We start from the raw sequence: 60,755 nt of genomic DNA on the forward strand, positions 1-60,755 counted from the left end.
TCAAAAACTATTTTGCAAACGGCCACTGTTCAACGAGCACGGAACCTACTCTTGAGATGCATAACCTCAAATCCAAAACAAATGGAAAATTACCCCTTGTCTGAAGGACACTGCACGGCAACGGAAAGTTGCCCCTTGTTGAATAGTACCGCAGCACTCTGAACGGCAACGGAAAGTTGCCTCTTGTTTGAATAGTACCACAGCACACTGGACGACAACAGAAAGTTGCCCCTAGTCTGAATAGCGCCGCAGCACGTGGCAACTAGTCCTCACAATGATAATTACAACCAAATTCTCGGATACAGAGAAGACAACGATGACCTGAACCATCACATGGACACAGTCGAATTTGAAGTGTTTTGCGGCTGGACTTCAGAATGAAGTTGCCTACGTATCCCAAAGATGGGAATCAAGCCTTATGTAGTTCGGGTTAAGGTACACTCGGGTATTAACCTCTCCTTTTACGCTCTAACTTTTGCCAAGGCCGCCCTTTCTGGGTTTTCAACCTTGCGAGCTTTGTTCTTCTTTTCTTTTCATTTATTTTCTTCTTTTTTTCTTCTTTTCTTTTTTTTTCATTCTTTGCATTTTTTCTTTTTTTTTTCTTCTCTTTTTTTTTTTTTTTGCATTCTTTTCTTTGCTCTAACTTTTGCCTGGGTCGCCCTTCCGGGTTTTCGGCCCAGCGAGCCTCTCAAGGGTAAAAGTGAAGCTTTGTCCATGTCAAATGGTTTTGAGATCCTGAAGTCATCTGAATCCAAGAGAATGGCTACTTTTCGCTGATGATGTAAGAGTCCATCGAATGGGGCGGAAATTGCCCCTAGTGTTGTGGATAGGAACTCAGTTGTCCTTCAGCACAAACTTTGTTCTTTCCTCCCTTCTGGGATTTGGCATTCTTTCCAGTCTTCATTGATTTGCAAGATGATCCATCTTCAGCTCTGCGAGCACATTTGACATTTTTCTGCCCCTAGGTCGAGGGCTGCTTTGAATCTGGCCACATAGGCCTCACATTGCGGTTGACTGTTGAACATTCTAAGTTAAGGTTCAAGGTTTGAAAGCAAAGGGGGGTCGAGTCTCGAGGCTGAGAGCGATCCTAAGTTGCACAATCTCAAGAGCGATTCCACACAGGTCTTCGCAGGATTGCGCAAAACATTTTTTTGAAATCTTTTAAGAAAGCGACTAATCGCTCGCGCAGAAGACAATGTAGAACCAATCTAGATCAAGCCAGGATCCTTCTCGGTACTATCATTAACAAACATGATTTCATTCATTAAGGGCTTAGCATGCCTCTCTTTCTCTCAAATGATCAAATTTTGCAAAACCCGAGGAATTCCTTCCTCTTCGTTTTCACCACATTATTCAAAAAGTTTGAAAAACTTAGGTCAATGCAATGATTTCAAGGCACAAAAAAAGTAGGCAAAAAGCACTGTCATTTCATTCAGAACTTCTAGCACAACTGGCACAAGGCAGAAGCAAACACAAGAATGTGAAAATCACAGCTGTTTCATTCGAATATGTTGGCACAACTGGCTCTAAGGCAGAAGCAGACTCAAAAGAAAGCAAAAAGACAAACACAAAACAAGATAGTGGTATCCGAGGTAACATCCCGAGAATCACCCAACTCCAACACAGCTGGACTGACTCGATACAATAAGACAGACCCGACTGACTCAGTATAAAAAGACTGACTCTATACAAAACAATATGACTGACCCAATACCCAAGTCAAAAAGTATAAATTAACAACATTCGCGAATGTGCTCAAAACAGTGCATGCCATCCACCATATCTGGAGTAAACTGAGCGCCATCCGTAGGTGGTTCATCCCCTGATCACATGGTCACATTATCCCCCAAGTTCACCGATCCAGTGCCGATAGACTTTGCAGATCTTGCCGCGGCAATGACCCCGTCGTCAATCAGATCTTGTATTTTGTGGCTAAGACGAAAACACATGTCAGTGCCATGGCCGGCTTGTTGATGGAAGGCACAGTATTTGGCTGGATCATGGGAGGGAGGAAGTTTATTTGGGAGAGGCCGAGGCTCCTAGGGTTTCAGATGGCCTTGTCTTATAAGGATTTGGAAAGCTTTGGACAAAGGCATGTGGAGGGCATGGAAGACCATCTGACCTCGGGGTTGGTACTTCAAAGTTTGTGGATTTTTAGTGGATACACCAGCAATGAGATTGATGGGCGCCGACTGGGTTTGCTGATCTCTTCTGAGTGCAGGATTATAGCTGAAAGGAACATTTCTAATACAACGACCCTTCTCCCGGCTTGGCCCTTGATTCAAACTGCTCTCATTTTGAGTGGCAAAAGTGCCATCCACAATCTTTGCAACAACTGCAATTACTGCTGTTTATTCAGCCCTTCGGCTTTCAAAGCCTCCACAGCCCACTGAGGGTGTTCATGGGGACCAATGCCTGCCGCCACCTTGTTCTTACCACCTGCCTCTACTTTGCCAAGGGTTTGGCTTTCTTCAAATGTAGCCAGTCCCAAGATAGGGGAGTCTTTTGTCATGGAATTCCTGGTATTTGATGTGGTCAATGAGGGAGCCAATGTCTCGGAGGCCAGATTTGTCACAGTTCTCTGAAGATCTTCGATCATTCTTTTCAGCTCAGAAGTAGTGGGCTCACGGGTTTGAGATGATTGAGGTCCAGGTACATCCATTATGCATAAGTCTATGCTTTCTGGAATGAACACCTCAGGCTTGGGTAGATGGGCTGGGGTGATGTATATGTTGGGGTTGAAGATGGATGGCAGTGTATGGATGAGGTTGAGGTGGGGAGGTGACGAGTCAGTACTAACCTGAGGTCCTTTGGGTGGAGCTAGGGTCTCTTCATCCATAAGATCCTGAATCTTATGACAGAGGCGGATGCAACGGTTCGTATCATGACCGCGTTGTTGATGATAGGCACAGTATTTAGCTGGGTCATATCTTGAGATGCGATAAAATGCATGAAATGTGTAAATGTAAACACTTTTTCAGATGAAAAGTCTGTTTCATTTCATTATCTTTTCAAATGTACAAGTTTTGGAAACAAAAATCTGCCTGCGGCAGTACAAGGTAATTTATCTACCAACAAAAAGAAAAGTACAAGAAAGAAAAAGATAGCAAAAATCTGCATCTATGTCCAGCGACTCCGGGGGGGGCGTCAGTCCGTCCTAGTCCTCTTCCTGGACGAGGGTCCAGGAGCATCATCAGCGTCGTCATCAGAGCCCGAGCTGGAACCGCCTCCGGTCTCCTCCTCCGATGACTTGGACTCCGCCTCTGCCTCCGCCTCTGACTCCTCGTCATCATCATCGTCCGGGACTGGAGCTCGCGAGCTACTCCCAACATGAGTACGCCCTCCCCTGGTACAGGGAAATATCCTGCCCCCCTCATCTCTCCCTCGAGCAGAGACAGAAGGCCCAGCTGGAGCACCTCCTGCCATGGGAATCTGGAAAGGAGGCTGAAAAAGTACACAAAAGGGAAATGCATCAGTATACTGTAGACAGTTTATCAGTGCAGAATGCAATGCAGAGTACAGTGTATGAATGTCGTGAGCAATTTAACAGTGCAGAATGCAATGCAGAGTACAATGTATGCATGCCGTGAGCAGTCTATCAGTGCGGAATGCAATGCAGAGTACAGTGTATGAATGTCGTGAGCAGTTTAACAGTGCAGAATGCAATGCAGAGTACAGTGTATGCATGCCGTGAGCAGTCTATCAGTGCGGAATGCAATGCAGAGTACAGTGTATGCATGCCGTGAGCAGTCTATCAGTGCGGAATGCAATGCAGAGTACAGTGTATGAATGCCGTGAGCAGTTTAACAATGCAGAATGCAATGCCGAGTATGGTGTATGAATGCCGTGAGCAGTTTAAATGGTGCAGAATGCAGTGTATGAGTACAGTGTGTAGATGCCGTGAGCAGTTTATCAGTACAGAGTGCAGTGCAGAATGCAGTGTATGCACTGTATCAGATACTGTGGGATCAGTGTATCAGGTGTTGTGCCGTGCATCAGACTATGTAAAGCAGTGTATGAATGGTTTGAGGCCAGTGTCAGAAGGACATACCGGTATGCGGTAGAGGTCTAGGAGATCAAATGTCCGCTGAAGCATCCCCATCATCGAGGCATTCATCGCCAACGACTGACGGGTGTACCCAGAAGAAGCCTGCAAAAGTATCAGATACATCAATATTCTGTGGAATATCAAATAAACTGAAATGAGATGACTGTACGAAGTGCAGTGATACATACCGGAGGTAGATCGGGGACATCGATGAACTCGTGACCAGCCGGTGGAGGGGCGAAGGGGATCTGATAGGTCGACCCACCCTGCCCCTGGAAAGTCAGTACAGCGGGCAGGGCAGGCCAGCCAGCTCCTCGTCTTCCCTACACTCTGCCCCTACCACGGACCCGGGCCCTCCTCGAAGATCCAGCCCCTACTCCCGCTCCGACCCCAACCGCCGATGCCACAAGCCCGGCCCCCTCTGCTCGACGGCCGCTCAGGGGGCGCATCAGGTACGTCCGCACGTACTCCTGATAGTCGCCGGTGCCTCGGAAGCCGGCCTCCTCCCAGCCGATGGAGTAATCATCCAGCTGCTCAGTGGTCAGCCCCTCGGTCTCCCTCATGTCTGCAGGAGGGGGAACCGGGACTATCTGCTCAAGTAATCCTAGGGTCTGGCGTAGAAAACGCTCCCCCAGGTACCAAGCCCGACAGACCGGGCCCTCAAGCAGAATCCGGAAACGCGAGGTCTCCTCCGCACCAGGGAACCGACCCCGCATCGCCGCCGGCATAGGAGCCCACGGCCGCCATGTGATCTGAAAATGACAGACAGTTTGTTATCTACTGTTATTGAAATATACAGTTGGAAAGCGAAGCTTAAATGAACTGAAAGTAAAGCATACCTCCGTGGGGGTGATGGTGTCGAAATATCGGCGGAAGAAACCGAACGTCTCCCGTGGTCGCCGGGTGCATCTCCCGTCGAAGCGACTCGAAAAGGGGACGGCCAGGGGAGTCTCTGCAACTGGCACATGGGCAAGCCTAGGAAAGTAGGCGTAAACCCACAACTGCAAAACAGATGTCAGTATGACCATCAGATATAGCAGGACATACAGAATAAAGCAGAAATAGCAGAGCCGTGTGTTGTGCAGTGTATTGTTTACAGTGTACAGTGTGAGCAGTGTACAGTCAGTGTAAAGCAGAATGTATGTGTGTGCCGTGTGTACAGTATACAACAAGTATAGAGCAGACTACAGTGTGAGCAGTGTACAGAGTACAGAAAGTACGAGACAGAAATGAAAAAGCGGAGAAGAAATGTACCTCCCAAGCCCGCCAGTAGCCTCCAAGCAGCTGGCCGCTGCCGCGAGAAGCCGAGCTCATGTACCCGTAAAGGGTGGCCAAAGCAGCGCCACCCCAATCGTAGTGCAGAATATCCCGGACGTCCACCAGTGCGCTGAGAAGACAGAGAGGCACGGTGTTCGCCCGGTTGGCGAAGATGGTAGTCCCGAACAGGAACATGAGGAAGCCGCGAGCATACCTCTCCTCGTCCTCCGGGGTCATCTGCGCCTTCTCCTCCAACACGGGCTGGACCCGAAACTGGACCTCGAACCAGGAGTATCGGACGAAACCTGGGCGAGCTAGGGGTGGCGCCTCCCCCAGTAGATGGACCTGAGCGGCGGTCCACTCATCCATGTCTGTGTCAAAAGGGATCGGATCCCCCCCTACCCCGATGCCTGTGAGCATCGAGAAGTCATGAGGGGTCATCGTCATATCCCCCGCAGCAGAGAAATGAAAAGAATCGGTGGTGTCCCACCACCTCTCCGCCAGAGCAGCGAGGAGAGGTCTGCATGTGGACAACCTGGAGAGCCCTCGGCAGAAGGTGCCGAAGCCCGCTCGGTCCACGATGCGTCGGACCGCATCAGGGAGCTCATCATACCACTCCCGCGCACCAGTATTCCCATACCCGCGAATGGTATGGGAACCCTCCTGCAAACAGAAAATAACGGTGGCAAGACAACATTCAAAATGCACTTTTGAAACGACAGATATAGCATGTATGCAAGTTTGTCAGTTTCAGGCAAATACCGGGTGCCGGTGTGCTTACAGTGGAATACGTGTGATGTGTCAGCGTGTTTGGGTGTTTCAGAACAGATATAGCATTGTGTGCAAATTTAACAGAGTTAGACAAATACTGGTTGCCAGTGCGTATGCAGTGAAATACAGTGAGTGCAGTGTGTTTGAGTGATTCAGGGCTAGTGCAGTGTGTGTGCATGTGTCAGTCTCAAACAGATATCAGTTGTATGTATGTTTACAGTCAACTAAGGTCTACGGTATATCAAATTCAAGCAGTTAAAGAGTACAACTAACTATGACAGTTTTTGTATCCTACATTGCGGAAAGTAAAACAGAAGACAGAGAATTACCTCAGAAGTGCCGAATGAAAGGTGGGAGGTAGGCTCACGCAGCAGTAGCTCAGGCGCCACATGCCTCTCGAAGCTCCGGAACTGACGCAGGCCGTCGGGGGGCAGAATATGGATCGCCGGCCGGTAGGTCGCCGGGTCGAACGGGCGCTCGCTCAGTGGTAAGAGCTCGACCCCGGGATCCATCTCGTGGTCCGGGGGAGTCCCGCCACGTGGAATGTCGTCCGCCATGTAGAGAATGGTGTGAAAATGGCCGGGAAAAGGAAAACTGGGTCGGAATACGAAGAGTCAACCGAAAAGTCAACTCCCGAGAGGGTCGGAAATGGCCGGGAAGGCCGGAATGTGAAAAGGCACGAAAATGAAGAGGAAAGTGAGGGGAACAAACCCCGAAAAGGCTAGAACGCCAAAAGAGGCACCGAAACGAAAATGTGATCGGTGGAAAATGTCCGAAACGCGAAGAGAATCGCGAATCCGACGACGAAACGAGCGTAGAACGCGAAGAAACGGGCGAAAAAATGAGAGAGAAATACTCTAGAGAGAGAGAACAAGGGATTTCGGCGGTGGAGAAGTGAGGAAATAGGGCTTGAAGCCCTATTTTAAAACACCCAAGGTGAAAAGTCAAAACTGCCCCGCATCAGCAACTGTTTGCCGGTCGGCGATGTTTTGTGCCGGGCGACACTTTTTTGTGCCGATAGAATTGTTTTTATGCCGGTGGCCTCCCCTTTCGGCCGGTGGGGTTCCCACAGCCTTGTTTAGGCCATTTGAGTTGTTTTGGGTCTTCATAGCTCAAGAAAGTGCAAGAAAGTGCATCTCCGACGCTCAACCGACCTCCGTTCTGACCGCGGGCCGTGTCTCCAGTCCGTGGCACTCGAATTCATGCAAGGTGTATCCTTTTTGTATCCTTTTAAATTCAAAAGTTGCCCCATGTGTGTTGCACGAGTTCATCACACTACTTCGGTGCATTACATCGCGTTGTCATGCGCCACACATTTGCATTGTTATGCACGTGTTACATGCATTGCAACACGCACCCCTTTGCATTGTCGTGCACATTTCTTATGCATCATCATTGCATTTCCATTCCATGCATTGTCATGCATTCCGGAACACGTGCGTTGTTGTGCATTTAAGTCTGTTTTGTGCATTTCAAATTATCGCGTTGTTTTGCGCATCGCACTGTTTCGTGCACCTCACTTGCATCTTGCATGCATCCATTCACGCTATCTTGTGCACCTCGGTTGTACTTGTTAGTACATTGCATTGTTTTGAATTCAAAACCGGCTTCGCGTAGCGTGTAAGTCCAATTTTCAAACCGGCTTCGCGTAGCGTGTAAGTCCAACTTTCAAACCGGCTTCGCGTAGCGTGTAAGTCCAACTCTCAAACCGGCTTCGCGTAGCGTGTAAGTCCAATTTTCAAACCGGCTTCACGTAGCGTGTAAGTCCAACTTTCAAACCGGCTTCGCGTAGAGTGTAAGTCCAACTTTCAAACCGGCTTCGCGTAGCGTGTAAGTCCAATTTTCAAACCGGCTTCGCGTAGCGTGTAAGTCCAATTTTCAAACCGGCTTCGCGTAGCGTGTAAGTCCAACTTTCAAACCGGCTTCGCGTACCGTGTAAGTCCAATTTTCAAACCGGCTTCGCGTAGCGTGTAAGTCCAACTTCCAAAACCGGCTTCGCGTAGCGTGTAAGTCCAACTTTCAAACCGGCTTCGCGTAGCGTGTAAGTCCAACTTTCAAAACCGGCTTCGCGTAGCGTGTAAGTCCAACTTTCAAACCGGCTTCGTGTAGCGTATAAGTCCAACTTTCAAAACCGGCTTCGCGTAGCGTATAAGTCCTTTAAAAAATTCTTACATTCCGTGTGGCATGCGTGTCACACTTGTATCATTTTGCATTTTATGGGACACGCAAGTCTCATTTGTATCATCTTGCATTATGCTTCATTTGCATTATCATGCATTCCCCCGCGGTCTGGCGAGACCTTAAACACGCACGGTCTGGCGAGACCTTAAACACGCACGGTCTAGGAGACCTTAAATCCTTTGGAGGTGCGAAACCTTCAGCGCATTGTCACGCGTTTTGTAAATAGCCCCGTGGTCTGGCGAGACCTTAAACATGCATGGTCTGGCGAGACCTTAAACACGTACGGTCTAGGAGACCTTAAATCCTTGGGAGGTACGAAACCTCCGGTGCATTGATGTGCACGTTTATTTTTTTTGGCATATAAGTCCATTTGTTACACTTACATTCCATACGGCATGCGTTCCTCATTCTTGCATTGTCATGCATGTTGCTAACAATATTGTACCTGTTAAGTTTGTTTTCCTTTCAGGAATGATATTGTATGTACGGTTCATTTGAGGCTGGAGCGACCAGACGAACCGGACAGGTATTTTGCGGTCTGGCGAGACCTTAAACACGCACGGTCCAGGAGACCCTAAATCCTCTGCAGGTGCAATTCCTTTGGTGTTTGTCGTGCCCGAACGACTTTCGGTGGTCTGGTAAAGCCACCTGTCTGTGTTTGCGATGAGTTCCTAGAAGACCAACTGGGACGGTGTAAACTAGAGTTCGAACGGCTTATGCCAAGAACGCAAAGGTTCGGGAGTTCCGAGACTAAAGTCTGGTTTAAATACCCAGGGGTTTAACCTCGGCTTGAAATCTGTATGGAAGCCCCATAGGTTGAGGCGGCATGTCTACGCCTCGATTCTGGATACTGAACCAACCTAGTATATCGACCTGTTGGTAAGATAGGGAAAGTTGCAATCATAGTCATTGCATCATAGTGCATTGTCATGCATTTCCATTGTAGTTTGCATGCATCCATTGCATTTTCCCCAGTAGGTCGCATTGCACTGCATTGTCATGCATGTTGTAAATATCCATTCCATTGCATATTTGTAGATATTGCATTGTAAATTGCATGCATTCATTGCATCACCTTCCATCCATGGCTTGCGCCTTTCCAGGTTGAGCTTGGTCCGGTATGTGCCCTTACTTTTCATGTTAAAACACAGTTCTGCATGTGTATCGCGCCGATTCCACGCTGATATGTTGGTTGAGGGTTGCGGCACCTTTTCTGTGTTCCACATGGCCCGTATGTGTACATGCCTTTCCTAGGCAAAATTTGGTTTGGCTTGTATGCCATATCCATTGTATCCATACCCACACCATTGCATATTTGTAGATATTGCATTGTAGATTGCATGCATTCATTGCATCACCTTCCGCCTATGGCTTGCGCCTTTCCAGGTTGAGCTTGGTCCGGTATGTGCCCTTACTTTTCATGTTAAAACACAGTTCTGCATGTGTATCGCGCCGATTCCACGCTGATATGTTGGTTGAGGGTTGCGGCACCTTTTCTGTGTTACACATGGCCTGTATGCGTACATACCTTTCCTAGGCAAGATTTGGTTTGGCCTGCGTGCCATATCTATTGCCATCTTCCTAGCATATTCATCCATGTATTACATTGTAGTGTAATTTTTCCATCCGGCATTAGGATCGTAGTCCTTTCTCCAGCGGGTCATTTCCCCACTTATGTCAATTCCACCCAATACTTGTTCTTGCGTCTATCTACAATACTCATAGTTCAGTTGACCGTTCTATGGTAGACAGACTTGTTATCACCATCAATCTATTTGACATAGGTGTGGTTTTGAACTGTTCGTGATTGGATCACGATTCAAATGCTTTGCATATAGTTTGCATTGTTTCAATTACATTGCATCTTCATTTGCATTATTTATACATTATTTTGTATATATTGCATTTCGTTTTGCATCCATTTTGCATTGTCATGCATGTTGCTAACGATTTTGTACATGTTAAGTTGTTTTCTTTGCAGGCACGATATTGTATGTACGGTTCATTTGAAGCTGGTGCAACCAGACGAGCCGCACAGGTATTGTATCCTCCGAGTGAGACGTATTGAGAATTCCATAATTCTCTTACATCCTTTCTGCATTGTAGTGTAGTTTGGTATGCTAGCTTAAAACTGTCGCATGTTTGCTTCATTACAGCTTTCTTTGCATGATCATAAGTTATGTCCGGCTCTCTGCATTGTCTTGCATTTTGCCCCTGCCTTCGGGCGCATATCTTGATTGTCTTGCATGTTTGTCTAAGTCTTCGGCCTTGTCAAAAATGGGTCGTCTCTGGGCTTTGACATTCACTCCCGTCATTGTTATGACTTTCGAGTTCTGTCAAAGAGGGGCAACTGTAGACACCCCATTTTTGACCATCCTCAAGACTTGGACGTCACCATTTGAACACACGGTGATCTTCCATGTTTGTGTTCGTTTGGAGTTTCCGGAGGCCTCGGCTCGCGTGCCTTGCCTCAGGATCTCCGAACTCGACCGTTTAGTGTCTGGTTTTGCACCAAACACTTGCATCTTGCCCTTGAGAGGCAGGGTGGGGCTTGTAGACCATCCCCACCCACCACCGGCATTGGCTAGAGGCCACCGGCTGGTTTTTGCTGCCACCGGCAATATAGTTTGCCGGCCGGCACTCTTTGTTGCCGGTCAGCACTATTTGTTGCCAACCGGCACTCTTTTTGGCCAAGATGGCATTTTTGGCCGGCCGATTGCTGTTCATCTGCTTTTGCAGATATTTTTAGACAGCTGTCTTGCTTTTGCTCCCCTCCATACACGTGTATGGAGGGATCTCCCTCTTGAAAAGCTTGTCTTGTAAGCTTTACAAGACAAGATAGAGAGGAGCTCTCTCTAAAGAAAAAAGAGAGGACTTAGGTTAGAGAGAGAGATATTTTGGGAGCAAAAGACAGCCATTGTTGAGCTCTTGTTCTAGGGTTTGGGTGAGATACATTTTCTATCTCTCTTTCCCTCCCATTTGTTCACTAGGTGCTTTGTGTCTTACTATTGCACACAAACACCTAGTGTTTCACCTTCCTCTTGAAACTAGGGTTCTAAAGGCTTGTTCTTGAGTTTCTTGACTGGTTTGGAGCCAAAGGAGGCCATTGGAGCACCATTTATGAAGAAGGCTTCAAGGGTGAGAATCTAGTCCCATTTTCCCCCATTTTTGCATTGATTTTATACCCATCTTAGAGCTGTTTTTGTGCTTATTGTATAACATAAAAAAGTTCTGTTTTTAGGCCCTCTTTATTGTTTATTAAGAGTGTTTTGTTGTTTGAGGGTTGTTGACCACCCTTAGGCCTCAAAAGGTCTCATTTTGAGCCATTTTGTGCTAGCTCCGGGATTTTGGTGTTGAGGTCTCTTCACCACTGAAATCTTGAGGGATTTCAGTGGTGAAGATGATGCTTTGAAGTCCCAAGAAGGAGAGGGCCACCCCCTCTCCTTGTTGTCCTTGAAAAGGGCATATTTTGGACTCTTAAGGAAGCCTATGCTTGAGTGTGTGTTGAGCATATTTGGTTTGTTTTTCATGCTTATATATCCATAATATAACATGATTTTAAGTTGGTTTTGGAACTCCATGCATGCTTAGCATAGTTGCCATGTAATGCCTTGTTTATGCCTTAACATGTCTTAGGTTGTTAGCCTTCGTTGGAGCATGTTTTAGGCTTAGTCTTGTGAAGATTATGTGCTTATTTTGCCATGTTCTAGGTCTGTCCTAGGTTTTTTGGGTTGATTTTGGCATGCTTGATATAGCTCCTTTGTATTTGGGCTTGTTAGCCTTGAGTATGTGCATGTGTAGCATGGCATCTTTGCATCGATTTGGTGATTTGGGGTCCCCCCACATGTTATTTCAGTCCCATTTCCATGCTTGTTTGATTGCCTTGCATGCCTCTTTAATGTTTTGGAAGCATGTGTTGCATGCTCCTTGTTTTGACCATTTGTGCATGCCTTTGTTTTGAGCCATTTAGATGCCATCTAAGTGGTCCTTCGGGCCTTATGTTATGTGCTAAAACTCTGTTTTGGGTCAATAAGTTCATACCATGTTTAGTCTTGCAAGTGTATTTCAATGCTCCTTGGATTTGCTTTGAACACTTAGACTATTTGTTGCATGTTTAGCTTGATTTGTTGCTTGGTTTGGCACCATCCTAACATGCATTTTCAATGCTTATGTTGCATGCTAATTGCCCATGATTCCCTCTTTCAAGTGTGCTTGAATGTTGTTTAATTTATGCTTAAGTGTTGATCCTTATGTGCATGTGTGTGTGCTTGCAATTTAGCCCTCACTTTTTAGCACATTGGCTACTGTTTTAGGCCTTATTAGAGCTGCCTAATTCATGTATAAGCCCATCTTTCCATACATTTGCATTGCCATATGTATGCTTGTATGCTTGCATAAGTGCCTTGCCATGCCATGTTACATTCTTAGCTTGTATGCCTAGGTTGCATTGCATCTTGCATGCATGCCTTGTTCCTTGAATTGGTGATGGGAATTGGGCCTAATTTGTTTGATTGGTTTGCATGCATTTGAAATCAAAGTTGCATACTTGGTTCTTTGGGCCATCATGCATGGAAATGCGTGATTGGTGGTCCGAGAACCGAGGCACATGTCCCGTTGAGTCATTACAATGATAAGAGACATGGTCGGTGCATACATGCCTTGAATTGTGCTGCCATGCCTTGTTTTGCCCTCTGTTGCTGTGAGTTGCAGGTCCTGCAGGCTTTCTTTGCCGACCGGCAGTGTAAGGTGCCGGCCGGCAACCTTTTCTCTGCCGACAGCTTCAATTTTGTGCCGATGGACACATACCAGTGCCGGTGATGATCCCACTCAGCCGGTGGTACTCCCCAGTGCCCAGGGATGTAACCCTAAGGTTTTGACAGCCTCCAGAGAAGTGAAGGAAGGAAAACAGAGGCAGCTTGTGCATGGCGGCGCGCTTCTCGAGGCGTTTTACTGTTTTTCTTAGTCTATTTAATTTGTTAATTAAATTAGGCAATTTGTAATATTAATTAGCTTGCGTAGTTAATTAATTTGTAATATTTATTCGGTCCCTCCGAGCGAGGGCAAATCTGTAATAAGTGTGCGTGGGTGGTGTGTATGTCTTCCAACCTCACTTCTTTCTTCCCTTTTACTTACCCGCTTTAATGGTTAGTATTAGGACATGTTTAAATTAGCATACCTTATGCTATGCATGCGTGCATCCATGCATTTGTATTACATGCATTGAGCTCGGTACATCATGCTAACTGCATATGTATTTCAAATTTCAAACTGAATATGTGATAGTTGTGCATTTCTCACATACCATATTTAGGATAGCCGAGCCTATTCTAGCAACACTTTGTATGCGATGCATTAGGCACTTAACATGGACTTGGATCATGCATGTTTGCTAACAAGTTCTTTGTTTTGGCACGGAGTACGATGTAAGTATTTCTGCTTTAGCATATCGCATGAGTGTGAATGTTGCCATGTCAGCATGCTTAACATGTGGCTAGATGCTTTATGTGTTAAAATGTTTTGAATGACTGTGGGTGAAGGTTGGATTGTTTGAGTTGGAAAAACTCATTGAAATCCGTGTCTTTAGCCTACTTGCGAGTAGCAAATTTCAAAGCATTTTCAAAACAAACGGATATGCAATGATTCTTTCCAAATTAGGCAATCTAGTCTATACTTGTTTGCTGCGCGCATAACATAGTAATACTAGGCTAATAATTGGAATAAGAACACATAAAGTTTTCAAATACGGATATCACGGTTAGTAGAGGCCGGTCTTCGGACCGGGCGAAAGGGGGTGCTCATAGCTGACCTTCCCCGATCGTACCCAAGCTCCCGAGCCGAGACAACTCCGGTGATGACGGACATGTGGCCTTCGGCACCGAGTTAGGGTTTCCTAAATTCTCCCATAAAAAAATATTTAGGTGGCGACTCTGTATCTGGCAAAGCAGTCCATGTTTGGCACTTCTTTTCAAAAAATCTGTTTCTCAAAACGATTTGCCAGATTTGGACTCTTTGGTTCAAGATTAAGAACCGTGACACAAATCGAGTCCGAACTGTAGCATGAGGCTCCACGCGGGCGCTGTTACAGTAGACAACCCTTCCGCTCGAGCACCCTAACTCACGGTCGAGCTTAGTTTTGAAGTAACCAGTACTTTTGCGGGCCTCTTGGGTTCGCTTAAGCGGGGGAGTCCACGCTCGAGCGGGGACCCTGTTTTCTGAAATTTTGTTCATGCGTTCTGTGTTTCGTTTTCTGTTCTCTTTCACTTGTAATCGCTCTTAGGCGTGTGTTAAACGTTGTAAACGAGTTAATGAGATAAGAATAAAGCCTAAAGAGGAATCTGTGAATTAAAGAACGGATTTAATTGTCAGTGACCCTTTTGTGTTCATGAGATGTGTAGGGTCAAGCTCCAGGGCAAATCCGCAAGCCGATCACAGTGAGTAATATCGATATTTGAAAGCTTGTCAATGTCCAATTGTTATTTCCCTTATAAACTTTATGAATTGCTAATTGGGATTGTGGACAAAAGTTTGACATGATAGAAATGAATGGACCAAAGGTCATTTTGATAGAAATGAAAGGACCGAAGGTCGTTTTGACATGAATGAGTGGGTCGAAGGCCGTTTTGACATAAATGAATGGACCTAAGGTCGTTTTGACACGAACGTATGGGCCGAAGGCCGTTTTGACGTAAATAAATGGGCCGAAGGCCGTTTTGACGTAAATAAATGGGTCGAAGGCCGTTTTGACAAAAATGAATGGGCCGCAGGCCATTTTGACATAAACGAATGGGCCAAAGGACGTTTTGACATGAATGGAAATCTGATTGGGCCAAAGGCCAGTATGTTTGGAACCACAGTCATTTGATCTAAATTTTGTATAAGTGTATATATGTTAAACAGAAAAATGCATTAGGCCCAAGGCCGTTCGGAGCATGTTGTTCTTCATGTTGCTTATGTAACCTATGTATTCGATATTATTCACTGGGCTATCATTCACGCTCATTCATGTGTTTGTAGGTGAGCCGAGGGAAGTCCAAACCTAGCCCCAGTGAAGTTTGCTAGGAACAACATGAGTTTTGGAGAGTCAGCCTTGTGTCTCACGTACGAGACCCATCCTTGCCATTTTGTTATGTATTTTTAGTTTGTCTTGTTGGCAAGGACTTTGTGTACATTTGTATATATTCTATTATGGGTTGACTCAGTTTGAATGATCCTGTCTGTAAAGAATTTTATGGTATTGTATTTTTTATGTGGGTTGTTAACGTATACGTAAGTGGTTTATTTTGATGTGCATATAAGCACGGCTCTGTGGACAAAGTTTTAAATTTGTGCTTCCGTTTGGCCCCCTTTACTCTATTGAGTTGCGTTTTGTTAGTTGAGGCCGTAGATAATCTCAGGATTACTGGCTGGTTGTGTCCTTAACCCATAGGGGCGGGTTCGGGTCATGACAAAAAAGGCCCTAGAATGGATCAATGAAGCATGCAATGAAAGGTCCCTTTGAAAGGCCTTGAGGAGGATTGTTCCACACATGCATGAGGGACACAAAATATGGCCAAAAGGGCTCCGGACAGAGCTAAGGCAGACCCTAAAACTCACAAATAGGGCCGAAAATGTGACTTCACAACATGTAAGTAGGGGCTCCTTTGTAAGGCCAAGAAAGCTAGTAAACAAAACACGGGGTGAGACGGTCACCCCTCTCTGATTTTAAGGCTCAAAAACACATGTTAGCCACTGAAAATCCGCTCGATTTCAGTGGCTAAAAGGCCAAACCAAGGCCAACACAAATGCTCTAATGCATAGCTCAAAACAAGAGGAAATGAAGCATGCAAGGGGGTAGATGACCCCCAACAGAAAAATGACCTGAAACAAACATGTTTATAAGCTCAAAACAAAATTTTTTTAAGTTTATGATGAAACCCAAAAATGCTTGCAAGTAAGGCTAAACAATGAAGCAAAATAAGGGCCAAAAGAGGGAACTAGTGTCTTGCCCTTGTAGAGCAGAGGGCCAGCAGCTTCTGGACCAAAATAGGAACTCTCCAACCTCTAAAAATGAGCTCCTAGGTGCTTAGGTTGATAATGGAGGTGTTGTGCTTCGAGGTGTAGTGCAATGGGACCAAGAACAAGGGTTTTTGGAGCTTGGAATATAGAGATATGGAGGGAAAGTGTATGTATGCTCAAAACAGGTTCTGAACCCTAGCAATGGAAGAGGGCCCTTTCCTTTATAGAGGAGAAGGTCTAAAGCTTCTCCAAGAAGCTTAAAAGCTAGCTTCAACATCCGCCATACACGTGTATGGAGGATGCATTCTGAGGCTTCCAGCTGGCATAGTTGGCTTCAACTCATTGAGACAAAAAAGGAGAAAGCGGGCCGACCAGTTCAGGTGGTCGGCCGACCACTTTCCCTGGTCCGCCGACCAGGTCAAAAGGTTCAGGTGGTCAGCCGACCACCTTTTCTGGTCGGCCTGCTACTTTTTCTGGTTTTTCAGGACAAAAAATTGGTCTACCGGAAAGAAAGGTGGTCAGCTAGTGATTTGGAAGCCCAAAAGTGGTCGACCAGGTATCCAAATTGAAGCCCCAGAAGTTAGCTTTCCAATGGCACCAGGCTTGCATCAAAATTCCTCATGTGCAAAAAGTTATGCCTGTTTTGGTGAAGCCGCGCCGATTCGGTCCAACCAGAGTGATGCCCTACTTCAATCAACCATATCTCCCCCGTCCGGACTTGGCTTTAGGAGATTCTTGAGTGAAAAATGAAGCCCCAAAAGTAAGATTTCCAATGGTGGTGGTCTCATAGCTGAAATCTAAGTATGAAAATGAATAGGCTTGATTCAGCGAGGACTGCTCGTCCCTCTCTTAACGGTTCATGCCCATTTTCTCTCCCAACGGGGTTTCTTCCCCCTTCTCTTCTTTTCTTCAAGTCCAAAGCCCTAAGTAAGGTGTTTTGAAAGATTTTTCAAAGATCTCATCTCTCTTTCATTCATTTCCACTTTGTCCTTGCTCGGTTTACCGAAAAGCACAACATTTAACGAAATGTGAGCGTCGGAACATCGTAGGAACTTTATTTTCAAAACATTTTGAAAGAGAGGATTTCAAGGTCCAAAATCTTTTGATCAAGATTGTTTCGGTCCAAAAGGGGTGTGAAGTTGAGATTTGACTCTCTCCTTGCCGAAGAAACTAAACCTTTGCCTTGCACACCTTTTTTCACCAAGTAAACCATCAGTAGTGCCCAAGTCTTAAGGGCGGTCAAAAATGGGGTGTCTACAAAAAGATGATCCAGATACCTTACACACGAGTCAAGATAAATATTCAATCCATTCTCTACCTTTCCACTGGATATTTTCCCTCAGATAGATTCCACTTCGCGATCATTCTGTTGTGCTTCTATAACTCAGCTAACTAGACTAGGTTGTGCAACTACCGTCAACAAAGCAGCCGACCCAATGGACTCACCAAGATGCAAGTCAAACTCACTTACTACACCCACTATCTCCCATTCTTGGATGGCGATACTTGCTACACTACTTATGGATTTCCTACTCAATGCGTCGGCCATTACATTGGCCTTCCCCGAATGATGGTGTAACTCCAAATCATAATCCACTAGAAACTCTATCCATCTCCTCTGCCTCAAATTCAAGTCTTTTTGTGAGAATAAATATTTCAAACTCTTATGATCGGAAAACAATTCAAATCTCTCCCCGTATAGATAATGCCTCTAGATTTTTAAGGGAAAAATCACCGCCACTAACTCTGATTCGTGAGTAGGATAGTTTCTCTCATGTGTTTTCAACTGTCGTGAACCATACGAGACCACTTTCCCCTCTTGCATCAATACACAACTCAAACCTTCCCGAGACGCATCATAATAAACCGAATAACCCAAACCTCTCTTTGGACTAATCAAAACTGGAGTGGTGGTGAGTCTTTCCTTAAGGCTCTAAAAAGACTTTTCGCAAGCCTCACTCCATATGAATTTTATTCTCTTCCTTCTCAATTTGGGTAACGGTGAAGCCAATCTAGAGAAATCTTTTACAAAATCTTGGTAATACTCGGCTAAGCCTAAGAAACTCTAGATCTTAAAGGAATTCTTAGGTTGTTTCTAATCTTGCACTGCGTCTATCTTAGATGAATCTATAGTCACCCTTTTCCCGGACACTACATGGCCTAAGAACATAACTTCTTTTAGCCAAAACTCACACTTCTCAAATTTAGCATATAAAAAGTGTCCTCTAAGCAACTCAAGTACAATCTACAAGTTTTCCTCATGTTCCTCCTCGGAGGGTGAGTAGACTAAGATGTCGTCGATGAAGACAACCACGAATTGATCTAAGAACTCATGAAAGACTCGATTCATCAAGTCGATAAACGAAGTGGGTGCATTAGTCAACCCAAAAGGCATTATTAAGAACTCGCAATGGCCATAGCACGTACGAAATGCCGTTTTCTGAATATCCTCCTTCTTCACCCTTAGCTGGTGATACCCTGATCATAAATCAATCTTCAAAAAACAACGCGACCCCTTTAACTGGTCAAATAGATCATCTATTCACGGTAATGGATATTTGTTCTTAACAGTTATCCGACTCAACTTTCAATAATCGACGCACAGTCAGAATGTGCGATCTTTCTTTTTTACAAGGAGAGTTAGTGCTCCCCAAGGTGAGGTACTAGGGCGGATGAAGCTCTTATCTAAAAGCTCTTCAAGTTGATTGTTACCATCCTTGAGAACGAGTCAAGGATGGCAAAGATTATTACCATACCATTCTCTGAGGGCAAACTGAGGATTTGTGGCCCAACTGACTACACTTAAGCAAGTGAAACCACTTAGGTTACCTTTCTCCGAACTAGAACTTAGCACAGGAAAGATGGATCTAAATGGCGTAACCTAGGACTGTTGTGGGGTGGAACCCCTTTGTCGTTTGTCATCCCTTGCATCCCTTTGAACATCATGGCGCTTCTGCTTAGAGTCCCTCATTCGCTTCTCTTTTATCTGAATCACAGTTTCTAAGTGAGCCGCTACCTCCACTAGATGATCGTAATCCCTAATCATAGATCCATCCACCTTAAAAAAGAGTCTGGTCCTCAACCTCTTCTCGAACTCGATGCAACAATATTCTTCTGACGCCACAAGTTCTAATGCAAACTTAGATATGCTTATGAAAGTCGCCTCAAACTCGGCTACAGGTGTGTTCAACTGTTTGAGCTTCAAAAACTGCTCCCTCAACTTCTCCTTAGCAGTGGGCGGCAAAAACTTGTCCTGGAAGGCATTGACAAATGCCTTCCAAGTCACCCCAATACGCCCTCTCGCATACTTTCATCATTAACCTGCATCTCCTTTAAGTTGGAAAGATGCCAAGGTCACCATCAACCCGTCGTCCTCGATGCCAAGCATCTCAAACGTCTTCACTATATGTTCAAGCCACTCATCGGCCTTCAGTGGAACTTTCGGATCCCTAACGAATTCGTCTAGATTTCACTGGAAAAACTCTCTGTTTAGAAAATATGGCCTTATATCTGCAATATGGGCCTAGACTTGATTCTCAACCCTCAAAATGTCCATGGATTCCCTCAATGCTCCTACCATTTCGTGGGCTAAGGTGTCCATGGCTTGCTGACCTGCTGGCTCGGCCACATTGGCCTAACCAACTCCCTCTTCCTGTGCTGGAATTTCATCTAGTATTGGCACCTCCTGCTGCCTACGCTTGCCAAGCCTACCACCACCACGTTTGCTTCCTGATATTCCAATAAAGGTAACACAATAGATTAGCACATTTATAAATGTGCTAATACTAATTCACTCACGTCCTAATACAGTGGACAACAAATAATTCATTCCACATAAGCACCGAATCACATAGTCACAAACGAATTTCCTTGCTAGAGAATAATCATTCTGTGACGTTGCCAGAGTTCCAATTAAAATTAGCAGTGATCGAGTGCTCTTCTAATAGGACTTGTGAAAACTGGTAGACCCAATCAATATCTTAGAAATCAAATCACATACCCATTTAGTCATGTAAACATGTTATCATGTAGCATATCAGGTCTACTTCTAATATCATCTAGCGAGAAAAACCATTGTGGTAAAAACCACGTCCCACAATCCCAAGGTATTCAAACTCAGTAGCTCTGATACTATGCTATAACACCCCAAAATAATAACAACAATCCATCTTATAATAGTCAATAGAAAAAGCAAAAATTCACATGATATTAACCTTACATAGGTTCTATTTCAGTGTACAAAAGATGACATATACATATATACATTCATAAATCCTAGATCCTAAATCTATAGCATACGACATGTATAAATAAATGATAATAAAATGAATTACAATTAAGTTTATATCCTAATGGCCACATCTTTCCTAGTTATTGCTTTGATACAACAAAAGTGAGTTAAACTCAATACATAGAAAGCCCAAGGCTTGTACAAAATAATTATATAAAAAGAAACTCTTGGCTCCAAGCCCTCCCAAGCTATGTCCTTGGTGGAGGCATATCATTACCACTTGAAAATTGTTTTTCACGTAAGGTGTGCTAAAACCCAGTAGACATACTTGAACAAAATGTATGAAACTTAACAAAGTCATAAGGTGAACACATATGCATGCCATTTCCCAATCATTATGTTTTCTCTTTTTATAAAAACATGCAATGTTTTATTATATGTATATCGATTCTTAAAATAATGCTTTTTAAATTAGAAAAATAGGGCAGTAGATACAAAATACTGGGAATCTCTAGGTATGTGTCTATCGATAAGCTATACAAACACTACCAAAACCATTTTACTTGTACTAACCAAAAGGATCGACACCTAACCGCGCAGGTTTCTGGACTTTCATCAATGACACAGACAAACTTAATAAACCACATCTACACTCCTAACCAAATTCACCAAGGTATACACTCATTTTTTTCAAAACAATACATTTTCAATGTTTAAGTATAAAACAATGCTCAATGCAAGATTTATGAGCAAAGTTTCAGTTAACCTAATCCTCATGCAATTTCTACAACAATTAAAGCAATCATCCATTGATATCCCAAAACAGATATCTCCACTCAATGCATAATTTTCCAACAATAGATAAATTTCAAAATGAGAGCCATAATATATATCCAACTCCACTCTCATCATCAACAGATACACTCATCTTATCTTTTCCAACCTAATGTCTTTTCATTTTCTTTCATAATTCAAACATCAATAATTTTCTAATAAAACTTCCTTTACTAGAAAAAATCACATTTTAGGAAGGAATTTCCAACATTTTAACACAACCTACAATATTCACATTCCCACAACCTTCTTAAGAATCCTTTTGAAAGATTCCTCTTTTACATTTCAAAATCAAACCCTAGATTTAAACCCAAAATCCCCAAATTACTAAACCTTTTTAAATAACAAATAACCAAGCTAAGAATCATACAAATGTTGAAGAAATCCCTACCTCAAAAATAGAAGAGGAAGAAAGCAAGAGTAAAAGTTTGATGGAACTGAAAATAAAATCTTCTTCGATTAAAACAAAGCTTTGAACGAGCTTTACATTTTTCTCCAAGGAACTACAGTGGAGAAATCAATAGATTTGGATGTATTTGAGGTATTTAGGCAAGAACTAGAGAGAGAGTGAAGAAATTAGATTTAGAAGCATTTTAGAGAGAGAGAGAGAGAGAGGGATGCAAAAGTGACTGAAAAAGGCTTTCCCTTGATTTGATATACGCACAGACTGCTTGAGCGACCAAACCACTGCTCGAGATCACAATGGCCCCCTCCAAGAAATTCAAACCTACAAAAGACCGAGTGAAGAAAAGACCGCTCGAGCGAAGATCACCCTACTCACAGAAGTTTTACAGACCTACAAAAATACTAGGTGATCTCAAGGACCGCTTAAGCAACCAAATGACTGCTCGAGCAAACAAGAAATGAAATGGACAACAACTCCTTTGAAAAATTAACTCCCAACCTCTTTCAAACACAACCAACAACTCTAAACAACCAAACTTAACTAACAACAAGATGATAAGGGTATAAACAACAATTAAAGGTATGGAAATTCCGGATCTAAGAGCATGCAATGGTCAAGTCTAAACCGAAACCGTTATAGATTTCAAAAGCTTAAGAGTGCCTAGAGTGGATTTTGCTAATCAAAGTGCTTTTCTTCTTTGCTTGAGGTAAACTCTTGAACTTTCTCATCACTTTCACTCTTATTTTCTTTTCTGTTCTATCTTACCAAACACTCTATAATTTTGATTTCTACTGCTTAAGATGTGATTGGGTTTTGTGGATAATGGAGGAGATTAGCCACCCTTTCATAGCAATTGTTTGAATTGCTTAAATTATAGTTTTCCTTTATTTTCTCTCTCATTTTCTCACCTCCCAAACACTCTATTTTATGAGTTTCTTTGATAATTTAGTTTGATTTTGGATTTATAGAGGGTTCTAATCCTACCCCATGCTTTGTTTTCATAATTCTCTTCTTTGCGTTCATTTTTCTTCATTTCCTCACCAATTTTCTAATCATCCAAACTTGTTTAATTTTCATATTTTAATCCATGTTCACATTCTAATAAACAATTGTGGTTGTCTTGTGGGATTAATTGGATGGTCGATGAGATTGATTAGATGATTTGTATAGTGCTTGTTTCTATTTTCTTCCATTTCCTCTTACTTTCTCTTATTTTCTCTCTATTTTCTTGGAAGCCAAACATGGCTTCCACTTAGAAATGATTTGTAATCTATTCTGTTTCCTCATTGTTACAATGATTTGAGTAACCTCTTTCTCTTTTTCATGACTTTTCCGTGAGAGATGAAGTAAATTCACACCCATTTCTTTGATTTGCTTCTTATTATTAGTTCTATTTCTTTTAGTTCTTTTCCAGGATCATTGTCATGCTCCATTTTTTATTACTTGAATTCCATTACCAAACCATTATTATGGATTCAATTTCAGAGATAACATGCAGAAACTCTTTACATTTACAAAAACTAATGAATAAAGATTCTCTCATCTGAATACAATATGAATGCCTCAGGAGTTCTAATTAAATAAATTGCCTGTAGGCTTACATCGTTTAAATTAAGGGAAAGGGTTCAACCCTTTTACATCAATGGCATTCCACCCACAAGTAGAAGGACCGGTGGCGAATAGATAAAGAAGATCCATGACCTTGAAACACTTCTTGACGTTCACCTGAAAAAGGATTAGCAACATGGGATGAACATAAAGTCTAGTAGGGATCTCAATATGATCCTAAAAAATAACAACATACAGATAGCTATTATCATGAATGCTTAGTCTCATACTATATAAATAATGTAACGATTTATAACCAAAGAATATTTACATAAGTCCTTTTTTCAAAATTATTCAATTCATTCAACAATATAGATAGTTCACATTTCCTTTTCATTTCCCATTTCAAAAATATCTCATAACAACTGTTTTGATTTGGGTTTGAAACATGTTCATAAATCTCTGATTTGCTTCACATTATTTATGAACTCAACACATGGTCTACATCCTTTTCCAACATGTTAAATATACAAATGTACATCTAACACGAAAAACAAACACAATAAGCACCCAATAACTATCTACTCAACATATGAGACAACTCGGCCTTCTTGAACCATAACCATCATAACGCATGCTATGCACAGGTACACTGAGATAATAATGAAAAATAAGTTGTACTCTACCTGCCTTAAACACGGTAAGCCAAGGATACACCTTTCCAAAATGAAATGCCAATTTACTAGACTTCGACTGGAAGGTAATGGTACCTCTACCAAGTTCTCCAAGCGCTAGCTGGTAAGTACTGGTACCTCTCATTCTAAGCGCAACCAATTCTCCAGGCGCTAACTGGAAGGTAATGGTACTTCTCATTCTCAACGCAGTATACACTACCAATCATCACAACATGACAAAGTACAACTAACACAAGTGTAATGCATACACATAAACTATTCAACACAACAATGTCATCCTTCACCGATGACTAAGGACAAAACCTCTAAATGTATGTACTCAACACACGAATTATGATAATCCAACTCTCATGAGATTTTAAATGTAACAACAACAATAGTAAAAAAAAATATTCATAATCCAACCTCAAGTTCATTTATGAAATTCAAAGTGTTATGATTTCCTTATTTCTTTTCAAAAATCAATTCTCTTTTTTTCCTAGTTAACATACTCCACTCTTTATCCCCAATCCATTCTTTTCATTTCACAAAATGAAATCCATGGGTATCAAAGCCACAACCCAACTCAACCTAATATGATCAATCCAAAATAATTCCAATGTCATAGTTAATTCTCCCTTTTAGGTATTAACACATTTACACAAACCCTAATAACAATTTACAAACATTATTCAACTTTACTCATTTTTAATTCGCCAAGTCAAAACATTAAATTAGGGCCTTTTGTCCCTTTTAACATAAACATGTTAGACTACTCCCCAGTTAACACAAACAATAATCAATTTAACAATCTCATTCACAAATAACAAACCCTAGATCCCCATTCATGACTATCAAAGAAATTCATAATGGATATGATTTTTATGCACTAAAATCTACCACATATCTATCTATAGATGTCGTAATGAAAATGAGCAAAGAAATCCCTACCTCAAGATTCGAAGCTAAAGATGAAGACCCAACTTGAAACTCCAATGAAATCGCAAAACAATCGGTAGAAGTCTTGATCTATGCTTTCTCTTCAACCTTCTTGAAAGATTTGGGGTGAATCTTGGGTAAAAAGAAGAGAAATCAAGAGTTTGGAAGGTTAGGGTTTCGGGTTTGGAGGATAGGAGGAGAAGAGAGAGAGACAAATAAAGTTTTTGGGCCAAAAAGTCAATTTAATGTCTGTTAGCGACCTGGTCGCTTGAGCGATGGAGAAGAGAGGGAGGAAAATAAAGTTTCTGTGAAAATTGCGTAGTTTGCTCGAGCGAGCATGCTTCCGGCACAAAAACTAAAAATGCAAATAGGTATAACTCTCTCGTCTGGACTTTGTGTAGGGTCGTTCTTGTGCCCAAATTGAAGCCCCGAAAGTAAGTTTTCCAATGGTTCTAGCCTCATAGAAAGATTTTAAAGTATGGAGAGAGAAAATAATGAAAAAGTGAAAACTACTCAATAACAATTATTAGAATTTGGAGTTTCTGATTCAATCTCACCCAACCACTATGGTAAGACCTCAACCAAGGCTCAAATATCAACTAAGAAGGTTTTCAATCAAGAAAATGAAAGAGTCAAATATAGTTCCATTATAATAGGAAGCACAAAGTGCCACAACCTCCCCACCTTAGGAAATTTCATCCCCGAAATTAAGAATACACCAAAACACAAGGCAAATCGACCATAGAGCACTCAACACCCAAGCACTTAGGAAAAGAAAACTACCCTCAAAACAAAACCCTTGGTTAACTCTCACAAAAGAAGAAGACTTACCATGAAACCACGTCCCAAAAGACAACGCTCTAGCACAATAAGCTCTAACAATACCAAACCCTTCTCAAAACAAAACACCTAAAAATATGACTAGCAATCCAAGCTAAGTCACTACTCAACTTTCATCATCCCAAGCAAAACAAACGATAGCAAAACTTTGTTTTAAAAATCATTCTCTTGTATACAAAACATTTCTCAAAAGATACTCAAATTCTCACCGTTCATAATCAAAATATATTTCTGCATTTTCCATGTGAAACTCAAACGTTTTGTAAACATTTTTTCAAAAACAAGGTGTTACCCATAACACATAACCATCCATAATTTAATGGCCAAGGACTAATTAAAATTCCTCATACCATTTAAATTAAATTAAATCCTTAAAATTTTTGTTTTAACAAAGCCATTAGAAGGCCATAACACTAGGAAAAATTCATTTTCCAATATAACAATCAGTGAACCTATCTTATCACCCAACGACACTCATAACTCATGTGGTGATGCCATAACCAGCATAAAATGTAACATTTCTATTATAACTGTTAATAGAAATAACAACTGTGCTATCAACACAATAAGGCACAAGAAAATCCGCAATTTTGAAATTTCTTTTGTTATAATCATTATCATAAATTATCAGTTGCATGAGGCAAATGCATACACAAACGAAGAATCTACAATACATTACCCCAACCCGAGGTTTTTCACTAATCCATAACAAGTCTCACACAAGATTTCCAACCACATACACGAAACTTAACGCTCGCAAAATCATTCCAAGGCACCCATAACCTATCAACCTTTATACACAAGCCCAAGCTTTCTCCAAGGTGACTACTTGTCAACCAAACCCCGATATCAACAAACTGACTGATCAACTCGATAAACCTCTACACTTGACACCGAGCACTGATGTGCTACTCAACACCATTTACTCTAGAAGCGGAGTTCCACACACAATCCCCTATATTTTTTAATCTCACTGGATTCCTCAAGATCAAACCATACCATCATTGTTCCTAAGGAAATCACAGTAAGCATGACTTTACAACTCAAACACAAGACCAACATGGTCAACGACAATTACGCAATCCCTAATACATAAAACAACTTCGACCAACGCTACCCTCGTTACCCGAGAACACAAACTGTTCTTCCTTCCAAGGAATACTTCTAGCATCTACTCATGAAATTCTCTTCCTACTCATAAACTCCACCCAATATCTAATAACACCACCAACCCATTTCACCCACACATAGTTACCAACTTATAACAAATCACAGCACGAACACCACCCCTATTCATGATTGATAGAATCACAACGAACTCACTAACCAACAAAATCCGAAACACTAAACAACACACCAGTACCATTTTCACTAACTCGAGATACAAATCTCACACTCCCTTAGACATTCTCACATAACTTCGCCAATACCACAAAACTCTAAGGCCTCATATTCCCTTAAACTCAACACATCCAAAGCCTTATAACTCGACCCTTACGATACCACCACACCAATCAGAATAACCCACAGACTCGCCTTTCTCAACAAACAACTTTGAAACTGAACAAGGTTCACAGACCATCACATAAACAACTCATAATTTAATACTAGACATACAACAACACTAGGATCATCGATCCCATTAACAACTTCTCACTACATATATATATATATATATATATAAAGGAGTTCGAGATTCACTGTGTCCCTCCAACAGAGGAGGATAACCAAACAATAACAATATATATACATATACAACACATAATCAGGGTGTCTCAATGTCTAACAGTACACTGGTCAATAAAAAAAAGATTCACATATTAAATCATCGGCCCCCAATACAAAAGCCCCTCTCTAGGGTAATATTACTGTGTTGGCTGAAAGGTCAACCCTCGCGAGGTTCTTGAAGCCTGGCCTGTCCGATTTGGGTGTCGATATCGCCTCTGATTAAACTGATTAGACTAAGTCTAACTAGGTTCTGAAACACTCGAAGAATTCACACGTAACGGGCAGGAATGTCTAACATGGCCCAGATGACCACAATCAAAACAAACAATAGACTCTCTACTCTAAGACTGGCTTGAAACCTGAACCTCACTAGGCCTCCCAACTGACGAGTTTGAAACCCCTGACGAAGACAAAGACTGCGTTTGCGATTGAGCATATGCTCACCTCCACCTCTTACTGAGCCTAGAGTGCTTATGAACCGTAGGAGTTGCCGAGGTGGCCTCCTCTCTAACTTGACCGACACTCATAACCATGGCCTCTACATGGGCTGCTGCCTCAACTACAGCATAGTAATTCTTCCATAGAGATCCAACTACTTTCTCCCGGATATCATTACACAACCGCCTCTCAAACTTATAACAATGACGCTCCTCTGTTGCCACAAACTCTGGAGTAAACCTCGACAAACTAGTAAACCGTATCTTAAATTGTGCCAAAGGAGTAGCATCCTGACACAACTTAACAAATTGTTCCCTCAACCTTTCTCGAGCAGAATGAGGGAAATACTTGGCCAAAAAGCCTCGGTAAAAGCAAACCATGTGTTACCAAGGATATTCTTAGCATACTTTCACTAATACCCTACGTCACCCCTCAATTGGATACTCGCCAAAGAAATCCTCAACTCCTCATCCTCGACTCTGAGCATATCAAGAGTCTTTGTAATCTACTCCAACCAATCCTCTGCCTCCAACGGTTTAGCCTCCCCCACAAACTCTGGTGGATTGGGACGAAGAAACTCCTTGGTAAACTTGAGGGCATGCCCATTGTCACCCTTATTGCGAGCTAGAGCATCTTGCACTGCTCTCACAATCTCGCGTGCAACTTCCTCGCCGACTGCCAATGTTGCAATGATAGGTGCTAAAGGAACTGTTGTGCCCCTACCGGCACTCCTATTACCTATCCGTCCTCTATTCCCTCATGTAGACATCCTATAAAATCCAAAAACAAAACCAAACTTGGTGCACAACACAACTGCCTTCCTCGAGACACACACTCAACACCCTTAAGTTACAAGACACACTTAGCCCCGAAACACACATTTCTATTACATATAACAACTAAACACCTAAACACATAATTGAATCAAGTCCACAAAGATAGCCACTAATCTTGAAACTCTCAAGGAATTCCTATTACAAACCACGTTGATCAGGCGTGTTTCAAATAAGACCTCAAAGCAAGTTCACCGGCTACAAGTACTATCCAAAAAACTTAATCCCATGCTCACATAAATGCAACATATAAGTCCTAACACTTATGCTAACTATATGCAACGTCCTCACCATACGCAGCAAACCCATTATGGTAAAAATCAATTTCCACGAGCCCAAAGTATTCAAACTTGGCTTGCTTTGATACCATGTCGTCACGCCCCGCTTTTTATTACTTGGATTCCATTACCAAACCATTATTATAGATTCAATTTTAGAGATAACATGCGAAAACTCTTTACATTTACAAGAACACATGAATAAAGATTCTCTCATTTGAATACAATATGAATGCAACAGGAGTTCTAATTAAATAAATTGTCCGTAGGCTTATATCATTTAAATTAAGGGAAAGAGTTTAACCTTTTTACATTAATGGCAATCCGCCCACAAATAAAAGGCCCCATGGCTAACAGAGAAAGAAGATTCACGACCTTGAAACACCTCTCGACGTTCACCTAAAAAAGGACTTGCAATGTGGAATGAACATAAAGTCCAATAGGGATCTCAACATGATCCTAGACAATAACAACATACAGATAACTGCAATCATAAATGCTTAGTCTCATGCCATATAAATAATGTGATGACTTATAACCAAAGAATATTTACATAAGTACTTTTTCCAAAATTATTCAGTTCCTTCAACAATACAGATAGTTCACATTTCCTTTTCATTTCCCTTTTCAAAAATATCTCATAACAACCATTTTGATTTGGAGTTTGAAACATGTTTATAAATCTCAGATTTCCTTCACATTATTTATGAACTCAACACATGGTCTATATTCTTTTCCAACACGTTCAAAAATACAAACGTACATCTAACATGAAAAATGAAAATAATAAGCACCCAATAACTATCTACTCAACATATGAGACAACTCGGCCTTCTTGAACCATAACCATCATGACGCATGATATACACAGGTACACTGAGATAATAATGAAAAAAAAGTTTTTCTCTACCTGCCTTAAGCACGGTAAACCAAGGATACACCTTTCCATAACGAAATGCCAATTTACCAGACACTGGTTAGAAGGTAATGGTACCTCTACCAAGTTCTCCAGGCGCTAGCTGAAAGGTACTGGTACCTCTTATTCTAAGCGTAACCAATTCTTCAGGCGCTAGCTAGAACGCAATGGTACCTCTCATTCTCAATGTATTATACGCTACCAATCATCACAACATGACAAATTATAACTAATACAAGTGTAATGCATACACATAAACTATTCAACACAACAATGTCATCCTCCACCGATGACCAAAGACAAAACCTCCAAATGTATGTACTTAACACATGTATTATAATAATCCAACTCTCATGAGATTTGAAATCCAACAACAACAATAGTGAAATAAAATATTGATAATCCAACCTCAAGTTCATTTTTGAAATTCACATAGTGTTATGATTTCCTTCTTTCATTTCAAAAATCAATTCTCTTATTTTCCATGTTAACATACTCCACTCTTTATCCTCAATCCATTCTTTTCATTTCACAAAACTAAATCCATGGGTATCAAAGCCACAACCCAACTCAACTTAATATGATCAATCAAAAATAATTCCAGTGCCATAGTCAATTCTCCCGTTTAGCTATTAACATATTTACACAAACCATAATAACAATTTACAAACATTATTCAACTTTACCCCTTTTTAATTCACCAAGTCAAAACATTAAATTAGGGCCTTTTCTCCTTTTTAACATAAACACATTATACTACTCCCCAATTAACCAAACAACAATCAATTTAACAATCTCATTCACAAATAACAAACCCTAGATCCCCATTCACGACTTTCAAAGAAATTCATAATGGATATGATTTTTATGCACTAAAATCTACCACATATCTATCTATAGATGTCGTAATGAAAATGAGCAAAGAAATCCCTACCTCAAGATTCGAAGCTAAAGATGAAGACCCAACTTGAAACTCCAATGAAATCATAAAACAATTGGTAGAAGTCTTGATCTATGCTTTGTCTTCAACCTTCTTGAAAGATTTGGGGTATATCTTGGGTGAAAAGAAAAGAAATCAAGAGTTTTGAAGGTTAGGGTTTCGGGTTTGGAGAATGGGAGGAGAAGAGAGGCAGAAAAATAAAGTTTTTGGGCCAAAAAGTCACTTTATAATGTCTGTTAGTGTCCTGGTCGCTTGAGCGAAGGAAACTTGGCTCAGGTGTAGAAAAAAAGCTCCCAGAATCTCTATTAACGTGTAGTTCCCTCGAGCGAAGAAAAGCCTGCTCGAGCGAGCACGCTTCCAACATAAAAATTAAAAATTCAAATAGGTACAACTCTCTCATCCGGACTCCAATTAGGGTCGTTCTTGTGCCAAAATTGAAGCCCCAGAAGTAAGCTTTCCAATGTTTCTAGCCTCACATCAAGATTCAAAGGATGGAGAGAGAAGATGATGAAAGAGTGAAAACTACTCATTAACAATTATTCGAATTTGGAGTTTCTGATTTAGTCTTCGCCAACTGCCATGGTAACACCTCAACCAAGGCTCAAATATCAACTAAGAAGGTTCTCAATCAAAATAATAAAAGAGTCAAATATAGTTCTATTATAACAAGAAGCACAGAGTGCTACAATCATGATGGATTTTTATATTTATTGTGATCATGGAAGTCTATCATCTCATCCTTTTTTGAGGAGAAAGGTAACTTCTTATTAATTTGCTTTCTTACTCTACTTCTATTGTCACACCCCAAATCCGGGCATGACCGGCCGTGGCCCACAGGGACTTAGCCCAAGGCACACGTAAGCCTAAACACGAATCCAATCACATTGAACAACTGAACAATAGTCCAATAATAAATAATCAAAACTCAATCCAGACATGCCACAATTATAAACGGCAAAATCAACCGTAATCAAAAGCCATCCAAACTTATGGGATATAGACAACCCACATATAAAAAATAATCCTAAATGAACTTCGATAAGAATAAATATAAATATGCACAAGCTTGACATAACACTCTAAACTAAAGGAATGCCCTAGAGGTCCATGCAATTGAGTCCCCGCTACGCCATGAGTCCACTCTAAGTCCTTCTAACACCTGGAAGTGATAAAAACTAAGTTAGCTGATAGCTCAGTGAGTAGCAACATGGATAGTAAATACAGTTTTGAAAACAAGGATAAATTTCAAAATAAGATATATATCACAGAAACTAGATTGGCATACAGTTTGGTAAATACAATCTGTTTCAAAAGAAGGTTCCACAGTTCAACACTTAAAATACTTATGTCTCGCAAGAACATGATAAACAACATTTTCCACTTAAAACAGATTATAACATGAACACCAATAATTTTCTGGGTACCAATAAAAACAAATAATCTGCCACACATTTCTCAGGCTATAAGCCCCGTTGGATCCAATATCGAACTAAGAGTCATCCTCAGGGTGGCACCTGGGCCTTTTCTCAAAGACGATCCGATTGAAGGTCACCTAGTTGTTTTTAAAGGTCTGTTCCTTACAATCGTTGAGCACTAGAGTCATCACGGCCCAACCCGGATCTGTTCCCTAGTGGCCAGAGTCACCACACACAGTGGAATAATTTCCCTGGACTAAAAACACACATGGTCCCAATAATCAATACACATCAGTTTCGCAAAACATGGTAGTTCATCATTATAAACATGAGACCAAAACAAATAGTTTACAGTATGCCAAGTTCACACATGTTTCAGAAATAATTTGATTCAATTGATAATATAATAATTTATCAAAACAGTTTAATCATGAAACAACAATTTAATTTTTCCAACAGTTCAGGGTAGGGGAACATTTATAAAAATATGTAGCATGAAACTACTCACCTGAAACGCAATAATATAATCCTCGAATAGAGTGTAAAAGTCCAACTAGTGGCCTGAACCAAGTATAAAAACTACGCGTCACAATTAATTTAAAAATACTAAAAAAAATAGGAACTAAGTAACCTCAAACTAAAGCGCACTAACACGGCTCAACCCAACTCACCGTTACTCTTAAATATTACCTAAGTTCATATTCTTCAAGGTTTAAAATCACCCAAGACATAGATTCCGATCGAAACTTAACTAAAAATAACTTTAAGATGAAACAGTGTTTTAAACAAGTTTTCCCAATCTATTCGCTAACTTTGAAAATTACAAAACCCACTCCACGCTATTCGAAAAATTCCAATAACCTCCAGATATGATCTAATATATCCTAAGTTTCAAACCCAATTGGTTTCACTTCATTTTCTTATCAAAATAATTATCTACAATTTATTATATCCAAACAGGTTGTTTTCTGCAGCACTTTAAAGAAATTGACGGTTCTCTTAATATACACGAGCAATCAATGCAAGGCCAAAAAGGTACGAAACTAGACTCGTAACCGGTTCTAATGACGGTAATTTGATAATTTTTGGATTTATACCCAAAGAGAACAACACTCCCGAATTTACTGTTTCGGACTGGTTTCCTGGACAGATTTGAATACCTCAATTTATATGGATTTCGACTGCCAAAAATTATGAAAAAAATCAGATATGCAATTCAATATGTAATTGATCTACTGTAAAAATTTCAGATCAAAATTCATTCGTTTGATATGTTTTCTTAATTTTTAAAGTTTGTGACTTTGTACAGAATTTTTGGACTGAAAATTACACCCAATCTTTACACATAAATTTAGCTCCTCAAGTTTCTTAATAGGATGTCTATATACGCAATACATAAACCTACAACCTCTCCATCAATCAACTAAATAATCATAGAGTAAGGATAAAGAACAAAACCTTAAGGAAGAAGAAAGATAAAGACCTAGTACACACCCAAAAATTCCTCCTTGTTTGCAACCCTTCTTTTTCTTCTTCTTATTTTCTCTCAACCCTTCTCTCCCGTGGCTGCTGTTGTTGCCCTATGTGGTGAACAAATAATAGAGTAGGGTTTGTGTTTATTTTATTTTATACTAGTGGTGGGCACACATAGGTCAAATAAATAGATAAATATACAAAACATATATATAAGTTATATGCAACTCAAATGGTAAGAGCCTAACTTATTAATTTTATGGTCTAGAGTTCAAGTCACACCCTCTTCTCTATTTTTTTTTTTAAATAATAAATCTTGCTTCTAAATCAATGACTTTCACCATAAATTTATTTTAGGTTTAAAAATTAATTAAAAGATCCTCCAATAATATTTAATTTGCACCTTAGAATTCACCACAAAAATATTTGAGATTATAATATTATTATTATTATTTAATTATTTACTTAATTTTTATATTTGGGTTCTCACATTCTCCCCCACTAAAAAAAAGTTTCGTCCTCGAAACTAACCTGAGTAAATCATGAGAATAGATGTGAGTACTTCTCGCGCATCTCGTCCTCGCGTTCCCAAGTCGCCTCTTCAACTAGATGATTACGCCACAGTACCTTAACCAATTTAATGACCTTTGTACGCAACCTTTTCTCTTTCGAATCCAAAATCTGAACAGGTATCTCCTCATACGAAAAATCCTCTCTAATCTGAAGCGGCTCATAATCTATCACATGCGACGGACTGCGCACATATTTCCCCAGCATAGACACGTGAAACACATTATGCACTCCTGCCAACCTAGGGGGTAAAACAACACGGTACACAACCTCATTAACCTTCTCTAATACCTCAAATGGTCCAATGTATCTAGAACTCAACTTTCCTTCATTTCCAAACCTGATGACTCATTTCCATGGTGATACTTTCAAGAATACCATATCCCCCACATGAAACTCTAAGTCTCTCCTACGATGATCAGCATAACTTTTTTGTCTACTCTGAGCTGTCAATAATCTCTCTCTGATGGTGATAATTTTCTGTGTAGCATCCTCCACCAAATCAGGTCCCAACATTTGCCTTTCACCAACCTCATATCAACACAAAGGAGACCTACACTTCCTTCCATACAAAGCCTCATAAGGGGCTACTCCCAAACTAGAATGATAACTATTATTATATGCAAACTCCATAAGAGGCAAATAATCATCCCAATTACCTCTCCACTCCAAAGCACAAGCCCTCAACATATCCTCAAGGGTTTGAATAGTCCTCTCCGATTGCCCATCTGTCTGAGGGTGATAAGCTGAACTAAGATTTAACCGAGTACCCATAGCTGATTGTAACGCACCCCAAAACTTAGACACAAAATGAGGGTCCCGATCTAACACTATTGACACTGGTGCACCATGCAATCTAACAATCTCCTTCACATACAACTGTGCAAATCGAGCTAGAGAATAGGTCATCCGTACTGCAATAAAATGTGCTGACTTGGTTAATCTATCAACAACAACCCAAACTGCATCGTGATTACTACTAGTACGAGGTAATCCGCACACGAAATCCATGATAATATGATCCCACTTTCACTCTAGTATAAGTAAGGGTTGTAGTTTTCCCGCAGGTTTCTAATATTCTACTTTAACTTGTTGACACACCAAACACTGAGCCACAAATTCTGCAATATCTCCCTTTATACCATTCTACCAAAAATGTTCATAAAGATCCCGATACATCTTAGTACTTCCAGGATGAATGCTATAACTATAACTAGAACTATGTGCCTTCATCATAATCTCCTTTCTCAAATCATTACCAGCAGGAACACAAATTCGGCTACGAAATCTAAGCAACCCATCATCACTAACCACAAAGTCTACATGCTTACCCTCTGCCATATCTCCTTTAATACGCTCACACTGGGGGTCAATCTCCTGAGCTAAATGAATCCGTTCTCTCAAGGTCAGCTGAACTTTCAATTGACTACAATAAGCCCTATCACCAGGCGTAACAACCCCAAGCCTCAAACGTCTCATGTCTTCCACCAAACAACTCTCAATAGACAAAGCAGCTACATTTCCAACTATAACCTTCCTACTCAAGGCATCTGCAACCACATTTGCCTTCCCCGGATGACATAATATATTCACATCGAAATCTTTTAGTAACTCAAGCCATCTTCTTTGCCTCAAATTTAGTTCCTCCTGTGTGAAAATATACTTCAAACTCTTATGGTCAGTGTAAATCTCACATGACTCTCCATACAAATAATGTCGCCAGATCTTAAGAGCGAAAATCACTATTGCTAACTCCAAGTCGTGCGTAGGATAATTTCTCTCATGTACTTTCAACTTTCATGACGCATAAGCAATCACCTTCCTATGCTGTATGAGCACACATCCTAAACCCTATCATGAAACATCACTATAAATCACAAAACCACCACCATCAGTAGATAAGGCAAGGATTGGAGCTGATGTTAACCTCTGTTTAAGCTCTTTGAAGTTACACTCACAATCATCATTCCACTCAAACTTTACCTCTTTCCTAGTGAGGTTTATAAATGGCAAAGCAATACAGCAGAATCCTTACACAAACTGTCTATAATATCCAGCAAGCCCTAGAAAGCTACGTACCTCTGTCACAGAAATAGGTCGCAGCCAATCAATAATTGCTATCACCTTCGTGCTATCCATAGATACCCCATCTTTACTCACTACATAGCTCAAAAAGGATACACTGCTCAACCAGAATTCACACTTCTTAAATTTTGCATACAGTCTCTTCTCCTTAAGGATCTAAAATACTACCCTCAAATACTGCTCATGCTCCTCTTTACTCCTCGAATAAATTAGGATATCATCAATAAACACTACCACAAATTTTATCCAGTTAGGGTTTAAATACTCAGTTCATTAAATCCATGAATGTGGCTGGTGCATTTGTGAGACCAAAAGGTATCACCAAGAACTCATAATGCTTATAACGGGTTCTAAAAGCAGTCTTAGGAACATCCTCATCCTTTACTTTCAACTGGTGATAGCCTAACCTCAAGTCAATCTTAGAGAATACTTGAACTCCCTACAATTGGTCAAATAGGTCAACAATACGTGGCAAAGGATACATATTCTTCACAGTGACTTTGTTCGGTTCTCAACAATCAATACACAACCTCATAGACCCATCATTCTTCTTCACAAACAACACATGTGCTCCCCAAGTTGAAACACTAGGCTTAATAAAACATTTCTCTAACAACTTCTATAACTAAGTTTGAAACTCCCTCAACTCCAATGGTGCCATTATATAGGGGACTTTAGAAATAAGTGTTGTGTTGGGACCAAGTTAATGAAAAATTCTACCTCGCGATCTAGAGGAAGTCCAGGTAGATCCTTTGGAAAAACATCAACACAATCACTCACTACAGGCAACTCCTCTAACTTCTATTCTGACAGTTCAATACTCACCACACAAGCTAAATAACCATGATACCCTTTTCTCAATATTTGGTTAGCCTGAAGAGAAGAAATAAAACAGATAGAAGACCCTTTCTTATCTCCCTAAAAGAAAAACTCAAGTTGTCCCAACATAGCAAAAACTACTCCCATTCTAAAACAATCAATAGAAGCATGATGCTTCGTCAACAAATCCATCTCTAAAATCACATCAAAATCCTTCATCTCTAAAGAAATCAAATCCACTAGAAAAATCCTATCATCCATCTTTATCTGACAAGATCTACAGACATCTCCCAATATTACTATTTCTCCAAATGGATTACACATAATAATACAAACATCAAAGGCTCTTAAAGAATAGACAATCCGTGTAAATATCTAGGTGTCAACTATTAACCATCAAAACGAAATCAAGAACGATTCAACACAAGTTTAAATAAAACTAACTTAACCAAACACTACTAAGTACTATAGGGACTCGGACCTCGTCTAAATGATGAAATGCAAGGTATGTAACTTGATAAATCTATAGCTCTGATACCACAATTGTCACACCCCAAATCCGGGCATGACCGGCCGTGGCCCACAGGGACTTAGCCCAAGGCACACGTAAGCCTAAACACGAATCCAATCACATTGAACAACTGAACAATAGTCCAATAATAAATAATCAAAACTCAATCCAGACATGCCACAATTATAAACGGCAAAATCAACCGTAATCAAAAGCCATCCAAACTTATGGGATATAGACAACCCACATATAAAAAATAATCCTAAATGAACTTCGATAAGAATAAATATAAATATGCACAAGCTTGACATAACACTCTAAACTAAAGGAATGCCCTAGAGGTCCATGCAATTGAGTCCCCGCTACGCCATGAGTCCACTCTAAGTCCTTCTAACACCTGGAAGTGATAAAAACTAAGTTAGCTGATAGCTCAGTGAGTAGCAACATGGATAGTAAATACAGTTTTGAAAACAAGGATAAATTTCAAAATAAGATATATATCACAGAAACTAGATTGGCATACAGTTTGGTAAATACAATCTGTTTCAAAAGAAGGTTCCACAGTTCAACACTTAAAATACTTATGTCTCGCAAGAACATGATAAACAACATTTTCCACTTAAAACAGATTATAACATGAACACCAATAATTTTCTGGGTACCAATAAAAACAAATAATCTGCCACACATTTCTCAGGCTATAAGCCCCGTTGGATCCAATATCGAACTAAGAGTCATCCTCAGGGTGGCACCTGGGCCTTTTCTCAAAGACGATCCGATTGAAGGTCACCTAGTTGTTTTTAAAGGTCTGTTCCTTACAATCGTTGAGCACTAGAGTCATCACGGCCCAACCCGGATCTGTTCCCTAGTGGCCAGAGTCACCACACACAGTGGAATAATTTCCCTGGACTAAAAACACACATGGTCCCAATAATCAATACACATCAGTTTCGCAAAACATGGTAGTTCATCATTATAAACATGAGACCAAAACAAATAGTTTACAGTATGCCAAGTTCACACATGTTTCAGAAATAATTTGATTCAATTGATAATATAATAATTTATCAAAACAGTTTAATCATGAAACAACAATTTAATTTTTCCAACAGTTCAGGGTAGGGGAACATTTATAAAAATATGTAGCATGAAACTACTCACCTGAAACGCAATAATATAATCCTCGAATAGAGTGTAAAAGTCCAACTAGTGGCCTGAACCAAGTATAAAAACTACGCGTCACAATTAATTTAAAAATACTAAAAAAAATAGGAACTAAGTAACCTCAAACTAAAGCGCACTAACACGGCTCAACCCAACTCACCGTTACTCTTAAATATTACCTAAGTTCATATTCTTCAAGGTTTAAAATCACCCAAGACATAGATTCCGATCGAAACTTAACTAAAAATAACTTTAAGATGAAACAGTGTTTTAAACAAGTTTTCCCAATCTATTCGCTAACTTTGAAAATTACAAAACCCACTCCACGCTATTCGAAAAATTCCAATAACCTCCAGATATGATCTAATATATCCTAAGTTTCAAACCCAATTGGTTTCACTTCATTTTCTTATCAAAATAATTATCTACAATTTATTATATCCAAACAGGTTGTTTTCTGCAGCACTTTAAAGAAATTGACGGTTCTCTTAATATACACGAGCAATCAATGCAAGGCCAAAAAGGTACGAAACTAGACTCGTAACCGGTTCTAATGACGGTAATTTGATAATTTTTGGATTTATACCCAAAGAGAACAACACTCCCGAATTTACTGTTTCGGACTGGTTTCCTGGACAGATTTGAATACCTCAATTTATATGGATTTCGACTGCCAAAAATTATGAAAAAAATCAGATATGCAATTCAATATGTAATTGATCTACTGTAAAAATTTCAGATCAAAATTCATTCGTTTGATATGTTTTCTTAATTTTTAAAGTTTGTGACTTTGTACAGAATTTTTGGACTGAAAATTACACCCAATCTTTACACATAAATTTAGCTCCTCAAGTTTCTTAATAGGATGTCTATATACGCAATACATAAACCTACAACCTCTCCATCAATCAACTAAATAATCATAGAGTAAGGATAAAGAACAAAACCTTAAGGAAGAAGAAAGATAAAGACCTAGTACACACCCAAAAATTCCTCCTTGTTTGCAACCCTTCTTTTTCTTCTTCTTATTTTCTCTCAACCCTTCTCTCCCGTGGCTGCTGTTGTTGCCCTATGTGGTGAACAAATAATAGAGTAGGGTTTGTGTTTATTTTATTTTATACTAGTGGTGGGCACACATAGGTCAAATAAATAGATAAATATACAAAACATATATATAAGTTATATGCAACTCAAATGGTAAGAGCCTAACTTATTAATTTTATGGTCTAGAGTTCAAGTCACACCCTCTTCTCTATTTATTTTTTTTAAATAATAAATCTTGCTTCTAAATCAATGACTTTCACCATAAATTTATTTTAGGTTTAAAAATTAATTAAAAGATCCTCCAATAATATTTAATTTGCACCTTAGAATTCACCACAAAAATATTTGAGATTATAATATTATTATTATTATTTAATTATTTACTTAATTTTTATATTTGGGTTCTCACATCTATGATCATCATATGCTCTTTCTATGTCTTTGATGATCAAAGAAGTTTCATCTTCTTATATTTGTTACATGAGGAGAATGGTAGACTTTATTCATTTTGATTCTTTATGTTGTCATTATTTCTTTGCTTCCAAAATTATTATGAAATTGCATGTATTACTTGGCATTCGTTTGGGAAGTTGGGTTCGGTGGGTTGAGGCTAAAATAGCCACAAAAAGACAAAATAAACTTTTTAGCCCCAGCCTAAAAAAATGTCACATCCAAACTATAATCATTTATTTTTTTCTCATAAAAGTCAAAAAAGTGAAAAAGCATATCCTAAACGAAGCTTTTTAGCCCCAAGCTAAAGTAGCAAAAAAGCCAAAAGGATAACCCACATCCTAAATGATAACTTTTTTTTTTTTTAAGCTAATCCACCTCTTCCTTGATTATCTTCATCATTTGCTTCTCTTTCTCTCATCCTTTGGTGTTTGAGATTGGTATTCTCCACTATGTTCATTTGAAGCTTCCATGACTTAGATAAATTCATCATGTCTAACTTCTAATGACATTTCTAAGAGGATTAGTGCTTCTCTCTTACATTTCTATGTTAGAGGAACACTTTAGCTCATCTTCTTTTCCATCATTTCATTTCTTAGCTTCTTATTCATAGTTTCTTCATTTTCAGTTGATAGCCTTATTAGTATATTTAGCCTCTATTATTCTTGTCATCCTACTTCTTTTTAGTATAGATACTTGTAGATTTGTCTCTTTCTTCCATTCTCTTTCTATCCCTGTTATTTGGAGCTTTCTATATTTCGGCATCATATTTTCTTTTATTCATCATTTTTCCATATTTTGCATCTATTCTCTATACTTAAGACTTGGCTCATTAATTTTTACTTATCATTTTCTTTATCTCTTATGTGATTATGTGTATTACCCTATGTTTTGAGATGGTTCATATCTCACATGTTAGTAGCCAAGTCTTTAATTATATTCTTGTGTATATACTGCATTAGCTTCTTTGCATATAGGATCATGCATATTTTTCTAAGCCTTTGCACTTGGCTTGGTGCGAATGAGTACTAGATGAGCTTTTTTCATCTTTGCTTCCTGATTGTATGTGTTTTCTTTACTATGTTTAGCATTCTACCATGTGGCTACTTGCTTATTTGAGATAGCTATTTGATTGCTGGTGGATGGCGGTTATCTCACTTAAGTTAGGATGATCTTGATTTCTATGTATGTGAACCCATTTTTCTTTGAATTGCACATTTTCAAAACTCTTTTAAAATGCATGAGATAAAAGCATTTCAAAGTAAGTAATTCAGTCTATACTTGCTTATTTTACATAATAATTTTAGCATTAATAATTGAAACATGAGCATATTTTGGTTATAAATGTCATATCATGAATTAGTAGAGGCCGATCTTTGATCAGGTGAGTGGGGTTGCTCAATTCATAACCTTCTCCTTTCACACCTAAGTTTCTGAACCGAGTCACTTTGGTTGTGATGAATAGTGGCCTTTGGCAAGAGTCATAGGCTTCCTACTTTTTCCAAAAGATTAGGTGGTGACTCTGAGTATGGTGATGTAGTCTATTTTTGACATTTCTTGTGATTAGTAGATTTTCTATGGATTTTCTAAATTTGGATTCTCATTCTGTTTCATAGTGCAGTCACTACTACAAAAATAGTTAAAGACCACACTTTGACAAAAAAAAAGATCTCACTTTTATTGGAAGTGTGATAAAAAAAATTAGATTGATATTTTAATCACACTTAATTTGATTGAGTGTGATAATATTTGTTTTTTATGTCACTTTTCAATTAAGTGTGATTATATATATATTTTTTAATCACACCTTCTAATTAAAAGTGTGATTATATATACACTACTACTTTTTAATCACACTTTTTAAACAAGTGTGATTATATATATATTTTTTAATCACACATTCTAATTAAAGTGTGATTGTTTATATATTTTTTAATCACACCTTTTAATTAAAGTGTGATTATATATACCCTACTACTTTTTAATCACACTTTTTAAATAAGTGTGATTATATATATATATATATATATATATATTTTTTAATCACACATTCTAATTAAAGTGTGATTATTTATATATTTTTTAATCACACATTTTTAATTAAAGTGTGATTATATATACACTATTACTTTTTAATCACACTTTTTAAGTAAGTGTGATTACATATATATTTTTTAATCACACATTCTAATTAAAGTGTGATTATTTATATATTTTTTAATCACAGCTTTTTAATTCTCTCACTGCCAATCTCCTTATATTATTAATCTCATCCATTCTAATGCTAAAAACAAACGGCACCTTAGGTTTAGGGTTTACAATCGCTCCTAGTAATTGGCTATAAATACATCTTACTTTGACCTAGTTCACACAAACCCTAAACTCTTCTTCTTATTTCTGCAACGAGGTCCGCCGTCACTCCACACCTTCTTCGCCCTCTCGACAACTTGGGGTATGTCCTCTTTCTTTCTCACATCTTAAATGATCAGTTTCTAAAGCTGAAACTCAGAACGACGATGTCTTTCATACAAAGATTTCAACTTTATAATTTCACTACATTATGAATTAATTTAGTGAAAGATATTATTTTTTATGTTTCCTGCTTTAATTGATACATCTGTTTGTTTGTTTTATAATAGATTTTGGATGAGGGAAATCTGATGTTGGCATGAGAATGAGATGATGATCATGATTTTATTTCCCTATTGGTTTGATCTCCTATATGATGGCATTTGTATTAGCTCTATCTGATCATTCTCTTTAAATCCAACCATCGTGTTTGTTTATCTTTACATTGTTCTATTTATTCTTAAATGCTCTGGCTTTTAGAATATTATGCAATATTTCTGGCTTTTGCATCATGGACGGATCATGGATTAGGGTGCGAAAGTATGTTTGGGGCCTTATAATTTTAAATTATTTTAAAATTTTCAGTATAATATTTGATATTTTTCAAATTTTTGGAGATGTGGATCCATCCTTGTTTGCATCATGACTAATTGTATGAAAAACACCAAACGATTACTTTGTGCATTTTAATATTTGTGAGACGTGCAAAGATTTTATTCTTAAGAAAGTTGCTCGAGAGAATGAGATGATGATTAGATTTGTTTCCCTATTGGTTTGATCACCAAGATGATGGTTTTGTTTCTGGGTGGGTAAATTTGATCATCAAATCTTGGGCGGGTTATGCAGATTGCAATCTTTTCTCAGCTTATTAGTATTCGTTATCATAATGTGAAATTCTTACTTATTTACTATATGTAAAGGTTTATATTATTTGATGGATTGGTGGTTTCTGGGGGCATCATTACATAATTAACCCTTTTAGCAGCCCTTCATGGGAATTGCAAATGCAAAGTCAAATGAAGTGTATTTAAGCTTCATGCTTCTTTAATCTGTTACGAAAGTTTTAGATAGTGACTTCATTTGCCCGATTTTATGTGGCTGCCCTATAATAATCCGACTATATTTGACATTTGTTGGGATCTCTTTGTCATTGTAAGTCAATCATTAGTTTAATTTAATTTATTTAATTTAGTTTGGTGTGGCTTTTCATCCGAGTTGTTGAATTAATTTGTGTTTTTTTTTTCAGGTTAGAAATTTCTTGGAGAGATGCAAAATATGATCAAAGAATTCAAGGACTTAATTTTTCAAGATTTTTTTATTTTTATTTTTCAATCTATGTAAGCACAGTTTAAATTTTTTTATTTAATTCATTTGTATATATTTTTGAACATATTTAACTTTCATTTATGAAATATATGGCGCTATTCCATTGAATATGTGGTTATGATTCAAAGTATAGTATATAGTGTGTATTACATTCTTGAAATGCACGTACAAAAATAATATTGATTATTCTTCAAATATGTCGAATCTTTTTACTAATTAATCACACTTAAAAGATGTGATCTCAATGTTATTAATCACATTTAAAAGATGTGATCTAAAGTTTATTATCATAGGTTTTATTAGTTTTTAATCACACTTAAAAGATGTGATCTAAATATTTTTAATCACACTTAAAAGATGTGATCTAAAATTTATTATCATGGTTTTATTAGTTTTTAATCACACTTAAAAAATGTGATCTAAATGTTTTTAATCACACTTAAAATGTGTGATCTAAATGTTATTAATCACACTTAAAAGGTGTGATTTAAAGTTTATTATCACAGGTTTTATTAGTTTTTAATCACACTTAAAAGGCGTGATCTAAATGTTTTTAATCACACATAAAAGGTGTGATTAAAAATGACCCTTTTTAATCACACTCCCAAAGATCACACTTCAATAAAACTTAAAAGGTGTGATTAAATAACAAACATCACACAAAAAAAGTGTGATCTTTATCTGTTTTTGTAGTAGTGGTCATGAAACCATATCGGGGGTTTGAACTGTCGTGTGTGCTCGAATACCTTCTGAGAGATTCCACAGCAAGGCAACAAGGGCTAGAGGTGAAACAACACTTGCACATACATGGGATTCACCATCTCCCCACTTCTTTATCACTCCTTCCTACCTCCATGAGTGACTAAACGTCATACCCCTGGTTTTGATGAAACCCTATTCAAGTAATCAATTTTTCATCTAGAGAGCTTCGTATTGCATCTTTTTATTGGAATCAATTGTAAAACTTTTCAATTTTTGAATAAACTTGTTTCTATCTTTTCTTTTCATTTAATTTTTGTGATTACGAATGAATGTTTCACTTTAATTTTCATTGTTGTTGTGTTGGGAACTTAAGACATGTTATTCTCTCACTAGATAGATTGTGCGATAAATCCTAATTTAGAGTGGACAATTCATTGCTTCGTACAAAACATTCACTTCTTTTTTAGTTTTCTACTTGCAGTTGAGAGATTAGCTTGTTCCTAGAGTGATTCTGGTTTAAACCTGACCCATTTTGTATTTCGTACTCAGGGTTTATAGTTACCTGTTGTTGTTCATGTCTTGCTTCCCTTATACTTCTTTAATTTGGCATTGGATTGTTGTGGTTGGAACAGGTTGGTTGCTTAACTTTCAAACGGTTGTTGCTCAGTAGTTTGCTCATCTACTTAAGCGGCGCTTCTTGCACTAGAGCGGGCTTTGTGAACTCTCAGTACTTTTGTATGTCTACAAAACTACTGGGAGAGTGTATTCTATGCTTGAGCGGTTCTTTCTGCACTCGAGCGGCCTCTGCTCGAGCGACACTTCTTGCACTTGAGCATTGGTCTGTTGTCTGCAAAACTATTAGGAGTGTGCATTCTCCGCTCGAGTGGCCCTTCTTGCACTCGAGCAGAACAACTTATTTTGTTTGAAGCTCAAGCGTCACTTCTTGTGCTCGAGTGGACTATGCATATATCAGTTCACAGTAGCCCCCTTCTACATCACTTCTTCATGTCTTTCTCTCTCTAAAACATTCCAAAACCCTAGATCTTCAATTTCTCTCTCTAAAACTCATATTCGATCTTCTAAACACCTAGATCTGTTGGGTTTTTGACCCTAGAGTCTTTGGAAAAAAGCTAGAGCATCTCAAGAGCTCTATTTTGGTTCGAACAAAACTTAGTTTCAGCATCTTTGAAGTTCTCCAATTGCTTCCTTGGTCTTCTAAGCTTGAGGTAGGGGCTTTCTACACTCTTCTATGAGTTTTAACTTAGTTATTTGTTGATGTATAAGAAATATTGGAACTTGGGGTGATTTTGAACAAACCTGGGGCTTTGGTTTAAAATCAAAATAGGGGTTTTCAAATGTATGTATTCAAATTGGTTATGGGAGTAGATGTGAGGTTGTGTTATGGTAAATTCGTTGATTTTGATACCCGAGATGGATTTCGGAAGAAAAAGGAATTTTGCCCTAATTGCCTCAAATGGTTATTTAGTATAAAAATATGAAATTGGCATTGGGAATATGAAATTGGATAGATGTTTATATAAATGGTGGAGTTGGGTATGCATTACCTCTCACCTATGGAAATTTTGTATAATTTATCTGTCTTGAGGATTGTATATCTATTTAGAAATATCCATTTTGGGCTATTGGTGGAGGATAGCTATGATTATTGTAGAAATTACATAAGGACTGGGTGAATTGAAACTAATCTCTTATCCGTTGTCATTGAATATGACTAAATTTTAATACATTATAAATGTATGATGTACGGGAGAAGAAAGGGGATATACTCCATGTTTGGGAGAAGAAAGGACCTGGACTCAATTAAATTAAGTTGGCTTGTGTGTCTAGGGTGAAAGTCCCGAAAACTGTGCGCATACATGGATGCTAATTCCTGGGGCCAAAATATCTGTAAAATGGCAAAATGGAAGTGTTTGTATAATGGTTGTGTTGGTTAGAAACCCACTGAGTTGTATCTCTAGTTTAGTAGTTTGAATGAATTGATGAATGATTCATGAAATGAGATAAAATGGTGAATGACTCACAAATTAAGATAATATGAATTGAGATATAACGCTTGGTCTGGCAAGGTTTTACAAAAGAGTTATAAATGATTTTATCATGGGCGTTGAATAAGCATCTCATATTTATATCTTTGTAAAGATTCATATATTGTGTTATATTGTTTCTACTAGGGTTTGGCTCACCCTACTTGAGAAAAATCATTTTTAGGTGCTGGTGATATGCCTCCGCCAAGGACTTAGCTTGGGAGGACTATGCAGTTGAAGGCTCACTTTTGTTTATTTTGTATTTACCCTTTTTTCGAGCCTAGGGCTTTATTTGTGCTGAGCTTATGACTCACTTTGTTGTAGCCAAGCACGGTCTTGGAAAGATATAAGCCCTTAGGGCATACGAGTATCTGTTTACCTTTCATTCCTTATTACTTCTTGTAACACATGCTGTAGATTCAAGATGAATGATTTATGAATGTATATCGTATGTGTCACCTTTTGTATATTAACTCTAATTAATGAAAGCTTCTTATTTTATTTATATCACTTTGTACTAGTGTTTGGAGTTGGATTATAGTAATTATTTTGGGGTCGTGACAGTTTCAATCTATCATTTCGTGCAGTCTAAGATGAGAATTCCAGATATGAAACTAGAGGTGGATTCGGATCCCTAAGTGACCATTCGTTATTATTTAACTTGAATTTTCTTACTTTATTAATTAGTGTTTCATTATTTATCTCGACAAACAATCAATCTCAACAAACTAACTTGAGAATTGATAATTGAAATAGTCAAAATTACATGATTGTCCCTGTGGCTATGATACACATGCTCTTTACACATTTTAAAATCTTCACAAGAGATTGATTTGAGACAATGTGGTATGGGGTAGTGATTGTGGTTGAGGAGTGGTGATGGTGGCTAAATGTCATCACGGCTACCATCCTTATATCCCCATAAAATGAGGAACTCTATTCTTACATAATATATACAACAAATGCCATTTTTGTAATAAAATTCATCTTGATGCACTACAAGAATTTACAATTTTGGCAACTAAATTTTTAGTTGCCAAAAGCCATATTTTAGTTGCCCAAACTCTTTAGCGACCAAAATCTTTAGTTGCAAAATTCGTCACTGAAAAATTGTCAGGGAAAGTAATTGGCGATTAAAATTATTTTAGTCGCCAATTACCTACAAATGCCGACTAATTTTTTAGTAGCCAAAAGCCTTGAAATAAAATTAAATATCACTTTTTAGCAACTAAATTTTTTTTTGTCGCCAAAAACCTTATTCATATCCAACAACTAAAGATTTAGTCACCAAATTTTTTTTTTGGGTTGTCCTATTATTTTTTTTATCTAATAAATGTATTAGTCACTTAAAGTGTAATTGTGTTTTAGCTACTAAAAGTTTAGTCGCCTAAAGTGTCACATTTTTCGCTATTAAAATTATAGTCGACAAAGGTGTTTTTGTTCTTCATAAAAAAGATTTTGGCTACAAAAAGTTTTAGTCGCCAAATGTTGGATTATTTTTGGCTGCTAATCTTTCTGTCGTTAAAAGTTTGATTTTTTTTTTTTTTTTTTTTGCTACTAAACTTTTAGTAGGTAAACTTGTTTAGTTAGCCACACAGTTTTTGCTACTAAACTTTTAGTCAGAAAAAGTTTTTTGTTTTTCAGCTACAAAATATTTTATTCACCAAATGTTTGATTATTTTTGACAACTAAAATTTAGTCGCCTTATGTATGCTTTTTGTTGGCTACTAAGCTTGTAGTCGCCATAATTGTTTTTCGAAATTTGTTTTTGGGTTTTAGCTACTAATTAGCATTTTAGTCGTTAAAACATGTAGTTCCTGTTTTACTACAAATTGTTTAGCCGCCAAAAAAATGATATTATTTTTTATTGCAAAATTGTAATTTCTCTACAACTTGTCCGTATTCCGTGCAACCTATAGTACGTATATAAACAAAATAATACATATTTTATCAATCATTCCACAATTCATATTACTTCCAAAAAAAAAAAAAAAAAAAAAAAAAAAAAAAAACTTTAACTGTATGTATTCCATACAAACCAAATATTGTTTAATCCAAGATTATATTTCTATACGAAATAGAGAATCATACAAAAATCTGACCATCCATATATTAAAAAAAAATTATATGTTTACTACTATGTGAAATGGCCATTTGGAGTGGTACAAATTATCATCGTAATTTGTATCACCACAAAAGGTGATCTATATGCCACGCCGATAATTATTAATTGGATTACAAAAGTTATCTGTATCAATAATACTAATATACACAAAAGCAGAGGACGACATAGTTAGCAGGATTATACAAAAGTGTAAAACGTCCTCCGTACACAAAAAGGGATTATAAACAAGTCCACGCCAAAAGCCATCAACAAAAAATTATAAAAAAAAAATTTGCACCCATTATAAAATATCAATTGATTCAGACATAAGGAAAAAGGTTGTAACATGCAATTAAGGTCGAACAATCTATTTAAGCCTTTTTCGAAATACAATCATATGTATGTATCATGAAAGATTTATTCTAAACTTGATTTCAATTTACAAAAATACAATTTTTTGGGGCATACCTCTTCATAAAATAAATGCTTATTGCTAGAATGTTTTAGTTGTAATTTTATTTACCTCTTCTCCATTCCCATTTCCCTAGTCAAAGTAAAATAAATGAGTAACCTATGGGGTTATCTCCATAACCATATCATGCTTTCATATTATGTGTACCACCCAAATGACCACTGTATGATGAAACAATGACATCATTTACAATCAAAATGTTGAACGTTGATTGGATGTCAAACTCTCCCTTTTTCGAATAAGTTTAAGGTGTTTTCGGCTCTAACTCCCAACCAACGCAAACTAATTACATTCCATCTATTTTCATAGGTCCTATTTGTCATGGGGAAACTAGCCGTAACATCCATACAGTGGTTCGGGAGCTGTTTCGTAGTTTCGCCCCTTGAACACCCTTTTTCGGTTAAGATTAAGGTGTTTTAGGCTCTAACTCCCAAACTACAAGTGCAAATTACATTCTGTCTATTGTCACAAGACATATTTGCCATGGGGAAGCTGGCCGTGACATCCATACGGTAGTTCGGGGGCTGTTTCACAGTTTTGCACCCTTAACCCCCTTTTTTCGGTTAAGTTTAAGTCATTTTCGACTCTAACTTCCAAACTACACGTGCAAATTACATTTCGTCTATTGTCACAGGTCCTATTTGTCATGAGGAAGCAGTTGGTGACATCCATGTGGTGGTTCGGGGGTTGTTTTGCAATTTTGCCCACTTAACGCCCTTTTTGGGTTAAATTAAGGCGTTTTCGGCTCTATCTTCCAAACTAAACGTGCAAATTACATTTGGTCTACTGCCACAGGTCCTATTTGTCATGGGAAAGCTAGCCGTGACATCTATATGGTAGATCGGTGGCTGTTTTGCAATTTTGCCCCCTTAACACCCTTTTTTGGTTCAAGCATTTTCGGCTCTAACTTTCAAGCTGCACGTGCGAATTACATTTCATCTGCTGTCACAGGTCCTATTTTTCATGAGAAAGCTAGTTGTGACATCCATACGGTGGTTCATGGGTTCTTTCGTATTTTTCTCCCTCAACGCCCTTGTTTCTATTAAGTTTAAGGCATTTTCAGCTCAAAGTCCCAACCTACACGTGTGAATTACATTCCGTCTATTGTCACAAGTCTTATTTGTCATAGAGAAGCTGGTCGTGACATCCATATGGTGGTTTGGGGCTGTTCGTAGTTTCGCACCTTGAACGCCCTTTTTCGGTTAAGTTTAAGGCGTTTTCGGTTGTAATTCCCAAACTACAAGTGGGAATTACATTTCTTCTATTGTTACATATCCTATTTATCATGGGAAAACTAGCTGTGACATCCATATAGTGGTTCGGGGGTTGTTTCCCCATTTTTCCCCCTTAACACCTTTTTTCCATTAAGTTTAAGGCGTTTTAGGCTCTAACTTCCAATCTACACGTGCGAATTACATTCCATCTATTTTCACAGGCCTTATTTGCCACGACAAAGCTGGCTATCACATCTATACAATGGTTTGGGGGCTATTTTACAGTTTTTCTCCTTGAATGCCCTTTTTCGGTTAAGTTTAAGGTGTTTTCGGCTCTAATTCCCAAACTACACGTGCGAATTACATTCCGTCTACTATCACTGGCCTTATTTGTCATGAGCAAGCTGGCCATGACATCCATATAGTGGTTCGGGGGTTTTTTCATAGTTTTGCCCACCCTTTAACACCATTTTTTTCAGTTAAGTTTAAGTCATTTTTTACTCTAACTTCCAAACTACACGTTGTAGACGCGCCCGCGTGAGGCCCTCGTGCTACAGTTCGGACTCGATTTGTGTCACGGTCCTTAATCTGAACCAAAGAGTCCAAATCCAGCAAATCGTTTTGAGAAAACAGATTTTTAGAAAAGAAGTGCCAAACATGGACTGCTTTGCTAGATACAGAGTCGCCACCGAAAAATTTTTCATGGGGGAATTTAGGAAACCCTGACTCGGTGCCAAAGGCCACGTGTCCGTCATCACCAAAGTTGCCTTGGCTCGGGAGCTTGGGTACGATTGGTAAAGGTCAGCTATGAGCACCCCCTCTCGCCCGATCCGAAGATCGGCCTCTACTAACCATGATATCCAATTTTGAAAACGTTATGTGTTCTTATCCCGATTATTAGCCTAGAATTACTATGTTATGCGCACAGCACAAAAGTATAGACTAGATTGCCTAATTTGGGAATAAGCATTGCATATCCGTTTGTTTTGGAAAAATGTTTTGGAATTTGCTACTCGCAAGTAGGCTAAAACACGGATTTCAATGAGCTATTCCAACTCAGACAATCCAACCTTCACCCACAGGAATTCAAGCAGTTATATCACCTAAACAGCTAGCCTCATGGTAATCATGTTATCATGGCAACACTCACACGAATGCAAGGATGCTAAAGCATAAATACTTACATCGTACTTCGTGCCAAAACAAAGAACTCGTTAGCAATCAATGCATGATCCAAGTCCATGTTTAAATGTCTAATGCAACGCATACGGAATGTCACTAGAGTAGGCTCGGCTAGTCTATGAATGACATGTGAAAATGCACAAGTAGCATGTGTTCAAGTTAGATTTGAAATACTAATGCAGTTAGCATGATGCGCCGAGCCCGGTGCATGCAATACTGATGAATGATGCACGCATGCATAGCATAAGGTATGCTAAATTAAACATGACCTATTACTAACCATCAAAGCAGGTAAGTAAAAGGGAGAAAGAAGTGGGGGTTGGAAGGCATGCACACACTCACCCACACTTATTACAAATTCGCCATCGCTCGGAGGGACCAAAAGAATAATACAATTCGAATAATGAATTAACTATCCTAGCTAATTAATTATTACAGACCAACTAAATTAATTAAACAAATTAATTAATTTTAGAAAGCAAGAAAAAGGGCCTCGGGAAGAGGGCTCAATGCACGTGTGCTCGGGTCTTGCTTGGAAGTCCACTGCCATGCGTAGGCTGCCTCTGTTTTCCCTGCTCTGCCCCTCTGAAAACTGCCAAAGTCTCAGAATTGTTTCCCTGGACATTGGGAGACACCACCGGCTGAGGAGAATGGCCACCAGCAGTAAGATGTGATCATCGGCTGTTGATGAAGCTATCAGCCACGGATTTATGGTCGGTCGGCACTGAACACTGCCGGTCAGCCAAGAATGTCTGTAGAACCTGCAATTGACAGCAGTAGAGGGCAAGGCATAGCATGGCAATGCATTTCAAGCAATGTATGCACCGACCATATCCCTTATCATGTTTATGACTCAAAGGGACATGGTCCTTGGTTCTCGGACAATCAAGCGCGCATTTCAATGCGTGATAGCCCAAGAGACCAAGTTGTGCATTTTTCATTTCAAATGTAATGCAATGCACATAGTCAAACCAAGGGGCTTCTACCTCTATCATGACTCACTTCAAGAGGTGAGGCAATGCATGCACAATGCAATGCAACCTAGGCATGCGAGCTAAGGATGCAACATGGCAATGCAATGTGTACATGCAAGTATGCAAGCAACCATGCGAGGTGAGCATGCAAACAAGCAAAGAGATGGACTTAAACATGATTATGCAATTCTCAAACAAGCCTAAATCAGTGGCCAAAGTGCTCAAACATGGAGGCCAACACACGCACACACATGCACATGTTAAAGGGCTAATACTTAAGCACAAAAGGGCAACTCTCAAGCACACTTGAAAGAGACATAACATGGACAATTAGCATGTAAATTAAGCTTTGAAAATCATGCAAGAACATGGTGCCAAACCAACCCAAACAATGCAATCAAGGTATGCAAGCAAAGTCCAAGATTCAAAGCAAGCTAAAGGGGTATTGAACCACACTTAACAAGACCAAACATGGCATGAATTCAATGACCCAAAACAGAGTTTTAGCACATAAAACAAAGCCCAAAAGATTACTTAGATGGCATCTAAATGACTTGAATTCAAAAGCATGCACAATGATCAAAACATGGAGCATGCAACACAAGCCTTTGACACATCAAAGGGACCATGAAATACAAGCATACAAGCATACTAAGTGGACTGAAATGACATGAAAAATGGTCCCAACCCACTAAATCAAAGCAAGTAATGCATGCTATACACTCACACCCTTAAGGCCAACAAGCCAAAAATGCAAAGGGGCTATACAATGCATGCCAAAGTCAACCCAAACAACTAAGGATAGACCTTAATCATGGCAAAATAAACATGAAAGCTTCACAAAGCCAAGCCTAAAACATGCTAGAACAATGGTTTACAACCTAAGGCATGTTAAGGCAACAAAATGGCATTGCAAGGAATATATGCTAAGCAAGCATGGTGTACCAGAACCAACTTAAAACAATGCTATTTCATGGAAAAATAAGCATAAATAACATCTAAGGCATGGTCAACAAGAGCCTAAGCTAGGTGCTCCCTCAAGAGGCAAAAATGGTCCTTTTCAAGGACAACAAGGAGAGGTGGTGGCCCTCTCCTTCTTGGGACCTCAAGGCACCATCCTTACCACTGAAAATCCCTCAAGATTTAAGTGGTGAGGAGGCCCAAACACCAAAGTCCCAAAGCTCACACAAAATAGCACAAAACAAGGGCCAAACAAGGCTTAAGAGGGGTCAAACAACCCCAAAGCTTAAAACACTCTTAACAAACTATTTAGAGGCCTTAAAAACAGAAATTTTATGTATTATATGCAAAGCCAAAAAATAGTTGCAACATAGGTAAAAGTAGTGTGCAAAAATGGGGTAAAAAGGGACTAGTTTCTTACCCTTGAAGTCCTCCTTCACAAATGATGATCTTGTTGCCTCCTTGAGCTCAAATCCAGTCAAGAACACCAAGAACAACCCTCTAGTCCCTCAACAACCAAGAGAAGGTGTAACACTATGTGTTTGTGTGCAATAGTATAGACAAACACGCACTAGACACACACAATAGCGAGATATAGAGATAGGAAATATGTATCAACCCTAACCCTAATCCAGAGCTCCCTCTGAAATTTTTGTAACCCTAATGCCAAGGGAGGAAGCCTCTTCTTATAGGCAACTCCCTCTTGTAAGGCTTCCAAAACAAGCCATCCAAGAGGGAAATCCCTCCATACACGTGTATGGAGGGGAACAGAGTAGGTGCCAGCTATCACAACTGGCACAAAATATCTACTAAAAGTAGATGAACAGTGATCGGCCATTCAAAATTGCCATTTTGGCAAAATAAATGGCCGACCGGCAACAAAGATTGCCGACCGGCAATATACATTGCCGATGGCATAAAATCACTGGCCGGTGGCCTCAAGCCATGGCCGGTGATGTGTGGGGATGCCTCACAAGGCATTCCCTGCCCCTCCAAGGCAAAACACAAGTGTTTGGGGCAAAACCAGACACAACACGGTCGAGTCGAGAGATCCTGAGGCAAGGCGCGCAACCGAGACCTCCGGGAACTCAAGACGAACACAAACAAGGGTAATCACCAAGTGTTCCAATGGTGACGTCCAAGTCTTAAGGGCGGTCAAAAATAGGGTGTCTACAGTTGCCCCTCTTTGACAGAACTCGAAAGTCATAACAATGACGGGAGTGAATGTCAAAGCCCAGAGACGACCCATTTTTGACAAGGCCGAAGACTCAGACAATCATGCAAGACAAACAAGATATGCGCCCGAAGGCGGGGGCAAGATGCAAGACAATGCACAGAGCCGGACATAACTTATGATCATGCAAAGAAAGCTGTAATGAAGCACCCATGCGACAGTTTTAAGCCAGCATACACCAATGCAACTACATTACAAATGCAGAAAGGATGTAAGAGAATTATGCAATTCTCGATACGTCTCACTCGGAGGATACAATACCTGTGTGGCTCGTCTGGTTGCACCAGCTTCAAACGAACCGTACATACAATATCGTGCCTGCAAAGAAAGCAAACTTAACAGGTACAATGTTATTAGCAACATGCATGACAATGCAAAAATGAATGCAAAATGATATGCAATATATACAAAACTATGTATGAACAATGCAAATGAAAATGCAATGCAATTGAATCATGATCCAATCATGAGCGGTTCGAAACCACACCTATGTCAAATAGATTGTTGGAGGTAACAAGTCCGTCTACCATAGAACGGTCAACAGAACTATGAGTAATGTAGACGGACACAAGAACAAGTATTGGGGGGAATGACAAAGGTGGGGAAACGACCCGCTGGGGAATGGACTACGATCCTAATGCTGGATGCAACAATTACACTACAATATAATATATAATGAAAATGCTGGGGAAATGGCAAAGGATATGGCACGCGGGCCAACCAAATCTTGCCTAGGCAAAGCATGTACGCATGCAAGCCACGTCTAACATAGAACGGTCCACTGAACTATGCTTCGACACGAGAAGTATGGGCACATACCGGACCAAGCTCAACATGGAAAGGCGCAAGCCATAAATGGAAGGTGATGCAATGAATGCATGCAAATTACAATGCAATGTGCACTGGGATGGAAAAGATACGATGGATAAGGCACGCAGGCCAAGCCAAATCTTTGCCTAGGAAGGGCATGTACACGTACAAGCCGCGTCTAACATAGAACGGTCCACTAAACTATGCTTCGACACGAGAAGTATGGGCACATACCGGACCAAGCTCAATCATGGAAAGGCGCGAGCCATAGATGGAAGTGATGCAGTTAATGCATGCAAATTACAATGCAATGTGCACTGGGATGGAAATGATACGATGGATAAGGCACGCAAGCCAAACCAAATCTTTGCCTAGGAAGGGCATATACACGTACAAGCCACGTCTAACATAGAACGGTCCACTGAACTATGCTTCCACATGAGAGGTATGGGCACATACCGGACCAAGCTCAATCATGGAAAGGCGTGAGCCATAGATGGAAGTGATACAGTGAATGCATGCAAGCTACAATGCAATATACACTATATTACAATGATGCATGACAATGCAACTATTTACGATGGTACATGACAGTGCAACTATTTACGATGATGCATGACAATGCAATTATATTTTTTTGTTTGTTTTTTGAAATGTAAATGATGCATGAATGATTTCGAAGTGCGCGACAACGCGCGGCTTTTAAGATGCACGTGAACTTGAATATGCGACGACGCGAGTCGCTTGAAATACATGTATAATGCAACTTATCAAAAGTCGTTCGGGCATGACAAACACCGAAGGACTTCCACCTTCAGAGGATTTAGGGTCTCCTAGACCGTCGTATGTACAGGACGGTGTGATGCACAAAATAGCGCGATTGAATGCATGCAAAATGCAATGAGATGCGCAAGACAGCGCGATGCGTTAGACAACACGAGTGCACAAGACAGTGCGATGCGCAAGATAGCGCGATGGAATGCATGCAAAATGCAATGAGATGCGCAAGACAGCGCGATGCGTTAGATAACGCGAGTTCACAAGACAGTGCGATGCGCAAGATAGCGCGATGGAATGCATGCAAAATGCAATGAGATGCGCAAAACAGCGCGATGCGTTTAGACAACGCGAGTGCACAAGACAATGCAATTGATTTGAAATGCATAAGACAGTGCGATCGATTTGAAATGCACAAGACAGTGCGATTGACATGTGATGCACATGGGGCAACTTTTGAGTTTTGTAAAAGCCAAAAGGATACGGAAAGGATACACTTTGCACGAATTCGAGTGCCACGCACAGAAGACACGATCAAGGTCAAAACGAAAGTCGGTTGAGCGTCGGAGATGCACGTTTCTTGCACTGTCTTGAGCAATGAAGGCCCTGAACCACACATATAACCCAAAACAAGGATGTAGGAGGCTCCAAAACCACTGTAGGAGACCATCGGATGTCCACAAGCCATCAGAATGCATCACCGGCCATCCATCGGCCATCATACAATTTTCATCGGCAAACTATTTTGCCGACTGGCAAAGAGTGTGGCCGACCGGCAAAAAGTCCCTGTATCGGGGCAATTTTGGCATTTCGCTACGGCCCTTTTAAAATAGGGCTTCTAGCCCTATTTTCTTTACTTCTCCTTGCTTGAAATCTTCTCCTCTCTCTCACTAAAATATTTTTCGAGCCTTATTTCCTCGTTTTCCTTGGGTTTTGGCTCCGTTTCGTCGTTTGATTCGCGTTCACCCTTGCGTTTCGAACGTTTTGAACCGATTGAAATTTCATTTCAGTGTTGTTTTTTCGATTTCCGCCACTCGGGGCTTGTTTCCCTTGAGTTTTCTCGATATCTGTGCCTTTTCCGCACTTCAGCTTTTCCGGCCTTCTCCGGCCCTCTCGGGCCTGACTTTTTGTTGACTCTTCACATTCTCGCCTGGTTTTTCGTCTTCCAGCCATTTTCACATTCTCTTCAAGATGGTGGACGATCTTCCACAGGGCGGGACCCCTCCAGAGCACGAGATGGATCCCGAGGCCGACCCCTTGCCACTTCATATCCGGCCGTTCGATCCGGAGACCTACAGGCCTGCGGTTCATGTGATGCTCCTCGATGGACTACGCCAGTTCCGGAGCTTCGAGAGGGGCGTGGCACCCGAGCTTCTCCTGCGTGAGTCTACCTTCCATCTATCCTTCGGCGCTTCCGAGGTAACATTCTTTCTTCTGTTTTATTATTTTCCGCAATGTAGAACATAACTGCCATTAGTTGATTCTGTTCTCTAACTGTTTAGCCCGGATGCACCGATACACTATACACTGTAGTTGATTGCAAACGAACTTACAACCGATATCTGTTTGAAACTTACACGTGCACACACACTGCACTGACCCTGAATCACCCAAACACATGACGCACACTGTATTTCACTGCATACACACTGGTACCCGGTATCTGCTTGAGTCTGAAAACATGCACACATGCTGTATTTGCCCTGAACCACTCAAACACGCTGACACATCACACGTTGTAGTTCATTGTAAGTACACCGGCACCCGATGTCTGTTCGAATTTGAAAACATGCACACATGTTGTATACCTGTATGCTTCTTAAAACTGCGTTTTGAATATTGCCTCGCAATTGTTGTTTTTAATTACAGGGGGATTCCCATACCATCCGCGGGTATGGGAATGTCGTTGCTCGGGATTGGTACATAGAGCTGCTAGACACGGTTCGTCGTATCGTTGACGAGGCCGGTTTCGACATCTTCTGCAGGGGGCTCTCACGGCTTACGACCTGCAGGCCCTTGCTTGCTGCTTTAGTGGAGAGGTGGTGGGATACCACCAACTCCTTCCACTTCTCTGCTGCCGGGGACATGACGATGACTCCCTACGAGTTCTCGATGCTCACCGGCATCGGGGTAGGGGGTGATCCGATCCCCTTCGACACCGATATTGATGAGTGGGACGCCGCCCAGCTGTACCTGCTCGGCATTCAGCCTCCCCTCGCTCGAGCAGGGTTTGTCAGGTACTCTTGGTTCGAGAGCCATTTCCGGATTCAGCCAGCCTTGGCGGAGGAGGCGCAGATGACCTCGGAAGAGGTGGATCAGTACGCACGGGGTTTCATCATGTTTCTGCTGGGGACAACCCTTTTCGCTGATCGGGCGAACACTGTGCCTCTATGCCTGTTGAGCGCACTAGTGGATGTCAGGCGGATCTGCCGTTATGACTGGGGTGGCGCAGGCTTGGCCACATTGTATGGTTACATGAGCTCTTCTTCTCGCCTCAGCGGACAGCTTCTCGGCGGCTACTGGCGAGCTTGGGAGGTACACCTTCTTCTCCTTTTACACTTCTGCGTCACGTTTTCTGTATTTTGTACACTGCACACACCACGGTTTGCCTCTCACTGACTATATACTGCACACGCGGCATACTGTAGACGCGCCCGCGTCGGGCCCTCGCTACTACAGTTCGGACTCGATTTGTGTCACGGTTCTCAATCTGAACCAAAGAGTCCGAATCCGGAAAATCGTTTTGAGAAACAGATTTTTTGAAAAGAAGTGCCAAACATGGACTGCTTTGCCAGATACAGAGTCGCCACCTAAATATTTTAAAATAGGGAAATTTAGGAAACCCTGACTCGGTGCCGAAGGCCACGTGTCCGTCATCACCAAAGTTACCTTGGCTCGGGAGCTTAGGTACGATTGGGGAAGGTTAGCTATGAGCACCCCCTCTCGCCCGATCCGAAGATCGGCCTCTACTAACCATTATATCCGTTTTTGAAAACGTTATGTGTTCTTATTCCAGTTATTAGCCTAGAATTACTATGTTATGCGCACAGCAAACAAGTATAGACTAGATTGTCTAATTTGAAAATAAGCATTGCATATCCGTTCGTTTTGGGAAAATGTTTTAGAATTTGCTACCCGCAAGTAGGCTAAAACACGGATTTCAACGAGTGGTTCCAACTCAGACAATCCAACCTTCACCCACAGGCATTCAAACAGTTTATCACATAAGCATCTAGCCACATGGTAAGCATGCTGTCATGATAGCATTCACATGCATGAGATATGCTAAAGCATAAATGCTTACCTAGTACTCCATGCCAAAACAACAAACTCGTTAGTAAACAATGCATGATCCAAGTCCATGTTTAAATGTCTAATGCAACACATACAGGATGCAATTAGAGTGGGCTCGGCTAACCTAAGCATGGCATGTGAAATGCAATCAATTGATGCACGTATTCAATTTGGAATTGAAATACAAATGCAGTTAGCATGATGTACCGAGCCCGGTGCATGCGAGACAAATGCATGGATGCACGCATGCGCAGCATAAGGTATGCTAATTTAAACATGACCTATTACTAACCATCAAAATAGGTAAGTAAAAGGGAGAAAGAAGTGGGGGTTGGAAGACATGCACACACTCACCCACACTTATTACAAGTTTACCCTCGCTCGGAGGGATCGAAAGCATAATACAATTCGAATATTGAATTAACTATCCTAGCTAATTAATTATTACAAATTACCTAATTAGTTAACAAATTAACTAAGCTAGGAAAAACAGTAAACCGCCTCGGGAAGAGAGCTCAATGCAATGCATGCTCGGTCTTGCTCGGGAATTAACTGCCATGCGCAATCTGCCTCTGTTTTCCCTGCTCTGCTCCTCTGAAGACTGTCAAAGTCTCAGAGTTGCTTCTCTGGACATTGGGAGACACCACCGGCTGAGTAGAATGGTCACCGGCAGTGGTATGGTGGTCATCGGCACATAATGAATCCATCGGCTGCCGGTTTATTGCCAGTCGGCACTCTATGAAGTCGATCGGCAGAGAATGCCTGCAGAACCTGTTTGACAGCAGCAAAGGATAGGAGTTTGCATGGCAATGCAATTCAAGCCATATATGCACCAATCATGTTCCTTATCATGTGAGTGAGTCAAAGGGACATGCTCCTTGGTTCTCGGACCACCAATCGCGCATTTCCATGCGTGATGGCCCA

The 60,755-nt window shown here is 39.9% G+C and overlaps 2 long non-coding RNA genes, 1 other non-coding gene and 1 pseudogene across 3 annotated transcripts; 2 read left to right on the plus strand and 2 right to left on the minus strand.

Annotated features, from left to right (window-relative positions):
- Positions 1-31,757: 31,757 nt before the first annotated feature.
- Positions 31,758-32,871, minus strand: LOC145801327 (uncharacterized). The gene is made up of 2 exons (XR_014342661.1): positions 32,781-32,871; positions 31,758-32,016 (listed from the first exon to the last, which is right to left on the minus strand). It is a non-coding gene; the product is annotated as an uncharacterized LOC145801327 (long non-coding RNA).
- A 4,997-nt stretch (positions 32,872-37,868) lies between these two features.
- LOC145801328 (uncharacterized) lies at positions 37,869-39,835 on the minus strand. Its single transcript, XR_014342662.1, has 2 exons — positions 38,892-39,835; positions 37,869-38,127 (listed from the first exon to the last, which is right to left on the minus strand). It is a non-coding gene; the product is annotated as an uncharacterized LOC145801328 (long non-coding RNA).
- A 3,225-nt stretch (positions 39,836-43,060) lies between these two features.
- LOC145801809 (small nucleolar RNA Z102/R77) lies at positions 43,061-43,145 on the plus strand (annotated as a pseudogene).
- Positions 43,146-43,475: 330 nt separating this feature from the next.
- Positions 43,476-43,562, plus strand: LOC114306500 (small nucleolar RNA Z102/R77). The gene has a single exon (XR_003644705.2). It is a non-coding gene; the product is annotated as a small nucleolar RNA Z102/R77 (small nucleolar RNA).
- The last annotated feature ends 17,193 nt before the right edge of the window (positions 43,563-60,755 follow it).

Source organism: Camellia sinensis, chromosome 10 (assembly GCF_055761805.1).
Source record: "Camellia sinensis isolate YWXY chromosome 10, ASM5576180v1, whole genome shotgun sequence".
NCBI lineage: Eukaryota > Viridiplantae > Streptophyta > Magnoliopsida > Ericales > Theaceae > Camellia > Camellia sinensis.